General features: G+C 40.7%; 1 protein-coding gene and 2 pseudogenes across 5 annotated transcripts; all 3 read right to left on the bottom strand.

Annotated features, from left to right (window-relative positions):
• Nucleotides 1-4405, bottom strand: part of LOC125264439 — a 7133-nt pseudogene extending 2728 nt beyond the window's left edge.
• Nucleotides 4406-9801: 5396 nt separating this feature from the next.
• LOC125267334 (serine/arginine repetitive matrix protein 2-like) lies at nt 9802-17915 on the bottom strand. 5 transcript variants are annotated; one of them, XM_048188863.1, is made up of 15 exons: nt 17461-17845; nt 16858-16971; nt 16712-16762; nt 16586-16621; nt 16360-16449; nt 16167-16247; nt 15885-15968; nt 15716-15799; nt 15501-15584; nt 15273-15356; nt 15065-15148; nt 14802-14974; nt 14470-14534; nt 14159-14259; nt 9802-10159 (listed from the first exon to the last, which is right to left on the bottom strand). In XM_048188863.1, exons 2-15 carry the CDS (start codon nt 16892-16894, stop codon nt 10047-10049), a joined length of 1167 nt encoding a protein of 388 aa, XP_048044820.1. In that variant the 5' UTR covers nt 16895-16971; nt 17461-17845; the 3' UTR covers nt 9802-10046. The 5 variants fall into 5 exon arrangements, with proteins under 5 accessions (XP_048044820.1, XP_048044837.1, XP_048044829.1 ...); XM_048188888.1 differs by having other exon boundaries at nt 10060-10159; nt 14166-14259; nt 17461-17915; XM_048188880.1 differs by lacking the exon at nt 15273-15356 and having other exon boundaries at nt 17461-17856.
• Nucleotides 17916-29832: 11917 nt separating this feature from the next.
• On the bottom strand, nt 29833-38095 carry LOC125264362 (annotated as a pseudogene).
• Nucleotides 38096-72089: the final 33994 nt, after the last annotated feature.

Genomic DNA, 72089 nt, shown 5'->3' with positions numbered 1-72089 from the left:
TTGTCTTTGATAATATCATTTACAATAAGTGCTTTTGAAGAAAGTGATCTAATATTTAACAACCCAAGCTTTATCATTTGTTTATCATTATTATCTCTATTTTTTATTTGTTGAACATCAATTAAATTTTTACCATTAAATGGGTTTGGAAGTTTTTTGTTTTTATTAATTCGGGGTACAGACACAGTCTCTATTTGATAATATCTAGGTGCAAGAGTTTCTATGTGTTGGGAATTATCTGACTTCTGTGACGTGAGGCAGCTAGCAGATGGTCAGTTTAGCCAGTCTGTGTGCTTCCTGTCCTGGGCCCCAGTTTGTCATGTTTTAATTCTGAGACTATGTGCCATATTACTAGAGAGAAGAGCAGCACCATCCCGGGACGGATGAATACCATCTCTTTTCAACAGGTCAGGTCTGCCCCAAAAGCTTTCCAATTGTCTATGAAACCTATATTATTCTGCGGACACCACTTAGACAGCCAGCCATTGAGTGATGATAATCTGCTAACTATCTCATCACTCCTACGAACAGGAAGGGGACCAGAGCAAATTACTTCTCCTGACATTGTATTTGCGAGTTCACACACCTCTTTAATGTTAAATTTAGTGATCTCCGACTGGCGAAGTCGAACATCATTTGTGCCGACGTGAATAATAATTTTAGAATATTTACGATTAGCATTAGCCAGCACTTTTAAATTTGCTTTGATGTCAGCTGCTCTGGCTCCCGGCAAACATGTGACTATGGTGGCTGGTGTCTCTATTTTCATGTTCCGTGTAATAGAATCGCCAATAACTAGGGCACTTTCAACAGGATTCTCAGTGGGTGCGTCACTGAGTGGGGAGAACCTGTTTGATGTTCTTATTGGAATGGAAGAGTAGTGTTTTCCGCGGCTAGGCCGCCTCACCGTTACTCAAGTGCCCTGCTGCGCGGGCTCTACAGCCGGAACCGAACAATGTACAGAGTTCACTAAGCTAGTCGCATCCAAAACAGTATCTGAAGCCCCTGCTTTCTTACTATCCTCAATTAAAGTTTGGATGCGTGTCTCTAATTCTGAGATTCTCTCTGTCAGCCTGACTATTTCCCTACATTTATGACATGTAAATCCCTCGTCGCTGACAGAGAGAGCTACACTGAACATGTGACAAACTGAACACGAGATAACAGTGGGAAAGGATGACATGACTCACCGTGTTTGTAGACTGATCCGAGTTACCACTGTAGACTGATCCGAGTTACCACAGCTGTTTGATGAACGCGTTGAAAAGGAGAGCGCGAGACTCATAATAAGTTAACAAGCGAGATGCAAACGCGTTGTAACAGCGATTTAGATTCAAAGATTACAGGCTAGCGACGTCAGATTAATGTGGTAGGCAATAATAATAATATAAGCAACAATGAATAAAAGTAAGAGATTCAATTAAAGTAAGAGAAAACAAAGCTATACGGAGATGCAAACACCAGCAGCGAGGCAGAGGCAGCGAGGCAGACAGGAGCAATCGAGCCAATTGAAGAGCCAATCGAGCCAATTGACAACTCTGTGACTGTTCTTCAGTGAATCCATTTCACCAGTTATTAAATACATTTGTATTCTGTTATATGTTTCATGCAGAAAAAGCAAACAAAAACCAAAAGGGCATATTTCACACACCACACTTTGTTTTAAGGTGACATAGTTATGTAGTTAATGTAGTAATAACAGTAAATTACAATTACAAGTAACTTACACTAAAAAATCAGTACTTATCAGTACTAATCAGTACTTATTTATATAATACACTGTAACAATGCCATCTTAAAATAAAGTGTAACAAGTGCATCTAACTACTGATAAACCTCACACTGTAATCCTTCTGCAACATGTATAGTGAGTTTTGTGTTCATTGTGTTCAGTTCCTGTTTGCCAGTGTTTTCTTTGCTAGTTTGTCTCTCTGGTCGCTGATTGAGTTATGCAGGTGTTCCTTGTCATGTTAATTATCTTTGTGTATGTTAGCCCTCAGTTAATTCAGTTCTTTGTTCTGTGTCATCAGTATTATGCGTGGTTGTGTTTGTTTATTCTTGTGAGTTCTCCTGTGACTGATAAAGAGTGTTATTAAAGTCTGTTGATATAGTATTCTTGTCATGCGCTGCTTAAGCTGGGTGCACACTGTGCGATTTATATTAGTCCTTTATGCTTGTTGCTAGTCAGACTGTACGAACATGATCCTCATCACACTGTGGGTGTTACAATCACAGAAGGGCAGAGACACTGAACGTATATAAGAAAGTTGTTTATTTTCACAACCAGATGAACAACACTTAAGCAGTTGAGAGAATGGCAAATCTTCAGATGAATGCTAATGAATGGAATGGTAATACTGTCCTTTGAAATGAAGGTGACGGAGGATGGCAGAATGTGGGTTTCCAGACAAAACGAAGACGTAGGACTTCACACAGGACGAAGGAGCACACAGGAGAAGACTAGGAGACAGACGGGAGAACGGAAAGCATTGGAACAACGAAGGTCGGCTGTCATCCTGCATCTGCGCAGTGCCTGCTGGAGTTGGTGATGAGTCCCAGACCCTCTCGCTCTCTCGGAACCAGTAGTCGACAGCAGGGATGTCCGATGGTTCCCCAGACCAGGGGAACAGTGGGGGTTGGTATCCGAGTACGCACTGGAAGGGTGTGAGACCAGTGATGGACTGCCGCAGGGAATTCTGTGCGTACTCTGCCCAACCCAAGAACTGGTTCCAAGAGTCCTGGTGGCCGTGACAGAAGGTACGGAGGAAGTGACCAATCTCCTGGATCTTCTGCTCCGTCTGCCCGTTCGTCTGCCCGTTCGTCTGAGGGTGGTATCTAGACGAGAGGTTTACGGTCACACCTAGGAGAGAGAAGAAGGCTTTCCATACTCTGGAGATGAATTGGGGCCCTCTATCTGACACGATGTCCTCCGGGATTCCGTAGTACCTGAAGATATGGTTGAACATGAGCTCAGCGGTCTCCATGGCAGTGGGTAGTCCCTTTAAATGAATCAGACGTACAGATTTAGAGAATCTGTCTACAACCACAAACACACAGGTAAAGTCATTGGAAACAGGTAAGTCAGTGATAAAATCCACTCCTAGGTCTGACCAGGGTCTGGAATATGCAGAGGATGGAGTTTTCCGGAGGGAAGATGACGAGGGCTTTTAGAGAAGGCGCATTCCTTGCATCCCTGCACGTACCTTCTGATGTCAGATGCCATATTCGGCCACCAGAAGCGCACCTTTAGCAGCGAGAGGGTTTCATTGACCCCAGGGTGGCCAGTGCCCAGTGACGTGTGGGTGGAGTGGATGAGAGGAGTGCGCCGTGTCCGGGTGATGTACAGCAAACCTGGTGGACAACCCGGCGGAGTGTTGGCGGAGGCATTGGAGGAGGGTAAGGTCTCTTTGGTCCAGGTTATGGGACTTACTATGAATTTTACAGGTAGGATGGGTTCAAGTTCTTCAGAGTTCTCTTCAGGACTGTACAGACGGGACAGAGCATCAGCTTTGACGTTCTTTGGACCAGGACGATAGGAGATAGTGAAGTTGAATCTAGTGAAGAAAAGCGCCCATCGCGCTTGTCTTGGGTTGAGTCTTTTTGCATCACGGAGATATTCTAGGTTCTTATGATCAGTCAATACGAGGAATGGATATTGAGCACCCTCCAGCCAATGCCTCCACTCTTCCAGGGCCAACTTGATGGCGAGAAGTTCCCTGTTGCCGATGTCATAGTTGACTTCCGCCGGGTTGAGTTTGTGGGAGAAGAAGGCACATGGATGGAGTCTACTTGGGTGCCCCTGCTGCTGAGACAAAACTGCTCCAACTCCGGTCGTAGAGGCGTCCACTTCTACAACGAAAGGTTTGTCTGGATTGGGGTGAACGAGGAGAGGAGCAGTGGTGAAGGCTTTCTTCAAGGTTTCAAAGGCGTTGGTGGCAGCTGGGTTCCAGGACAGAGACTTGGGTCTATTGCGGAGAAAGTTGGTGAGTGGACTGGAGATGATGCTGTAGTTTTGGATAAAACAACGATAGAAATTGGTGAATCCTAGAAAGCGTTGAAGTTCCTTAACTGTGGATGGCGCTGGCCAGTTCTTGATTGCTTCCACCTTCCCCTCGTCCATCCGGATGCCACTGCTGTCGATGTTATAGCCAAGGAACAGCACTGAGGGTCGGTGGAAGGAGCATTTCTCTGCCTTGAGGAACAGGTGGAACTCCCTCAGGCGTTGCAGGACCTCCGCAATGTGCTGGCAATGTTCGGCCATGCTCCAGGAGTAAATGAGGATGTTGTCGATGTATACCAGAACTGACTTGTGCAGGAACTCCGGAAGCACCTCATGGATAAAATCCTGGAATACGGAAAATGTCTGGAGCGTGGAGAAGATGGTTGAGGTAGGGTCGAGAAGCATTCACAGTCATAGATCCTTGTTTTAAATGATAGAGTTGCTCACCAATTGAATCCTAAGAAAGGCGCCGGTTTAGCCATGGGACTGGCGTATGCTGGTGGTGAAGGAAAAGTGCTGGGTGGTGCGGAAGTGATCGCTGGTGGATTGGCGCTGAATGTACGGCGCATGGCGTTGACGAGCTCTTGGAATGGGTCCGTGTTGCTCATACTGGTGTGAGTCGGTTGTAGTCCGGTCTTCTGTTACAATCACAGAAGGGCAGAGACACTGAACGTATATAAGAGAGGTGTTTATTTTCACAACCAGATGAACAACACTTAAGCAGGTGAGAGAATGGCAAATCTTCAGATGAATGATAATGAATGGAATGGTAATACTGTCCTTTGAATTGAAGGTGACGGAGGATGGCAGAATGCGGGTTTCCAGACGAAACTAAGACGTTGGACTTCACACATGACGAAGGAGCACACAGGAGAAGACTAGGAGACAGACTGGAGAACGGTAAGTAATCCAACGGAGTCCTTGAGGTAAGCATACAAGTAAGATTCTAACGAGACCGGACAATGAGTGTGTGTGTGAGAGAGTCCTTTATACTGCTGGTGATGAATGTGCTGATGGCGTACATGTGTGCATGATTAGAACTCTGGTGACAGGGTGCGTTGTGATTGGGTGACAGTGGAGCCTGGCGTTTCTGTGACAGTGGGATCTCAGTTGTCATTTATGTCAGACTGTACGACAGTCGAGACACATTAAAAACGGACGTGCACATGAAAACTTGTCCAGAGTATTACATCCTCAACCCATATACATTCGGTGACAGTGAGCTACATTACAAGCAGGACTGAAATGGTGGCTAACAAAGAAATCTACTGTTAATTTTGATAATGGCTTGTCTTGAAAAACAAAGACTATTTTACATTCATTGTAGAAGAAGTCACACTGCAGGTCTGTGCGCCAAATCTTCTGACACTGCCAGAATTTCGTCAGAGGTAAAATGTGACGATCAATGGTCATTAATCGTCTGTTGGTGAACATGTCAAACTAGCAATCAAAGACTACAGATTTTAGGCTAGGATAATAGGAATCTTTAAGGATTTGCAAAATTTGTCTCAGACAACCAAATCGTGGCCAAAATCGCACAGTGTGCACCAGCCTTTAGAGTGTTCCTGCTTAGCTACTGTTCAGACGCACTTGCTTACTGCTCTTGCTTTTATATTTCATCTCCTAATTCTAAAATTCAGTAAATCAGCACAGTGCTCAAATGACAAAGCTTAGCAGCAATGCTAAAATTATAAACTCTTGTCACTGGAAGATTACAAAGGGGAATTTTTATCTGACCAGTCTCCCACTGACACCAGCCATCAACTTACATTCCAGAGAAGGGAAAACACAGCTGTCTACATTCAAAAGGATAAGAAAGTAAATGCCTCCTCTGGTTCAAGAATCTACTTGCTACACAAAGTGCCATAGACTTCTACAAAAGATTGCAGTTCTTGAAACAAATTTACTTGCGGGACTACCAAATCAGATGGAATACACAGCAGAGCTTCGTGATAGACTCACTCAGCATATAGCCATTGAGTCCAATGAATCTAGTGGTCCTTAACAGGCCATACTGAGTGTATAGAAACAAGCAATAACTGATCAACACACTAATCAATGGCACAAACAGGGAGCGAAACCCAAAGCCAGATTGTCACAAGTATCACATATTGCTGCAGTAGCATCCTCTTCCACAGATACAGCTATGTCAAGGATTATAAACACTGGTGTCCTACCACCCCAAATACATCTTGAGAACAGATTTGAAGTATTAATGAATGTGGGTGAGGAATCCCCAAACGTGATGAATGTGGGTGAGGAATCCCCAAACATGATTGGACACCGATTGAATCAGCCAGCAGCTAACACTGATGCTAACTGGCGCTCAAGGTCGAGGAGACAGCAGCACTCAGCTCAGAGTGCAGCCAAGCCCAGGACTCTGATAGTGGGTGACTGCATAATCAGAAACATTAGTAGCAAAACTACAACTACATGCTGCCTTCAGTTTCTGATGTAAACAGGGAACTTCAGAACATTCTGATGAAATATAAGACTGCAAATCGACTCATCATTCATGTGGGGAAGAATGATATTCAGAAAGAGCAGTCAGGCAGAAGAGTGGCAGACAAAAAGCACCTTGGAGAAATTCAGCAGCAGTGCAAAGTATGAAAAGACAATGCAGAAAAGGTGAGCCCATGTGTGATGCAAAGCTCTCAGAAAAACTGCAACTAGATCCAAATTTGACATTGGATATAACGATAACTAAGGTCAGACAGAATGAAGAAATAAAACGTCAGCAACATCCAAAGCAAGAATAACTTCACAGAGAGCAGAGGGGACAGCTCAGAGAATGCAAGACACTTATAATACAGCTCAGAACATAAAACAGATGGATTCCTGTAAGAGATGTGGGAAAAGTACACAGCACCCATGGAAAACGTGTCCAGCCAGATTATCAGAATGCAAAAAATAACACAGAAAGAAAGGACATTTTGCTGCAGTTTGCCAGTCAGCTTAAAGACTTGAAGCGATAGTCAACAGTTAATATGAGTCTACTTTCTTGAGAGCGATCCAGACCCAAAAACAAGAGAATATGTGGCAACAGAAAATCCTGGTTAATAAAGAGCCCATCACTTTTAAAACAGATTCAGGTGCAGCAGTCACGGCAATTCCAGCATCGATGTATTCAGCTGAAAAGCAAGGGAAACTCAAAGATTCCAAAAAGATGATCTTGGGCCCTAAAGTGTAATGGGTATTCATATTATTCATCATAGACATTAATACTGAGAGTTGGTGCAGTTATAGTTCTGTTCAATATATAGAGTGGTTTTGGGTTGACATTGTTGATTGTTTTAAAGTAAATTTAGTTAGGCATTATTATTTTTTTATTGTTTTATTTTGTAATTTTATAATAGAGCCGTTGGTCTGAAATCGATTATTTGTTATAGTGGGGTTTGGAGTAGATCCGTTTATCTGAGATCGGTTGCTCGTGTCGAGCTTTCTCTCGCGATATCGCGAGAGCTCCTCCATGCGGGCGAGCGCTATCAGGTGAGATCGCGAGAGCTGGCTCATACGAGTAAACGTCATCATATGGAAAACATCACCCATTACGTGTCGTGATCTTTCTCCGTCTATTACCAGGTAACGGATTACTAAAGTTAGTATGAATCAGTTAGAAAATGAGTTTAAATGTTGATGACGTGTTTGTTTTATCTTAAAGTGTAAAAGTTTTATTCTGAGTGTGTTAGTGTGTGATTATGCACGGAGCACGTTAGGCCTGACGCATGGTGGCGTAATGTTAACATAATTTCGCCATGTGGAAAAGCTTAAAGGCTTTTATATAGTATGTATCACGTTTCATACTGTTTATTGTTGTAACAGTTTATGAGTTATATATGCATATTCATGTGAAGAATGAGACATAGTCATATACATATAGATATGTGATCAACTTGTATGTTAATATGAGTCTTGTGTTTAATATGAAAAATACGAGTAAACGTCATCATATGGAAAACATCACCCATTACGTGTCGTGATCTTTCTCCATCTATTACCAGGCGTAACAAAAGCGCATGCCTGCAAAAGGTCAAAAGGAGAATCCGGCAGGATATATATGTTGCAACGGATTTAGTGATGCCGCTGCTGAGACTGCCTGCAATCCAAAGCTTAGTTACTGCAACAGATAGCCAACTAACATGAACCTAGAGAGCAGCACAAGGCAATGTTCACTAAAGTCTTCTCAGGACTCTGGAAATTGGAGGGATTATCAGGATATCAGGATTTGCATCGATCTCACAAGATTGAACGAGAATGTGTGCAGAGAAAGACACACTTGGCGGAGTGCTCATGCAGAAACAGAAAAATGGTGAGTGGAGGCCTGTTGTATACATCTCAACAGTGTTGGGGAAGCTACTCTGAAACTGTAGTTTGACAAGCTACAAGCTACTCATAAATTAAAGTAGTTAAACTACTGTCAAGCTACCCTTTTGAAAAAGTAGTTAGCTACATTACAAGTTACTATCAAAAAGTAGCTGGCTACATTGAAAGTACTTTGATTTTTTTATTTTTTATTTTTATTTTTTTAAATAACATAGCTTATTACAAATAACTGGATACCTGTTAATGAAGAATGTTTAAGCAAGATGTTTGGGGTTTTTAAAACAAAGCAATAAACTACCATTATGATTTCAAAGCGTACTGTTTTATTTTGTAAACTATATCAAAAGATACAATACTCAAATGTAGCCTATAGAAAAAAAAATCACTTTGTTGTTTGTGATGTTTTAGTAAACTTTAAAAGTTGATTATTGCATTATTGCTTGACGTTTCAGCTTGAGGGGGAGGAAACCTAGCCAGTCGATTTGGTCAGTCACACTTACATTATTTGAGATATTTGTATAGTAACCTTCCAAATCTACACTTTATGCACCATTCAAGTGGTTTTACTGAATCTGATTACATAGATCAGCAGCAAGCGAGAGGTTGTCGTGGCAACCAGATACATCGCATGCGAATTGCGCTACGTCTATTTTTGAACGGTTTGCAATGAACACGTTGCAAATAATGCCATATAAACATGTTTGTCAACAGAATGGCAAAGTGTGTTTTTTTTTTTTTTCTAAACAATTCAAGGAGTTGTAATTACTCGCTGCTTTAAAACAAATATTTGTTGGGCACGGCGCACAATAAGCAGGCATACAAACACTTCATATTTAGTAAATCCTACAGGAAATCGCCGATTAAGCAGTTTATATTATAAAATCTATGCTTAAGTTTTGCTCTGTCTAAATTTAATAACATTTGCATGTACATGGTCCTCTTCCAGACATTAATGCTAGAGCCGCTACAACCGCTACGTCCTGCTGATCAGATCACCTTTATGAGATTGTCCGGGTCCGGATTCAACAAACACGGCATCGGCATAGGCATCTTCATCTAACTTTATTTTGGTTAGCTCAGGAAGTTGTAGGACATAAAACAAACGCTTGAATATCCATTCACGCCACACTACAGACGAGCAGTATGTTCCATCCCAGCTAGCAAAAAGTCGTCTATTAGACGTTGAATAGACGTAAACCTTCAACGTCTAATTACGGTCCACTGAAGGTTGAAAATGAAAATTGAAAAGACGTCAAATTTGTCCAACTTTTCAACGTTGAAAACAGGTCGATCTTCAACGTCTAATTACGGTCCACTGAAGGTTGAAAATGAAAATTGAAAAGACGTAAAATTTGTCCAACTTTTCAACGTTGAAAACAGGTCAATCTTTAACGTTTACTAAATGCCTATTGTCAATTCTCAAGTCCACATTAACATGCCAAATAACACTTTATATTAACATATGAATGAAACAAAGCTTTAAAGGGTTAGCTTATAATAACTTTATTAAAACAGCACATTTTAAATAGTGCAAACAGTCAAATAACCAACACAGATTTCACATTAGAGTCAGTGCAATAAACATAGGTTGGTCCAGTAACCAACAGATTTCACATTAGAGTCAGTGCAATAAACATAGGTTGGTCCAGTAACCAACACAACACAGTTCACTTTCCAAGAGTCAACAAAACACAACTCTAAGAAAGAAATGTACACTAAATGGTTACACTTTGCGACCTCCACCTCCAGCTCTCCCTGGAGCATGTTTAAGTGTCTCAGCCATGGCAGCCCTGATTTCCACTTCTGTGGCTGTTTTACTCCACTTCATTACTGCGGCTGCAAAAGAAAATATATTAGATGGTGCATGAATAAACCACATGTTACATCATTACGCTGCATTCACACGGGGCGTCAACGCTTGATGGAGGGCGTGTCTGAAGCTTGTGTTGACGCGACCGTTATAGTGATTACAGCCAATCACATTACTTTCCGGTGTTGCACGAACGCAATTGGCTGCGACTGCTCTAGGGTATTTGCATAGGGCGATCTGATTGGATGACGCCTGCGTTGGCACTTGAAAAGTTGAGAAATCTTCAACTTCTGCCGCTTTCAACGCGAGTGAAGCGACGCGACGGAACCCACAATTCAGTTCGGCAACGCATGACGTCCCCCATTCAAAGTAAACGAGAAGCGTTAACGCCGGCGCCCCGTGTGAATGCAGCATTAAGGCCCCTACTACACATTGTATTTATTTTTTGTCAATTAACAATTGCATGGATTTGCATACCTTCCCAAAAGAAATACAATTGGTAAGCTAAATTAGATATATACAGGTGCTTCTCAAATTAGAATGTCATGAAAAAGTTAATTTCAGGAATTCAAATTAACAGGTGAAACTAATATATTATATAGACTAGTGGTGGGCCGTTATCGGCGTTAACGTGCTGCGTTAATGTGAGACTCTTATCGGGCAATAAAAAAATATATATTGCCGTTAAAGGGATAGTTCACCCAAAAATGAAAATTTTATGTTTATCTGCTTACCCCCAGCGCATCCAAGATGTAGATGTCTTTGTTTCTTCAGTAGAACACAAATTAAGATTTTTAACTCCAAACGCTGCCGTCTGTCAGTGGTACAATGCAAGTCAGCGGGAACTTGGACTATAAAAGTAAATAAAACACGACAGACAAATCCAAATGAAACCATGCGGCTTGTGACGGCACATTGATGTCTTAAGACACAAAATGATTGGTTTGTGTGAGAAACCGAACAGTATTTATATCATTTTTTACCTCTAATACACCACTATGTCCAACTGTATTCATCAATCGATTCGTGAGGTCTGATCGCGCTCTGACAACGGCAGTGATGTCTCGCGCATATACTTCAATGAGTTCTAGACATCACTTCCGTTATCAGAGCGCGATCAGACCTCACGAATCGATTGATGAATACAGTTGGACATAGTGGTGTATTAGAGGTAAATTATATAAATACTGTTCGGTTTCTCACACAAACCGATCGTTTCGTGTCTTAAGACATCAATGTGTCGTCACAAGCCGCAGGGTTTCATTTGGATTTGTCTGTCGTGTTTTATTTACTCTTATAGTCCAAGTTCCCGCTGACTTGCATTGTACCACTGACAGACGGCAGCGTTTGGAGTCAAAAATCTTAATTTGTGTTCTACTGAAGAAACAAAGACATCTACATCTTGGATGCGCTGGGGGTAAGCAGATAAACATCACATTTTCATTTTTGGGTGAACTATCCCTTTAATCTATTCTCAAAGTTGGGTTGGGAGCTGGGTCTATTCTATGCAAGCTATGATGACTTTCACCTTGATATTTTAGCGCAGATGTATTCCTAGCCGAATTGACCCTTCGTAAAGACCCGCCCCCCTTAGTTACTGTTGCTTTGTCTGTCAAGCTGTGGCGCTGTGACGCCACACAGTGATAAATGCATCACGGAGCAAAGAGGAACACTGACAACACGTCGACAGACAAGACAGAGCAGGTTACTTATGATATTAAACCAAGTCCCAGCTTTAAAGCTGTGTAGTTTTTTAAGAAATTCAAACAATAAAAACCGTTTTGTTGCTCTTTAATGTGCCGTGACCATGGTCGTGACAGATTGCTGTAGCGCCTCAGCTCAAGAGGCTCGTAAACCGATCATCTCTTACTACGAGTCCATTTATAGCATCAAATAAACATGAATGAACATGAGAATCAATGTTGTTTCAAACGTGGAAATATGTCAATATACAAAATTTTTCAAGTTTAACTCCACCGAGGTTAATCTTCTAACTCCTATGCTTTGTTGGACGAAATGGCGGATTACTTTTAGACACTAATTACATCCCAAATGACGCACTATACACTATGCACTTCTACACTATGTACTTGTGCACTGCACTCATCCATGTAGTGTGTGAATTATATAAGGTTATTTTGTCATTTAACAACGGAGTCTGATCCTCCCTTCCCCTCCTATTACGTAATTAAAGCTGCGACAGTTGAGTGCACAAAGTGTCCAACATTCCACACTTCGTTTTTTCCGTTAATTTAGTGCATCATCCGGGTATTTAAAGTGCACTTTTTCTTTTTGGAATTTTCTGTGTGAACACACTACTGCACTATTTATACTTAAAAACGTCATAGAATAGTGCATAAGTACGCCAATTGGGACGCACCTATTATTTGGGTAGCTCACATATTCTGAATGTCTTCGGCAGAATTCAAATGAGCCATTTTAATCTAGATTAATTCCAAGATTAATCTAGATTAAAAAAATTAATCTATGCCCACCTCTAATATAGACTCATTACATGCAAAGTGAGATATTTCAAGCCTTTGTTATAATTTTGATGAATATTGGCTTAAACCCCCAATTTCAAAATCTCAGAAAATTAGATTATTACATAAAAAAAAAAAAAGAAAAAAAAAAGATTGTAAATACAGAAATGATGGCCCTCTGAAAAGTATAATCATGCATATGTACTCAGCAGGGGCGATTACAGGATTTAATAAATGGGGGGACCAAGAGAACTAGTGAGGGGGGCCCATGGGAAATCAGAAAATTAAACTAGAAATAAGTTATTTAGAAAATAAGCACGATTTCAAAAATATTTGAAATGCCCAGTGCCTTAATATAGACACCACACAGTTTTGTTCTAATACATAAAAATAAAATAAACTCCGTTTAAAAAACCAAGTACTGAGTACATATGCATGATTATACTTTTCAGAGAGCCAACATTTCTGGATTTAAAATCCCCCTTTTTTTTTAAATCAATTTTGATGTAATATTCAAATTTTCTGAGATTTTGAATTTGTGGATTTCATAATCCATAATCAAAATTATAACAAATAAAGGCTTGAAATCTCTCACTTTGCATATAATGAGTCTATATAATAAATTAGTTTCACCTGTTAAAGGTCCAATATGTAGGAATTTTGTAATAAAATATTACCAAATCACTTGAACAGTGTTATATATTTCCTGCAGTTGTGTACTTACAATATCCCAAAAGTCCCCAAAGATTTTTAATTTCAGAGAAATTTAAAATTTTAAATAATTGTCCATCCCAGAAATTGTTTTCACTTGTCGCCTGTCACTGACGTAATATCCACGTTCTCCCTGGTTTCCGCTGTAACCAGAGCCCTCTGATTGTAACCAAGGCGACAGACGTGGACAACTGTGTAGTTCGAAATGTCTATCTGCACACTTGTTGTTTCGTTCAAACATTATGGACCATGGCAAGCAGACTTTAGATAAAAAAAGGAGAACTAAAACGTGGATCAACATCAGCGCGGTGTTTTCGAGATGTCGAGAGCTCTACGTCCGAGACTAACTTCCACTTGACGCTGCTCTTACATGTACTTTATTAGACAGGTAAGAAAATGTACGTAAAACTAATCAATGTTATATAGTTTACATGATGAAATGTTAGAATAGGATCTGTATGTTATTCTAATGTTGAAATTACTGCTAGTCTCATACAGACAAACTAACACATAGAATAACATTATAACTTACAATACACTAGTTTAGTTTGATCGTGTAACGGTTTGACCAAGTGAAACAGCGCTGCAAGTTTCATTCGTCTAATAAACTGAGCTGTGAGTAGTAATTCAACACTTCCGTGTATTTCGGTAGAATTGTCAATATTCCTTTATATTCGCGGGACTCGTGTCGCATGTCTTGTAAGAGGTTAGCAACCCCTAGCGGCGAAGAAATTTACATATTGGACCTTTAAGTTGAATTCCTAAAATTAATGGACTTTTCCACTATTCTAATTTGAGAAACACCTGTATAAACATGAAAAATGCAGTTACCTTTTACCACAGAGTAAAGAACGGTATCCTGGAAGGCTTTTTTCTCACTGCGACCCCGCCCCTTCATGTTGAAAGTAGCCATTAGGCTGTTGGTGAAAAGCCTGAGAAAACATGCAGAAAATCGTATAGTGAGGTCAACGCCTACATTCTACAAATATTCCTTTGTGCTTGCATTATTCCTAATGAATCGTCTCTTTCTGCATTTATGCTTTTCTATGTGCTAAGAGGAGGGCAAACAGAGCAGGCAATGAGTAAAAATTTAACTGCATAATTACATTCTATATTCTGAGCATGTGACAGTTGTTTAATACCTGTCCATTACTTTATGGACGCAGTCTTTGTTATTCCTCCCTCCCACCTTTGAGAGCTGGGACACCTGTACATGACACATGAAAAGCCATTCAATACATTATGAATAAACCAATGGTGTTGTAAATATACTGATTGTTGCCAGATTGAGCTTAAAGCTTAAAACTAGTCATGTTGACTCATCCATACAATAACACATCCTATAAAGCTGTGTGCATGTTAACAGATGCTGCGAAAAGCATATTTTTTGCACAATATAGATAATTTAGACTTTTTGGAGACTTGGAGGTCTAGTCTTATTGACAGTTTAGTCCAATTTCTGTAGAAATCATACCCTTTGTTCCCAGAGGTTGCGTTCCTTGAGACGTGCCTCTTCTTCAGCAAAATCTTCAAAGGTTTCTAGCCTAGCAACATGGACAGCAGAATTCAGCGGCTCATAGTGCCTTCCGACTCTTTTTATCTCATCAAGAAGTTCAACTAGCTTTCCAAGCACTGACTTCTGGTATTCTGTGGAAGAAAATACATTAATTAATTTATTTTTGTTACTTTATGATTATTAAAGAATCATACAATAATAAATATTGACCATGGACGTACTAGCTTGAGACATGGGGAATAAGCCTCTCTCGGACTGTGATGGCATTTGAACTCCACGCTGAGGTGTGCGAGAACGCCTAGATCCTGAAAAAAAAAAAAAAAAAGTTGAAGCTCATTAAGATTTAAAGACAGCTGCTCCTGCAATAATGTCAGTAAGTGAGGTAGGAGAATTGACAACTATGAAGAATGCAACTGATCATGGACTCACTGGATGAGGACGCCCGACTCTTTCTGCTCCCGGACTGTGATGGCTTTCGAACTCCACGCTGAGGTGTGCGAGAACCCATAGATCCTAAAAAAAAAAATGTATTAAATGAAAAACAGCATTGAAGCTCATTGAAATCGTTTTTTAAAGACAGCTGCTCCTGCAATAATGTCAGTAAGTGAGGTAGGAGAATTGACAACGATGAAGAATGCAACCTGATCATGGACTCACTGGATGAGGACGCCCGACTCTTTCTGCTCCCGGACTGTGATGGCTTTTGAACTCCACGCTGAGGTGTGCGAGAACGCCTAGATCCTGAAAAATAAAAAAAACAGCATTGAAGCTCATTGAATTCATTTTTTAAAGACAGCTGCTCCTGCAATAATGTCAGTAAGTGAGGTAGGAGAATTGACAACGATGAAGAATGAAATTAATCATGGACTCACTGGATGAGGACGCCCGACTCTTTCTGCTCCCGGACTGTGATGGCTTTCGAACTCCACGCTGAGGTGTGCAAGAACCCATAGATCCTAAAAAAAAAATTATTAAATGAAAAACAGCATTGAAGCTCATTGAAATCGTTTTTATAGTCAGTTATCCTTTTTAAAGACTCACTGGATGAGGACGCCCGACTTTTTCTGCTCCCGGACTGTGATGGCTTTCGAACTCCACGCTGAGGTGTGCGTGAAAGCCTAGACCCTTAACAAAAAAAAAAAAAAAAAAAAAAAAAAGTGTTGAAGCTCAATGAAATCTTTTTTTTGCTCCTGCAATAATGTCAATGAGTGAGGTAGGAGAATTGACAACTATGAAGAATGCAATTGATCATGGACATGAAAAAAAAAAAAAAAAAAAAAATAAATGTACTAGCCAATTTAAAAAAAATTTTTACTGACTTACTGGCTGACTCTGGACTAAATGCTTCTAAGGATTCAGACCTTGTGGGTGAACGGTGATGCGTTGGACAAGAACATCCAGAAACTGAAAAAGGAACAGGAATGGTTGAAATACTTTGTTTTGAACCCAGACTTAAAAATACTTTATATTCCATTTGCATTGTGAGCAAGTAGAATAAATAAAAACATGAAATTACTGTCTGAAGATGCAGGACTCTCTGGTTGTCTAATGGTGGTGTTAGCCAGTTCTGGGGGTGCAGGTAACTCGAGCAGCATTGCATTTTGTCCTGTGGTTGTTAAAAGAAATTCCAAAACCAGAAGCAGTACAGCAACTTAAATGACAGAAAAACTCTTATTGCCAACCATTCCCTGAAGTTTGATGACTGAATTATACCACTGGACCAGCCCAGCTATTTTACTCACCCTTTGGCGGAGGAACCGGAAGCAACACTGTATCCTCTAGACAAGAACATGCACAATGAAATTAATCACAGTAAGATAACGATGAATACTAATACAGTTTACACAAACAACTTAAACTGTACTCACCCTTTTTCTTGTCTGGCAAGGACTCATCCTCCTCAGGAGACAAATCTGACCCTGCCAATATTATATTTGTCACTTATGATATGTGATTGTTTACATTATATGCTCATTGTTTAATGCATGTCCTTAAATAGGACCAAATAAATTACCTTGAACATAATCTTCAAATTTCCTTCTTTTCTTCATTCTCTTTTGACTGACTGTGTCCTCCTCTTCGGTTTGAGCTGAGGTGTAATTATATTTTTCACACTCCTGTCGGCTTACTAAAAATCAAGAATGAACACAAACACTACTAACGATAGTAATTAGGGCTGGGGGATATATCGTAAGGAATTGTCACGTGCATTTCATCAGTAAAGCCGGTTCCCTGATTACCGCTAAATCGCCATCACCTGCTTTCAAATGGAGCGGCATTTAATAGACAGAGCCGTAGTTCACTGACAAGCCACACAATTATCGCGTTCATTATCGCAGATATCGACTTTCGATAATGAACGCGATTTTGCGTGGCTTGTCCGTGAACTACGGCTCTGTCTATTAAAAGGCGCTCCATTTGAAAGCAGGTGATGGCGATTTAGCGGTAATCAGGGAACCGGCTTTACTGATGAAATGCGCGTGACAATTCCTTACGATATATCCCCCAGCCCCAATAGTAATACGTATTTGAGTATTATAGTATTGTAACTAAAAAAAATTAATTAAAATTAAAAAAGCCAGAAATAACATTCAAAATATATATATATTTTTTTCACCTGATGTGACTTTGACTTTAACAAATTCAAAGCTTAACCAGTCCTCTTGTGGTTGTAAAAGGCGCTTATGTGCCACAGAAACGTTTTTTTAGAGGCCATCGGACCACTTTGGTCTCTGTGTCAATCCAGTTCAATGGCAAAACTCCTTCCATCTGCTTCCCATTCTCCACCCAAACAGCCCGTGCGTATACCATTGCCTGAAACACAATTAGATTATTTAATTTAGAACTACACATTTCCTTTTCTACATGATGCTAACAGTGCACTACTATTTTGAATAATAGTAAATATTACATACGTTACTTGTGTTCATTTCCTGTGCTCCATTCCATGGAGGAGAGGAAAAAGGACATGCCCTTGTTCACAAGGGAGACAAGCAACTTTCCGGTAAAGGTCTTTGGTTTGCAATAACTTTGTCTTTGTCCGTTTTCTTTGAACATAGACTATATTCAATAGCCTTGACTCACATGGCTTCTTTAAAAAGTCTCTTGTGTCCTTTTGGCTCAGCACATCACATACCAAAGTTCCATCTTGCCTTTTTTCCTTCACAAATGCAAAATTTTCATTGTGAAGCATAAAGCAGTGGTCTTTATCTTTGGTTGATATATAAAAACATGACCTTGGCTCTTGAGGCTTGTTGATGCCTTTCTTTGCATTTTCGATCTCACTCATCCGCTTTGTTACTTGAGCGATTGGATTGTGGCTATTTTTGACCAATTTTTTTATTACTTGCAGATGATTTTCGAATGGGAAACATGAGATGTCATTTAGTGAACAGTTGAAGCGAGAAGCATCTTCATGCAGATGCAACAGGCAGTGCACATTGTAGACTGCAAATGTTTTTCCATAAAGGTCATCACACCTTTTAACGAAGTATTTTAGAAGCTCCTCAGCATATGCAATATATGAACGTCGTGTGTTCTCATCAGAGCTCAGCAGGATTGACAGAGCCACTGTCAATGTCAAAAAGTGAGTATACACTTCACGTGAAACTACATTTCGAAGAACATTTGGTCCAGTATATAAAACAAACTGTCGAAATTCAGTGGCTTTCCATCTATCCAGTTCCCTCAAACCCCTGGGCTGCCTTGCAAACTCACTTGGCATGGATCCATTCAGCTTGTTTAGTTTTTCTGAGATCTCATCTTTTTGTCTTGCAGATAGCCGGCACACTTTTGGACCCCGAGACAAAAAGACTAGAACACGTTTTACTACTCCTAAACAAATCAAATGCATATAGTCTAACACAAAAGTGCTCACGCAAGGTATGCCTGCATCAATAAGTGGGCTTTTTATAGTCTGGTGATCTTCATACAGTACTTGACTGAACTCCTCATCTGTTCTTGCTCTAAAGCTCTCATGACTGTTAAAAACCACTCTACCTTCCCACGATCCTTTGGCCAAACACCTTTCACAGCTGGAGTACCCATTGTGGTTTTTTATGCACTTTAAAAATGATCTTGCTGGTGCATCACATATAAAGGCCTTAAGGCTGATAGCATAAAGTTGACCTTCATACTCCATCCCAATAGCTTTGAGATGCAGAAACTCTTCCAAAAGGTCTTTGACAAAATCATCCAAAGGACTTGGCTTTGCTGTTCCACAGAAAAGTGCAACAATGAAAGGATCAAAATTGTGAAACTGTGCCAATATGGGCCAAAATTGAACACTGTTTGATTTAAAAAGTGGTACGCCATCAATGTTCACACACAACTCAACAAGGTTTTGTGAAAAGGATTGGCACTGTGCAATCTTTAGTTTAATGCCTTGTTCTAAACCATAATAAATGTACTGCCCATTACATCTAGAAAGACATTCAACGGTTTTGGGGGTTGAAAGGAGGGTGCGTGCATCCTTTGGCAGCTGGTGCCCATGTCTACGTAGGATGCCTAGTAGCTCATTCAATGACGTTTGAGTGATTGAATTACTTGTTGACCAAGTCCTTAAATCACAGCCAATATCTGGTGTATCACTGTCAGGGTGTAAACTCAGGATTTCAGGCTCAGAGTCAGAGGATTCTACATGCTCTGTGTATCCATAATCGGATTCGTTATCTTGTACAACTTCTTGAAGTCCATCACCATCACTTCTATCACTTGGTAGCGAATGAATATCAAGGTTGTCATCACTATCCAACTGAGCAATGGCATTAACTTCTGCTTTTCTTTTTCTCCAACTTCTTAAGTATGTCATATCTGCAACAGTAATATAAGTATGTTGACATTGTAAATTTTTGAAATTGATTTGATTTTTAAACATTATAAACAAAGTTTTATAGTGTTTGCTAATTATAGGAGGTACATTTATGTGCAGACATCATGATGCTTGCTTCAATTTAAATAGTGTAATCCTGGATTCTCTCAAGGACTGCCAACGTTTTGTAAGGATATCTTTCTTGTAATAATATTAAGTAATATTTGTGGTTCTTGAGATCAGTTTAATTCTCCATTCTCAAATATTTTGATAGAAATTTCACAAATATATTAATTGTATAAATAATTGGTTAGTCAAATATACAAAATTCTTTTAGTGATTTTTTTTATAACTACATTTTAGAAAAATGTATATGTTCAACTCAAACAATCAAGTAAATATATTCAGAGATTTTCTTAATTTAATAAAGTTAATTATTACTGAGATATTTTCTAAGCCACTGAATATTTTTTTTTAGTGTGTACTGTAGAGAAAATGCAAACGCATATCAAGCTGCTCTGTCACAACCATGGCGACCAGAGTCCCGCACAGGTCCGTTTTTGGAGACCCGCCCCCGCAAAGTTCAGCACCAGATCCAACCCGTCACCCGTGATATCAAAATTTAATCCGCACCCACCCAGAGTCAGACCCGTTAATATTTGGCCCGTTACCTGACCCATACAAAATCCTTCCAATTAAAGTGCTTTATTTTTATTTATTTATCCAGTTAAAATGTTGTTGTTGTTTGTTGGCTCAGTCTGAACATGTTGAACAATGATTATTAAAGGTGCCATCGAACGTTTTTTTACAAGATGTAATATAAGTCTAAGGTGTCCCCTGAATGTGTCTGTGAAGTTTCAGCTCAAAATACCCCATAGATTTTATTAAATTAATTTTTTTAACTGCTTATTTTGGGGCATCATTAACTATGCACCGATTCAGGGGCTACTGGCCCTTTAAATCTCGTGCTAACATTACACACTGTTGGAGTGATTTATAAAGAATGAAGTTGTGTTTATGAATTATTCAGACTGCAAGTGTTTAAAAATGAAAATAGCGACAGCTCTTGTATCCGTGAATACAGTAAGAAACGATGGTAACTTTAACCAACAGTAGCCTACATTAGCAACATGCTAACGAAACATTTAGAAAGACAATTTACAAATATCACTAAAACTATCATGATATCATGTCAGTCATTATTGCTCCATCTTGCCATTTTTCGCTATTGTTTTTGCTTGCTTACCTAGTCTGATGATTCAGCTGTGCACAGATCCAGACGTTAAATACTGGCTGCCCTTGTCTAATGCCTTTCATAATGTTGGGAACATGGGCTGGCATATGCAAATATTGGGGCGTACACCCTGACTGTTACGTAACAGTCGGTATTATGTTGAGATTCGCCTGTTCTTCGGAGGTCTTTTAAACAAATGAGATTTATATAAGAAGGAGGAAACAATGGAGTTTGAAACTCACTGTATGTCATTTCCATGTACTGAACTCTTGTTATTCAACTATGCCAAGGTAAATTCAATTTTTAATTCAAGGGCACCTTTAAATCAAACAACAATATGGTTTATGATAAATCAAAGTAGCCTCATTTTTTTTTTTTTTTCAAAACGCTATAAATCCTTAAAAAAAAAAAAAAACGCTATAAATCCTTTTGTTTTTTCAAAAAATGTATGGTTTGTCTTTTAAAAAATGTGTTTTGTCTTTTCCTCATTAATGCGAACACGGAAAATAAATGTTACGTGACCATTCTCCATTATAGACATGACTGACATGAATTTCTCATTCCAACATTTTACATATTCATAATCATTACTTTTGCTGCTACGTTTACATGAACGCGTCACTACATCAGCACCGAAAACAAGAAAAAGAGAGAGAATAAGATTTGTTTGACTCATTTTGAGGAATTAAAGTTATATGAACAAACATCTGTTAATAGTTCACCGAATTCTGATTAGTCGAGAGGATTTATCCGTTTAAATCTTGCAGTAGCCTACATTTTAAACAAGGATTTGGCATGACACGTTGATGGAGCAAAAATTATATGACAATGTTTTTTTTTAATGGCGTTTTGGAAAAGAGCTCTTTAAGCACATATTTTTCATCTGCTACTACCCGCCCGCAAGGAGTTCATTATCCGCCCACATCCTCGCCCGTGAATTTTAGGAATGTCACCACCCGTTTTATCCACTTTTATAAGGGTAACGTACCCGACCTGTTGCAGGACTCTGATGGCGACGGATAGCCACCTAAAATGGCGGCGCCTTCGCGGAGTGAAACGCGTGACGTCTCCTCAATCTTGAACACCATCTAGCTAACAATGGGGTTTTGAGCTTGCTACCTTAAAGAAAAAACACAAAACTAAACACTTAGCCGTACAGCTAAATTCCTATCAGTTAAGTTAGGCAACCTAGCTGAGGTAATGTTGTAAAGGAAAGTTTATAAATAGCATAAACTAAGCTAAAATTAATTAACCTGGATATCTACCTCGATATAACATAACTAAGTTACAAAATAATCACAAACAGTTAAACCTTAATGGCTTATTAATATCAGCATTTGGGTAATTTATTAGCTAACTGTCCATCCGTGTGGTGTGGCTATGGACACTCGTGGTAGCCGAATGTCTAGCTAGCTACTGCTACAGTAATTACGTTTACAATAAAAAAAAGCCCGGTTTGGTTGAAATAAGGTAAACGTTTATAACGTTACACTTATTTTGCTATCATATCTAATTATTTTGTCATAACTACTTACTTTACACAGCTGCTTTTCGCTTAGAGTCGTGAAGAGCTTTCTGGAATCTGACGGTTGGCTGGGCTTTTTTCGCGCCTCTTCGCTTCTTCTTCTTTCGGTTTTATGGCGGTTGGCAACTATCTTTAATGGTGCATTACCGCCACCTGGTGGGGTGGGGTAATTATTGCAATGTATGAATCCTCATTGCACCTCAATCGCAGTTTCAATTTATTGTTTTTATAACTTTGACGGAATATGTAAAACTATTTAACATTTATTTAAGATAATAATGAACATGGTTTGGTAATTTGTTTTCTCCGTTGTTTTAGCATGTATAACAGATTATTTAGCTGTCTTTAGATTATCAGTTGAAAACATGATCAGTTGAAAACACGTAGTCAAACAGTCCAGCCTAAACTACTTAGTTGAAATCACGTCGTAAACCATTTTCAAGGCGGACCATATTTCAACGTTGAAAGACGGTAATTGTTTACTGGGATAGGCTATTATTATCCGTAAAAACGCAGATTCGTCACGTGATAACTTCTTTATGTATATATATATATATATATATATATATATATATATATATATATATATAATGTGTGTGTGTGTGTGTGTATATATATATATATATATATATATATATATATATATATATATATTCAGCATCATTACTCCAGTCTTCAGTGTCACATGATCCTTCAGAAATCATTCTGATGTGATGATTTGATGCTTAAGAAACATTAATGATTATTATAGTGTTGAAAACAGTTATTTACATTTTTATTTCATGATGCTATGATGAATAGAAAGTTCAAAAGAACAACATCTGAAATCTAAATCTTTTGTAACATTAAACACTACCATTCAAAAGTTTGGGGTCAGTAAGAATTTTAATTTTATTTTTGGGGGATAGAAATAAAATTAATCAATACTTTTATTCATCAAGGATGAGTTAAACTGATCAAAAGTTACAGTAAAGACAATTATAATGTTAGAAAATGCTGTTCTTTTGAACTTTCTATTCATCAAAGAATTTTGAAAAAAATGTTTTCAACATTGATAATAATAATAAGAAATGTTTCTTGAGCAGCAAATCATCATATTAGAATGATTTCTGAAGGATCATGTGACACTGAAGACTGGAGTAATGATGCTGAAAATTCAGCTGTGATCACAGAAATAAATTACACTTTACTATATATTTACATAGAAAACAGCTGTTTTAAATTTGAATAATATTTCACAATATTACTGTTTTTGTTTGTATTTTTAATCAAATAAATGCAGGCTTGGTGAGCAGAAGATACTTCTTTTAAAACATAAAAAAAAAATCTTACTGACCCCAAACTTTTGAATCGTAGTATGTATATATATATATATATATATATATATATAAACAAATAAACAAACTGTTAAGCACACCACAGAAAGCCGCAAATTTATAGCTGTTAATTTGTTTATTTTCAGACAGATTAACTTAAATACTGAGATACTTCTTTAAAGTACTTTGTTGTGTGCTGTATCAGCATCAGCACTACTTCATAGCAAAAACAAGGTGAAAAACAGTCAATAAATAATAAAAAACAATGCATAATGTATAAAACCATAAAAAAAAAAAAAAAACATAAAATAATAATAAATTAATCATGTTTGGAAAGTGATTTGGCAAGGACTTCCATTAAACTGAGGAACCTCTCCTCTCTTGCTGCAACTTCTCTCCTCATCTCTGCATCCCTCCATCTCATTTCTTCATCCCTCATCTCCTCTCTCCTCAGCATTCTCACCCGGATCTCGTCCTCTCTCCTCCTGGCTTCTTCCTCTCTCTGTTTTGTCTCTTCATATCGTCTTTGTCTCTCTCTCTTCCAACTCTCTTGTTCTTCTTTCCTCTCTCTGCTGGGCTTCTTCCTCTCTCTTTGCCTCTCTTTCTTCCATCTCCTTGAAGTATGTCAAAAGGTCCCCTTCGCTTCTTCTCTTCCTGTTTGTTGGTGCCAAATCAGATGGGCCAGCAACAGAGGATGAGGAACTATTGACAATATCCTTGCTGCCAGACTGGATGAGCAGTGGTGGGGTGATGAACGGCTTACACCCTAATGCAGCATCCATCACCCCATACCACTTCCAGGAGGCTGCTGTAGATTCCCCACTCTCTGTGCTGACCCCTGTCTGTGGACACTTAAGGTCCTGTAACAATCAAGTAACAAGCAAACAACAAGCAAAATAAATAAATGAATAGCATGAAAATAAAGTCGTTCACAAATACAAGCAAACAAACAAACAAACAAAAAAAAAAAAAAAAAAACTTACTTTGTACTTCTGCTTAAGGTTCTCCCATTTCTTTTTTACCCATGCAGCAGACACTTTTCCCTGCAGATTGCTCTGCTCTATAAAAGTTCTTAAGGACAGACAAAAGAGATAAATTAGGGCTGCACAATATAGAAAAAAAACAGACATTGCGATGATTTTTTTTTTTTTTTAGGCCTATACATTATGAAAAAAAAAAAAGATTTTTTTACCAGATGACTTGAATGGCTATAATTATTCTACAATGATTGGTTTGATTTTCCCCAGGTTTTTGTTTTACCAGGTTATAGCCATACCATGTAGGCTCATTTAATATGTTAAATATCGTTAGCCTGATACGATTTATTTAACATAATTCCACTGACACAACAAATAGGCCTAACACTTGAAATGAGAAGCAATGCTAGTCTCTCTGCTACATTTGAGTTTAATGTATACTTTCTTTGCCGTGCGCAAACAAACAAACTCACTGACGCATAAAGTTTTATTTATTTAATTACATCACAGCCTTCGCAATTTGACTATTGCATTAAGCAGTGTCGATTCTAATTATATATCCTGCCTATCCTAACCATAGATCCACATAAAATGAAACATATCAATCTAAGGTCATTACTCACTCGAATCCTTTTATAGCAGCGTTTCTCTTGCCCGTGAAATCATTGGTAGTTCGCCAAGTAATTAGATGTTCAGTGTGTTCATCTGACCCTACAAAATATAAGACGTATTTTAATTAGGCCTAATATTAGCACAACAGTGACAAATGACAATAAATTAGGCTATTTACTTTATAAATGTATGCACTTTTACATTTAAACGCTGATGATGACACATTCACATTGTTAACACGTTCGTCTGTCATGTTTGTTCACCTTATGGATCTTAAACTCCTCCCCCAAACGCAAGAGATTATGCGCAACACGAGCCGCTAAAGTGTGCACGGATCAACACTTAGAAAATCTACCGGAAATAGTACATCATCCGGGGAATTTTGGCATACACTTTTGAACATACTATGCTTTGGGACACACTTTTTGTAATCTCACATACTGTTTAGGATGGATAGTATAGACATTGGGACGCATCGATGGATCCACACCACGAAAATCTGCAGGAAATAGTACACCATCCGGGGACTTTTGGCATACTCTTTTCAACATACTACGCTTTGGGACACACTTATTTTAATCTCACATACTATTTCTCACATACTTGGGACGCAGGGCATAACACGGGACAAAAATATGCAATAATAAGAATAAGAATAAGCAATGTAAATGCAGACTAGAAAAATATTAGAATTTTTGTATCAGTATTTTTGAAATTCTATTCCAATTATTTGTAAAATTACTTAATCTTAAATGTCTCACTATACATTGTTATTCCTATTATGGTGGAGCCGTTGTTTACACATTACATCTGCACTTCACTATAACACCCTCACTGATTTCAGAGGCACCCTCAATGATTTGATTCTGGAACCGGACCTGCACTTAAACCGAACCAGAACTTAAATTGGATACACAGAAAAATGCAGGTTAAACTCACAGCACATGCAGTTAAAGCTTTGAGACGCGAATCATGCGCTTCTTGCTGAACATTCTTATACCCGAGCAACCGTTTTTATTAGATCAGCCTTTGCCATGTGATAAGCGCACTAAGCTATAACGCGATTTTGTTAACTGTTCAATTGACGGATGCTTTGTCCTTTACATAATCATCATGTGATCTCTATTCGATGAACTGCTGATGAACTGATAACGCCGCAAGATGTGTTATATAACAATAGATGGTGGTAATGCACAATTTTAGTTTGTGATCTGAAGACGCTGAAGACGAGCTTGTCAGAGCGCAAAACGGAATGTAGCTTGTAGCTTTTGGTTGCGTTACACCGCTACTTGCTGGAAAATGTAGTTAACTACTGGAAAAGCTACACTGTTTTAAAAGTAACTGAACTACATACAAGCTACTGAAAAATGTAGTTAAACTAGTAGCGCCGCTACATGTAGTTAACTACTCCCCAACACTGCATCTCAAGAAGTCTAACACCCACAGAGATACGATATGCCCAAATAGAAAAAGAAGCTCTTGTTGTAACCTGGTATGTGAGCGTATCAGTGCATATTTACTTGGACTGAAATTTACAATGCATACAAACCACAAACCCCTAATATCACTGTTGGGCAACACTCCAATTGATGACTTGCCTCCAAGAATTCTGTGGTTCAGACTGAGGCTGCTCAGATTCAAGTACAATATCCTGCACGTCCCAGTAAAAAAATTGGTCACTTCAGATGCATTGTCACAAGCACCATCGGGACCTGAAAAATCAACAGAAAATGAAACATTGGAGGACGAGTGCAGAGTTTTCGTGGATCTCATAGTTCAACAAATCCCTGCATCAAAAACAAAACTGAAACAGATTCAGGAAATGCAGAATGAGGCCGGGTTCACACCTCAAGCGGCAGCAGAGTGTAAGCAGCGCATATTTTTTTCGGCGCTCATGTTAACAGATGAGAGCATTCACACCGCACACAGAGGCTGTGCAGCAGCGCGTTGCAGGAGCAGAGCAGAAGCAGCAGTGCCACGATAATTTCGGCGCTGGGTCTATTTTTGCTGCGCTGCTAACGCTCAATTAAAGTGAAAGTACACCTTTGATGGACAAAATAAATATGATTTCACACAAAAACTGCTCAAAATGCACAGAATAAGCATATCTAGTGTGTTTTAACAAGAATTGAAGCATGTCAGGAAAGATAATTAATATTAAAACATATTTATAGAAGATTTACTCATTTAATCTTGTTTTTAATTATTCAGTTTGGGTTAAAGTATGGTATATTATAGAAAACTAAACTAGCCAGAAAATATGATATATAAACATTATTTTAGTTATTACCCGGACAGCAATATAGGCTCTTGCATACCCAAATCAAACCCGAGTTTGCTGTCTTTTTCGCCATGTTTGCAGTCTTGTAAACATGTTCATGCTTCAGATGATCTCAAACACAAAGCTTACCTCATTTGTGTGCAGCAATGGATGACACGAGGCTTTTATTTATTTATTTTTATTTATTTTATGTTTATATGCGAGTGTTGTACACCTTGCATGTTAACAAACTTTCAAGACTATCAAGTTTAACAATGACCATTTATAAAAACAAATTTATAGCTGTCTTTGTAAAGAATTGCTCACTTTATATGTAGCTTCGAGACGCAGCTGTGACACTGAACAAACACTTCCAGTGTGAATACTCGCGCGTCTCTGCAGCTGCAGTTCACGCTCACACGCTGATTCCGCTCTGCTGCCGCTTGCGGTGTGAACCCGGCCCGAGGATCTAACCTGCCAACAACTGAAAACGTATACACAAAAAGGCTGGCCAGAACATCAGAAAACGTTGTCGGAACATCTCATCTCATACTGGCCTCATAGAGCAGATATCCATGTAGCTGATGGGAAAGGAGAGCTGATTCTGATTCCAAAACCCATGCGGAGAGAGATGCTTGAGAGACTTCATCAGGGTCACAAGGAATGATGTGCAAGGAAGGAGTGCATTGAGAGAGCACAGCAATCCATATGGTAGTGTTAGATTTTGTTGTATTTGGCCGTGCAGTCGTTTGGGTGGCTCGCCAATGTATTAGATTTCTCAAATACATAAAATAAGTAAGCTTGACCAGAGTTCTTGTGGGGAGAAGAATTTATTGAAGGTAGTAGTGTAGCACAGTTCTTCAGCAGCGATGTTAGCGTGTCAGCCTTCAAAACATCTTAACCCAAAGTTCTGTCTGTGGGACAGAACTTTATACATGAAGACAAAAGGGTTACAAACAATAGAACACTGTTAGGACCTCCCACAGGAGATCGATCTACCCTGTGATCTGCTCTGAGCAATGCTGTTTCTTTGTCATTCACACCCATCAGTTTCTGTGGGCCATACGTCTGTATGGGCCATTTGGTTCACACCTTTACAAACACAGAGTTGATTGCATCTGAGGCACAGTCACAATGTAAATGCATCTAACTAAAGATAATGAAAATACACATAATCTTTCAATCCCTCCTCTGATCATTTTTGATCATAAAACAAACTTCCATAAATCATGTATACAGCATGCTGCATACAGGTTTCATTACTTCATTACTACACTATTCATTACAGAATAAGTGTTTATGATGAAGACTGCATCCTCCTGAATGCTTGAGTCCTTTCTTATTTTGACATTGTGGTCTTGAGGAAGTGGCAGATAGTGTTGTTTTCTGTGGACGTTCAGGCACGTTCAGCTAGGTGGCCAGTGCAGTGCGGTCTAGGCATTGGACGTCTTTGGTCATCATCTGGAGTGCTGAAACACCTGCAATCACACAAAAGAGAAAAGGGAAACGTATCTTGCCAAGGAAAATATTTTAATCAAATAACACTTAACTGCTCCTAAAACTGTCCCTATTTAATATTGGCAGGACACTACTGTGTTTATCAGTGGATGTATGTTTATGTCTTCGTCCTCAGGCGACAAGCTAGAGCCTAAAAACCCTAGTCCCGCCATTTCTGGACTCTGATAAACACTACTGCCATCTATCCCTCATCTCTAGGTAGAAGTTTCAAATCCCACTGGCTCACGTCGATCCACTTTTCTTTTATTTGCACCTTAACTGCTCCATCAGCTACCAAGAGATCCTGATGTGGGCTTTTCCACCTGGATTCTCGCTGTGACCTCTGAGTTTTTTGAATTGTTAATCTACCATGGCCCCCCTTTGGAGGTGTCAAAACTTTATCCTTGGCATTGTGTACTGCCAGGCTGAGTGTTTCATCAGTTTGGACAAGGCTGTCAGATGTTAGATTTTCATTGGGCATGGGCCGGCCTGTGACATGTTCAAAGAAGCTTAGTCCTGTTTTCCTGTGGTCATCCTCACTGCATTGGTCGTCGTCATGCAGTTCAACTCCATTTGCCATCAATGATGTTTTTTCTTTGTGCACTTCATTCTGCATCTGTTTACTATCTGGTTGACTGTCTTGCTCAAGTTGTCTTAATGCCGATGTATGTGTACCTCTCTCCTTTACGGCTTGTTTAGCAGCACCATCTACTAGGACATCATCTTTGGCTTCAGTTGTTGAAACTTCTGTGTATGCTTTCACCTTATTTGCATACACATGGAGTACATCAGTTGTTGGATGAGATGTCAGTAGTTGGTGCTGCAGAGAGAGGTTCTTCAGTTTTCCTGCGGCTCAAAAGCTTTCAGCAGAGTCTGCTTTTGCTTGTCTGTCAGCTGCTGAAACCTCTTCAACAAGTTGTCCTCATCATCACTTTGATGTGTTAAAATCAACTTGCAATCACGAACCCAGTGTCCTTCTTCGTTGCAGTACCTGCATCTTCCTTGACTTTTTGCTTTTGGGTATCTCACATATTCATGTTCTTCAAACCCCGTTGTCCTGTTGTTGAATGACAAGGTTTTGGTTTGCAAAGCTCTGAGATTGACTTCCTGTGTTCTTTCTGTCTTTGCTGACCATTCAACAATCTGCATGAATGCTGTTCCAATGCTGTCCCAGTCATCATACCTGATTTTAAGGGCTTTAGAAATCTCAGATTTCAGTCCATTTACAAATGCGGTTCTAAGAGGCATGCCGGTATCTTTACTGAGATCTTCATTGTTGTTCACACCGGCATATTCCAACCAAATTTGTATGAAGCGTTCTTCATACTCAGCAACACTTTCTCCTGTCTTCTGCATGCATGAGGTAATTTTAGCCCAATTAACCTCTTCAGGTTTCAGTTCAAACAAGAATGTTCGTACAGCCTCCCATCCAGCCTCAATGTTCGCTTGAGACTCACCAGTCCTTCTTTCAACACTTTCTGTTAATCTCTTTTGGTCATTGTCCCTTAAGTTCACATTAACAATCATCACTCCGTCTAGTGGGTACAAATTGTAGATTTTCTGCAAACGCTGAAGAAATTGCCAAGCTTTCCGTGGTTGTTTGTATACATCTGGCAAATCTTTTGACCATTTGTCAACTTGCTCTGGAGTAGCTGGCTGGTATGTTCTGTGTGGAACATATTTCTTTACCACTTTTGTGACAGTTCGAGTTTGTCGTTCACCATTTTCCTCATACTTCTCCTCATTGTCAATTTCAACTTCAGTTCTTCTGTTTTTGACAATTACAGGAGCAAGCCTAACCTTCAAGTTGTCCTTTATGATATCATCATGTGTGTTTACATTGCTGTCAGAGTTCACTGTGGAACTGTTGTCACTTTCTCTAAGCAGATAAAGGTCTTGATGATCCTCATTCTTCTGGAGATCACTGAATGGATAGAGAAACTCCTGTTCTGCTTTGCTGCTAGATCTTATGGAATGACTCTTTTTTCCAGAACAGTCTTTTGATTCCAATCGTTTGGAAAGCAAATTTAACAACTTGGTCTTCTCATTTAGTAGTCTTTCTTTGTCTTTCTTTTCATTCTGCAATTGTTCAGCCAGTGCTCGAACCTTTGCTTTCTCTGCTTTATCACGTAGTAATTTGTCAGTCTCACACTTCTGTAGATGCTGTTGAATTTGTTTGACCAAAATTACAGACAAGCCATCTCTGTTTGTGTTTGTTCTTGAGCGCTGCATCTTTCCATAAGCCCTTTTAATGTCCGGCAAGGCCCAATGTCCAGTGCCTGATGTTGTACTTCTGGCAGATGTCACCCTGGCACTTCCTTAGTCCCAGCCTTTTGTCCAAATATTCATTCAGCTTTTCCATCATTTGATCAATAGTAACATTTGGAGGTTCTGTTCCATGTCTTTCTGTTGTTTTCGTGCAGACTCAGCCATGGCAAGTACAGGAGATGTGCCCTCAGAGGTGTGAAAACAGAACAAAAGGTGTTAGAGCCGTTAGGTGCTTATTCAGATTTAAATTCTCAGCAATCTTTTAGACTGACCATTTCAGATACACAAATCAAACATGTTTCCAAAATACAAAATTGTGTATTATGGACTCTACTTGTACTCCTAACAAGTTTTCAATATTACTGTTAAGACAAAACATTCATTTTCAGGCTAATTTCCTTGTTCATTTCTGAAAACTTCTGACTGAAAAGACTTCTTTTTGAGTCCTAGCTCACAAGGCTGAGTTTGTCTCTTAGACAATTTACTTTAGATCTTTCCGTATCTTTCATCGGAAGGCTAACTAACTTATAGTTCCATGGCTTTATGCCATCATCTTCTCACCCAGTTAGGGCAATTATTTCAAAATTAAAATAGTGGCTACTGAATTAGCACCCAGTCAAGGACTTATAATTCTTGCAGCAACATCAGTCCCAAGACATTCTATGGTTTCTGCAGTCTCTGGATGAATGGACTAAACTGTTTCTTTAACAATTTCTACAGACACAAAGAGAAAGGACCAAGCCTTTGCTTCTACAATCTCTTAATGAACGGACCAAATTGTTTCTTAAACAATTCCTACACACTCCAGAGAAAGGACCAAACCGTGTACTATATATCTGTGGCTCCTACAGTCTCATGAGAATGGACTAAACCTCTTCCTTAAATGATTCCTACAGACTCCAGAGAACAGGGCCAAGCTATAAACCTCATATCTATAGCTCCTACAGTCTCAGGAGAATGGACTAAAACATTTAAAAGGTTCCTACAGACTCATGAGAAAGGCCCAAGCCTTGTACTATATATCTATGGCTCCTACAGTCTCATGAGAACGGACTAAACCTTTTTCTTAAATGATTCTTACAGACTCAAGAGAACAGGGCCAAGCTATAAACCTTATTTCTATAGCTTCTACAGTCTCAGGAGAATTAACTAAACATTTAAAAGGTTCTTACAGACTCACAAGAAAGGCCCAAGCCTAAAATTCTCAACAGTGCTAGACTGTATGTGACTACACTACGAATTTTACTGGTCTACTTATTATTCATTTTTTTCTTTTCTTTAAGTTCTTTTAAGAGAGCTGATAAGTTTCACTCACCAAATTAGGATATTTGAGACAGAATCCAGTTGATTCAAATAAATTGTATCCACAGATGCAGTCTGTTGATCTTCAACATAAAAACTGTAGAATCTCCAAGACTTTTGTGTTCACTTCTTGTTGCAGTTGGTGAGTTCTCTTCTTGTCAGTCTCTCCTGGCTGGCTCGCCAAATTGTTAGATTTTGTTGTATTTGGCCGTGCAGTCGTTTGGGTGGCTCGCCAATGTATTAGATTTCTCAAATACATAAAATAAGTAAGCTTGACCAGAGTTCTTGTGAGGAGAAGAATTTATTGAAGGTAGTAGTGTAGCACAGTTCTTCAGCAGTGATATTAGCATGTCAGCCTTCAAAACATCTTAACCCAAAGTTCTGTCTGTGGGACAGAACTTTATACATGAAGACAAAAGGGTTACAAACAATAGAACACTGTTAGGACCTCCCACAGGAGATCGATCTACCCTGTGATCTGCTCTGAGCAATGCTGTTTCTTTGTCATTCACACCCATCAGTTTCTGTGGGCCATACGTCTGTATGGGCCATTTGGTTCACACCTTTACTAACACAGAGTTGATTGCATCTGAGACACAGTCACAATGCAAATGCATCTAACTAAAGATAATGAAAATACACATAATCTTTCAGTAGCCTGGTGTAATAAGAGACGTAAGAGAGTTAGTGGAGAGATGTGACATCTGCTGTCAAATGGAGCAATTGATGCCAACACCTTTACCAAAGAGTCCCAGGCAACAAGTAGACATCAGCAGACATCTTTCAATACATCTTAGACATCTTTGTTTCACAAGTAACAAAGCAGACATCTTTCAATGGGAAGAAGGCCATTATTTGGTGGTGGTTGACTACGTCTCGAGATACATCAAAGTTGCGAACTTACTAAAACTCTTAATAGCAACAACAGTGGAGAGGCTGAAGGTCATCTTTGCCAGGTTTGGAAATCCCTAAAACACTGGTGTTAGATAACAGACCACAGTTCGCATTGTGCGAGTTCGCAGAGTTTTCTCAGGACTACGACTTTGAACATGTTACAAGCAGTCCATGATACCCTGTTTTTTTTCCACCTTTCTCCTAGAAATACTGAAGCCTAATTGCAATTAGGGGTTGAAATGCTCCTTATCACTCAGAGGTCGGCTGGTCGCGCCGACGATACCACCTTGCTTTTTTCTTATCAGTATGAATGAGACTCAAAATACTCTGTCATTTTTGCACAGACAATTAAGAGCTATACACTATTTTAATCTGTGAAATATCTTCTTTTATTTGTGTACACTCAGAGTAAAAACAAAATGTTGTGCTTTTTGCAAAATAAAGAAAACTAACATGATGCGTGATCTGTCGTCTCCCTCTGAATTAAAAGTCCAATCTGATAGTTCTCAGAAAATTAACTGTAACTTAGTGAATACTAATCACAAAAAAAAATAGACTTATGTCCAAAGAAACGCTGAAATGTCAGGTTTTAAATTGTGTAAGTCAAATTGAAAACAAAAATTCTCTGTTTATGTAATCTGAATGAAAACAGAGACATGTCAGACATCCGTGAGTCAGCTCATCCGCTAATGCGGCCACGTCCACGGAGCGAGCACTATTCAGATGCAAATTCTGAGGCAATACATGTATACATCATTGCAATCGTGTATTTATTATCTTCAAAAGTGTTTATCTGCATGTTATAGGCATGGTTATAGCGATCTCTGGAAGCCTTTGTTAGTTCCTGGAATGTCATATGGTATGCTTGTTCTTCACTGAGTTATTTGTGGACTAAAGGTGCACAGAGCGCCCTCCAGGTGCAAGTATGAATTGAAAACACAGTATCCAGCGCTCATAGTGATGACAATAAATATTGAATAAATATTACTCCTCTGTATAGAAAATTGACACAAACATATGAGAAGCCATCAATATTTCTCCAAATGTGCATGCTTTTAAGCTAAAAGCCCTGATGGATGTTGTTTTGTCAAAGGTAACAACGTTTTTGAGACTTGAGACTTCTTTTAAAAACATTATAATAGTAATGCGTCCATTACTTTTAGTCATCTATAGTAATCTTTTGACTGGTAGGCCTACTGTAATTTAAACTATAATAGGCCTATACAAAATTTTCTTCACATATGCAATAATACATGCATGCTTGAGATCACAAAAATCATGTTTTCTGTCAAGAGAGGACATTATATTAACATTAATACAGGTGATATGATCCTGTTATCAGAGGGTTTTTTCACATAGCCTACCTGACTGAAAGGGCTCATTATGTGGGTCATTATGCAGGTCTTTTGTCTTTTCAGGTGTGAATCACAGCATCATTCATGAATATGCATGCCTCCATGCATACTGTGTTTCTTGACAAAAAGTGTCTGTAACGATGTAGCGGTTATTAATCAATTTATGGATGAAATATGAATATAATAATTCATAAAGCCTTATGAATAAATTATGATTCATATATCGACCCGACGGGGAATTAAACATATATTGTGCATTAATTACAATGAATTATAATCAATTACATATATGCTTAGTTCTGGTTTAATAATTATTTAGAGAAACTACCAGTCTGTCCAGCAAACCGTAGCTTCTCATAGAATATGAACCGAGTTATTCTCTGGCCATGAAAATAACTTGCTATTATAGCATCAAAGCATAAAGCGATCGAAAAACGTTAAAGTGACTTGGTCTTCAGTTGAAAGAACAAACAGAACAATCGAGCATGAATTAATTGTTTAATATATGCAAACTACGAATACAGAGGTTATACGTCTAAATATATATACAAGAACATACACGCATATGTACAAGAGTGGAAGTAGAGAAGGAAAGAGAGAAGGCAAGTAGCAAACTTACAAAACAGTCCTTGAGGCCAGCGCGGAAATCAGTTTCATCATCTAAGATTGAGAAACTGCAGTATACTTGCATTGGTTGTGCGTGTCGAATTTCAGTTTAGCGCTGGTGCAGTTCGTTGGCTTCTTCCGTTCCACGGGAAGGTTTGAACTGAGGACTTGAGAGTGAGTTTCGCTGGAAGATGGCGGTCCCGAAGCTGAGCGCGATGGCAGCGCGTGGTCACCGGAGACGTCCGGGAGAAAACGTGCACGAGGTGCTCGTGAGACAATCGGGAGAACACACCAAGAGAAGAGAGCGGAGAAGGTGTGTGTCGTTGTTTTTATGGAAACCCAAGCTAACATACCTCCTGAATTGTAGCAACCAATAGATGCGCAGCACTATTTGGCGGGCAAAGTTCCTTTGTTTGGTCTCCTAGCTGAATTTGCATACTTAATGACTATCAGATCGGATTTCGAGATGGAGTCCGTTCTTCACAGGATCATTAAACACATAGAAAAATGCATTTGTCAGCTATGTGACACCTCTCAGTGAATAGCTCGAGTCCGGAGCTTTAAAACGAGATCAAACTCGATACATCAGAAATGCATATAAAAGAAGTTATGGTTTACAGACCAAATTCTATCATTAAAATGCACACTAGCACAAATACACTCATTTAAACACTAGGAAACATGCATAGGCCCTAAAATACATGATGGATATATTTCAGCATAGTCATATTTTACATATACAGTCAAAAATGTATGATTGTGTGTTTCTGTATGTGTCTGTGTGTGTGTTTTTGTGTGTCCCTGTGTGTGTGGGGTGTTGGAATGTGGATCTGGTCAGTCTCTGGGGGGGGTGCTCCTTTTGAAGTCACCAAAGTGAGGAAGTTGGAGTTTTCTGTTTACCCTCGCAGGTCCACAAAAGTGTCAAGTGGGCTCATCTTATGGCAGACTGTTCGGAGCCGGGATGGTTTTACAACCCTGTCCAGCATGCTAAAAGCGTTCTGAACATTCCAAAGTTTATTGATTATCCTGATACGTGTGCATATGCTACAGTCTTACAAAATTTAAATCAATATATTGTTTTATATGAACGAGTAGGCAGGATAATTTTTACATCATTTTGAAGCTAAAATTCTAGTCTACAACCTCCAATACCCAGAAGTCTTATGAACACATCTATAATATTAGTTTTGTGGCCTTATTTCAGTGACTTACGTTTTTTTTGTTTTTTCAATAACCACACATAAACGTTATTCCTTCAAAAATACAAATATGTACATACATTTTGCTCACATATTATGGTAGCCAAGTTCATGCTGAATACAGTGTAATGATACTTTTTCCATTAATATGTTTATGAACAACTGAGAAAAGCACAAATGTCAGGGCATGTCAAAACTTCTCCAGGGCCCCAAAAATCCTCAGACCCCAGAGGGTTAAATAAGGTTACATTTCTTCAAAAGTTTTTGACTCAGTAAGCAGCTTACGAAAAACCCAGTCCCCAATTCTTTTCAGGGAAGTTATGGCCATGAGAAAAAACATTTTAAGGGTCAGTAGCTTGTCGGACGCTGACTCTAAAGGTTTGAAGGTAGTGTCAACCAGTCCCTCGAGGACTATGGCTAAGTCCCACGAGATAACCTTGGCTCTAACGGAAGGCCTCAGCCGCCTGGCCCCACGAATGAAGCGGGTGAATAGAGGATTCCTCCCTACTGGCACCCCATCAGTCAAGGTGTGGGAAGCCGATATAGTGACCACATAAACCCTGAGAGTGGCAGGACAAGTGCCTGCTGAAAGTTTCTCCTGCAGGAACTCCAGAACTGAAACAACCTGTCAGTTGACTGGATTTGCATGGTGTGCAGTACGCCATCTTTCAAAGACACCACCTTTGTTGGCATAAATTATTTTCGTGGAGGGAGCCCTCACACTAAGAATGGTCTATATGAAGTCGGTGGAAAGCCCAGTGTCCTTTAGTTGGTACCCCTCTGGTCGGGGACGAAAAATTGTCCTCTGCGCTTGTGAAAGAAGGGTAAGCCATCGACAAGAGTTATTATCTCTGAGAACCAAAGTCTGTTTGGCCAACGCTGCTCTATCAGTAAGTGGCAAGACCCTTGCTGGCGAACTCTGGCTTGAACTCTTCTTGAGCAGAGAAACCAGGGGAAAAGCATATAGGTGCATTCTGGGCCATGTATGCGCCATTGAGAAGAGGTCCACCTCTGCTTTGTCAAATCTTACACAGATTTGTTTTACTACCTCGGGGTGGAGTTTCCACTCCCCCATTGACATTCTCTGTCTGGACAGTAAGTCTGCTCCCACATTTAGATGTCCAGGGATATAGACTGCTTTTAGTGACAGGAACTTGTCCTGAACCCAAAGAAAAATCTGCTGTGCTAGCCTGTTTAGGCGGCGCAAACACAGACTGCCCTGGTAATTTATGTATGAGACTGCTGCTGTCCAGCCATACCATCACCTTGGATGCAGATGCCATGAGACCTAACAACAGTTGATACTGACGAATAGCTAGAGCTTGACCTAGCCTGACTTTGCTCAAGTTGTACTGGATGGTCTCAACTCGTGCAGGAGACAACTGTGTCTGCATCATGATTGAATCCCATATGACACCTGAGTATGTTGTTCTCTGAGTAGGAGAGAGAATGCTTTTGCTGGCATTGCATCTCAACCCCAGAGAGACAAGTTGAGCTAGAATGTGCTAGTATCAACCAGTCATCTATGTAATTCAAAATGTGGATGCCCTGAAGTCGCAAAGGAGCCAGCGTTGCATCCATGCACTTTGTGTATGTGCGGGGGTGATAGGGCTAGGAAAAATGGAAGAACCCAATATTGGTAAGCTTCATCCCCCAAAGCCAACCTCAGGAACTTCCTGTGTTATGGGGAATATTTTTATGTGAAAATATGTGTCTTTGAGATCGATCGTGATGAACCAATTGCAATGTTGAATTTGCGACATGATCATCTTGATAGTTAGCATCTTGAACTTCAGCGTTCTGACAGAACAGTTCAAGCCTCGAAGATCTAAATTCAGACGCAGTCCCCCATCTTTTTGGGGCACCAGGAAGTATCAACTGTAGTAGCCTGCCTCTCTCTCTGGGAGAGGAACATGTTCTATGGCCCTTTGTCCTGAAGAGATTGCAGCTCTTGTGACAGTAAATATGCCTGCTCCAGTTGTACAGTAGTGGGGACCACACTGTTGAAATGTGGAGGGCGACAAGCAAATTGTGTATCCTGGATTCTGTATCCTTTTTCTACTGTTGTTAGAACCCAAGTAGAGATGCCCAGCAGTAGCTTCCACGGTGCCAAGTTCTCTGAAATGAGTACCAATTTTAGTACTTCCAGTTGAGGGGGTGCTGGGTGTTCCGTTCCCTGGGCAACAACAGGAAGTAATAGAACACTCAACACTTTGCTGGAAACTGCTGCCCCCCGAGACACCAGAGGTGGAACAGTGGTTTTGTGAGGGTGCCAGGAAAGGGCAGGCTGCATTAATTTCACATGCCACGTCCCGAGGGGAACCACCCCCACTGAACTGGGTGCAAAATCATTTTCTTTTTGGAGACGATAGTCCTGAAGTCAGGCCTTTTTGGAAGCTGTTGAGGGTGACGAGCCAGTCCAAAGTCTTAATGAAGGAGAGCGTGATTCACCACACTCTGTTTTTGTGCCTCACATCTGTGAGAAGTACTGTGATGAGGCTGGGTGGCCAATAGCACCTCACCCTGAGTATGGCAAGGAAGGAACTGCACAAATGCTTCCTCATGTTTTTTCACCTCCAGAAACATGCTGACTAATCGCCAAACAGACTGGAGGGTGAGATGGGGGCATCAAGCATGAACACTCAGTCCCTGTCTTTGATGCCCGTGAGGTTCAGCCACAGATGCCTCTCCATGGTGAACAGCGTGCCCATTGAATGACCAATGGTGCGGGCCATTTGCTTGGTCTCACGGAGGGACAGATCTGTGGCTCGACGAAGCTCAGAGAATGCCTCCTTGTCGATGAAACCTAATGTACTCAGGTCCTTTAGCAGGTCAGTCTGGTATGCCTGCAACACCACCATGGTGTGCAGGGCAGCACCAGCCTGACCTGCTGCTTGAAACACTTTCCACACTAATGATGAAGTGGTTCTGCATGGCTTAGTGAGGAGAGTTGGTTTCTTAATAGATGATGCCAGCCGAGCCTCTCTTTGACCTGTGGCATCATCGTATATCCTCGTGCCTCCACACCCATGATAGTCGAATATGTCAAAGTTGAAGGTGTAAAAACACGAGAAGTGTAAGGTTTTCCCCATGAATGTGTTAATTCGTTATGGAGATCCTCAAAGAAGAGGAGAGACTGCTTTTGGGTCCTTCCCCTTGGCCACCAGACAGAAATCTGTCTTCTAACTTAGAGCATTTGGAGATCTCTTGTTCGCGCAGCCAGTCTAGCTATAACCTGGCAACTGCATGAGTAACCACCTCGAGTAGTTCCTCATATGCTTTATCATCACGTGAGGAACACTCGGAGACTAGAAATCCTTAGCAGATGCAAGAGAGTCATTGTCTTCCGCACCAGCTGAAGAGGCGCCAGGGTGCATTTTGAGATCCCAAAAGGACATCTAGATCTGGAGAGTGAGTGAGCGATAGGGATGTACCTGTCTCTCGCTCCTCAGTCAATGGCGAGAGCCCTACAATGACAGAGAGGATGCTGGTCCCTGGAAGTAGGCGAGACGAGCACGTAGTACTTTCACTGGGAAAACTTCACAGCGCTCGCACTCGCCCTCTTCCAACGCACGGGCAGTGTGCTCTTAACCCAGACAAATGAAGCAAAACTGCTGTGAATCGCATTCAGGCGTGGGCCATGAACATGGAGACACACGGCTCTTACCTTGTACGTCGCCTATTTTCTTTAGATCTTCTCTTTTCCTTATCGCTTCCACAGAGAGCGAGAGGAGAAAGAGAGAATATTCCGATTGTAACACACACAACACAGACAATTTTTCATCCCTGGCCGGAGAGGTACCAACTGAGGGACACTCGGCTTTCAGCCGACGTCATACAGACCATTCTTAGTGTGAGGGCTCCCTCCACGAGAGGAATTTATGCCAACAAAGGGGGTGTCTTTGAAAGATGGTGTACTGCACAACTGCCAGGTTGTTTCAGTCCTGGAGTTCCTGCAGGAGAAACTTTCAGCAGTCACTTGCCCCGCCAATCTCAGGGTTTCTGTGGCCACTATATCGGCTTGCCACGCCTTGAATTACGGGGTACCAGGAGGGAAGAATCCTCTACTCACTCACTTCATTAGTGGGGCCAGGTGACTGAGGCCTCCCTTTAAAGCCAAGGTTCCCTCATGGGACTTAACCATAATCCTCGAGGGGCTGGTTGACACCCCCTTTGAAGCTTTAGAGTCAGTGCCTGAAAAGCTACTGACCCTTAAAATGTTTTTTCACATGGCCATTACTTCCTTGAAAAGAATTGGGGTCTTGCAGGCTCTGTCGACACTGCCATCCTGCTTAGACATTGCCCCAGGCATGGTTAAGGCTATTTTGCATCCTCACCCTGACTACCTGCCTAAGGTTCCATTTTTTTACTGTAAATCCGGTCACTCTTGAAGCCTTCTGCCTCCTCTGTTCACAACACAGGAACAGGAGAAACTTCACCGACTGTGTCCAGTCTGTGCTCTCCAGGCATACATCCACCACACTTGCCAGTAGCATAAGTCAGAGCAACTCTTCATCTGCTATGGAGGTCAAAACAGGGGGGCAGCCACCACCAAGCAAACAATGTCACATTAGGTGAGGGATGCCATTGCTCTAGCCTATGAGGCATGCGGTCAAGCTTCACCTCTAGGAATTAGGGCTTCCTCCCAAGCTTTGGCAAGGGGTGCCGCCTTGCAGCAATTATGTGAGGCAGCAGGCTAGTGCTCTCCGCACACATTCATAAGATTTTATATTTTGGATGTTCATGTTACTCTGGGCTCGCTTGTCCTTGAGTCAACATCACAAATTCATGTCTGAGCACCCACATTATACAACCATGAGGGGTCCAGACACCCACAGTGCGGCGGCGTAGGTATTCTCGTTTCCATAGCGCAAAGCGAAACACTGAGTGTAGCTTTTGAAAGGAAACATCTCGGGTTACTTTACTGTAACCCTGTTCCCTGATAAAGTGGGAACGAGATGCTGCGCTTTGTTGCTGAACTGAGGATGTCCCAGGACCATTCTTCAGACAAAGTGATACCCAAAGATGCACCTGTGGCACATCTAATTATAGCCTCAGATGAGCGTGCATTACTATGATGTCACCGTATGAGGCTGTTAAGTTCAATGTCAATTTCACTGATGTGTTATACACAGTATTCACAGCCAGTCATACAATGAAGTATTCCCATAGCACAAAGCGCAGCATTAAGTGTAGCTTTTGTGTAGCAGTTTTGTTTAGGCGTAGGTCCTCCATCTGATCTGGATACGGCCCAAATCCAGCTGACTACGGTAACCTCGGGATAAACAGAGAGACTAATATTAGCGTGGATGCCATTCTTCTTATGATTTAACAAGTACATCAGGTGTTATGGGAAGTTCTGACTGACCTAGTTTATGCAGCTTAACAATCATTTAACTAATTTGAATAATAGAAACTGATAATGTGTTATGTGTATGCCAGGTTAAAGAGATGTGTTTTTAGTCTAAGGTGTTAAATAGGTGTTAAATAGGAAAAGGATCTACCGCCTGCTGTTGATTTTGATAAGTCATCAACTGGCCAGAATTTTGAGATTGCAATAGATGTGAAGGACTAAATGTGTTAAGAGCTCACTCAAGTACTGAGGAGCTAATCCATTTAGTGCTTTGTAAATAATTAGCAAAATTATGTGTGCTGTATGCTGTTTAATAGGGAACCTGGGCACTGCAATTTTGACAGAACCAAGCTAATATATTCATTCTTCCTGGTTATAGTAAAACTCTAGCTGCTGCGTTTTGGACCAGCTGGAGTTTGTTTGTTAAGCGTGCAGAGCAACCACCCAGTAGAGCATTATAATAATCTAGCCTTGAGGTTATAAACGCTTGTACTTACTTTTCTGCATTTGTCATTGAGAGCAGGGGACCATACTTGCTGCATCCATTGTGACAGTTTTGTGTTTGCACACCTGTCCCATCAACATGCCTTGTTCATACAGAGCTGCACTTATCCAGGGGGTCATCGCCTCTATGCATTCGCGAGTCACCAAGACTTGTATCGAGCCTGAGTGCCAACAGGCTCTCAGCCAGAGTTGAAACGAATGCATGTGAAGAAGGCCCAGGTGACACACCACCGAGGTTGCTGCCAATCGCCCCGAGCACCTTCTGAAAGCTCTTTAGAGGAAGGTACTTTCTTGAACGTTGCAAGCAATTTCATGAAAACCTGTGAGCACTTCACTAAAAGGTGGGCTCACATAGAGAGTTTTGAGACTACACCCAGGAATGGGATGCATTGCGTTTGCTTTTCTGAAAGTTGATTGTAAGACCCAAACACTGAAGGTGATTGATGAGCATACGTTTGTGGCTGTTCAGCATGCTCTCTGAATGAGCCACGAGCAGCCAATCATCCAAATAATTAAAAATGTGCTCTCCACTCAGATTCTGAGGGGAAAGAGCAGCATTTCTGCACTTTGTGAATGTGCGTGGAGCTAAAACTGATAAGCAACCCCTTCTAACACAATTCTAAGAAAGCACCTGTTCACCCGCAGAACTCCTTGAAGACTTCTGGGTCAGAGCCAAGTTCATCAAGGTGCTTCAGCATTTTGGCATGAAATACCTTCAGGACAGCCATTAAGTGGAGGAAATGCGGGCGGTGGTGCGGCACTGTTTATTGGGGTGCACCACCAAAGACTTGACCCTCAGTGACTCAAGGGGGTAGAGGTGAGTTGTGACGACTTCTTCCATAGGCCGAAGCTTGGAATATCCCTGTGTGTAGAGAAAAGCATCGAACTAGAGACGTGGGCATGAGACAAGTATGGGGCGTGGCACAACTTAGAGACCTCTGCATGTGCTTTGGGGAAAAAACTGGGCTGGTATTTGGGGAGCAGCTCTTTGACGGCTGCCTAGTTGGAGGAACCACTCGTCCAACCTACTGCACTCTGGTTCCGTAAGGGAACTCAAGATCAAGTTCATCCACTGCTTTGGAAATCACACAGAGGAGCTCTTCATCAGCATATCCAGCATCACTGTGGTGGGTAGCAGAATCCTCCATGGGGCTGACAGACAAGTGTACTGAATCGGACACAGCTGTAGACATGGCATTGTCCTGTTCCTCATCAGGCACCCCAAACAAGACAAGATCGCAGGCACCTAAAGGGGGTGGGAGCCCGTTTCAGAATATGCCACTGAGGGGAGGATGGATCAGCAGAGTGGGAGGCACCTGGGCACTAAGCTGTCAAGAGCTCACCACTGAACACATCATGCTCCAGATTGGGGTGTCACTGTTTTTTCCTCTGTGGCCCAGGGGGAGCAGCCGAGGGGAGCTGCGGGGGGTTGGAGGCCAGATGTTCATTATGCTCAAGGATTATCCGAGTCTGGAGAGGTACTCATGGCATCACAGTATCTTGTATCTTGTATCTTGTAAGGTGAAGGAGAAAGTTTCTGAGGAAATGTCGTTCAGTCCTGCCTTATAAAGGGAGTGCAAAAAAAAATCGTAAATATGGAGAGTACACCAAAATTTGAAAACCTCATTGTTTGTAGTCAACATTTCAAACTGGATTACCACAAACACAGTGTTTTAGGCCAAACAGAGTGGAAAAAATGAAAAAAGTTCCACCCACATACAGGTAAGAAATCTGTTGCCATAGTGTTCCATGGTGAGACAGCGGTGAGGGACTACTATATATATGCCTAGTTCTGTCATGAAAATCTAGATGGTACAGTCTCATGGGTCCTGAATGTAAACTGATGATATTCTCAGCATGAACTACTTCGCACACGCTGACTGGTTCATGTCGCATTTGCAGCCAATGAGCTTGCTGCTCACAACATTTAAATGGCTGTTTAGCATTCATTATAGCAGTTTGCAGCACATTTTCAGAGTTCCTCTGAAATTCAACATCTAAGACAAGTTGAACGGGTTTCTATGCTTATCTCACTATGCTTTTTTTTTTTTTTTTTTTTTTTTGCTTGATCTACTTTATCAATTTCTTATTAAGTAACCATACACAAGGTTTAATTCATGTGTCATGTTAACAGTAAGTATGTTCGCAGCTAGCGAATATGAAATATTGCATTTATGCTGCAGCAGCAAGCAGGCAGGTGCCATGAGGATACAGAGACAAAGCTTTGCTGAACTCTCAAAGTGAAATAAGCTTAACTTTTTTTCTTCTTTTTTTTTTTTTTTTTTTACAGCAATACAGGCCCAGTTCTATGGGGTGCTAGAGGGTGATACTGATAATAGTTGATACTGTAATAATATATTGGCGAAACAGATTGGTAAACGCTCCAGTACATATTTGTGTTTGCACTCTGGAAAGCAAGTTTACACATACATGAAATAAAAATAAAGTAATTTGTATGGTAATTTATGTGTATTTGGCGTGCTGTCCGGGGGAGGGCTCCGAGCTCAGAATTTGGCCCGAAACCAGAGTACTTCCCCTCTTTATCTGGGATAGAAACCAGCCAAGAGTGAGGTGATGGGGAGGTGGAAGCATGCTGTGAAACTTTAGCTTTTTATACCGGCTTCCTCTTGTACTGATTGATTGGAACGTGCAGTTCCCGAATTTTGTTAAATAAAACTTCATATGTATCTATTTACAACATGTTTTTGCAGCGGTGAGCAATGTAGCCAATCACAGACAGAGTTGTTGATTTCTTGAATGCATTAGCCAATCAGAGGTGTTTAAGTTAACTCAACTTAAACACCACTGAAAATGAGTTTTATTCAGTGGTGGGTAATGCAGGCTTGAAAACCTCTCATTAATAAACAAAGTGTGGACACAATGAAAGTAAGTGATTTATTGTGCACTGTTGGCACCTTCATTGATTAATACTGAACTTTTTTTTCGATTGCAATGAACTGAAAAAGCGAATCAGTGTTTTAGTGATTGTAAAGGGAGTGCATTTGTAAAATAATTGGTCTTGGCTCGCTTTCAAGGCTACAGCTTATATAATCCATTTAATAAACTAGTTTTCATGCTGGTAAGCAGACCAATGGCCAATTGCATGCTGCAAAGTTTTGGAAGGGACATTGTACATATAAATGCTTGATTCACTCTGCACAAGAAATATGACATGTCAAAAGAGTAATGCATTAAAGCAGGGGTGTCAAACTCTGGTCCTGGAGAGCCTCAGTTCTACAGAGTTTAGCTCCAATCCTGAAAAAAACACACCTGCCTTTAGCTTTCTAGCAACCCTTCAGACCTTGATTAGCTTGTTCAATGTTTGATTAGGGTTGGAGCTGAACTCTGCTGGACTGTGAATCTCCAGGACCGACGTTAGCCACCCCTGCATTAAAGGTGTCATCGAACGTTTTTTTTACAAGATGTAATATAAGTCTAAGGTGTCCCCTGAATGTGTCTGTGAAGTTGCAGCTCAAAATACCCCATAGATTTTTTTTAATTATTATTTTTAACTGCCTATTTTGAGGCATAATTAGAAATGCGCCGATTCATGCTACGGCCCCTTTAAATCACATGCTCTCCGCCCCCTCCCGAGCTCTTGACTCTATCACTGCATAAACAAAGTTCACACAGCTAATATAACCCTCAAAATGGATCTTTACAAAGTGTTCGTCATGCAGCATGTCTAATCACGTAAGTATTGTATTTATTTGGATGGTTACATTTGATTCTGAATGAGTTTGAAAGTGCTCCGTGGCTAACAGCTAATGCTACACTGTTGGAGAGATTTATAAAGAATGAAGTTATGTTTATGAATTATACAGACTGCAAGTGTTTAAAAATGAAAATAGTGACGACTCTCTTGTCTCCGTGAATACAGTAAGAAACAATGGTAACTTTAACCACATTTAACAGTACCTTAGCAACATGCTAACAAAACATTTAGAAAGACAATTTACAAATATCACTAAAAAAATCATGTTATCATGGATAATGTCAGATATTATTGATCCATCTGCCATTTTTCGCTGTTGTCCTTGCTTGTTTACCTAGTCTGATGATTCAGCTGTGCACATCCAGACATTAATACTGGCTGCCGTTGTGTAATGCCTTGATCATGGGCTGGCATATGCAAATATTGGGGGTGTACACCCCGACTGTTACGTAACATTCGGTGTTATGTTGAGATTCGCCTGTTCTTCTGAGGTCTTTTAAACAAATGAGATTTATATAAGGAGGAAACAATGGAGTTTGAGACTCACTGTATGTCATTTACATGTACTGAACTCTTGTTATTCAGCTATGCCGAGGTAAATTCAATTTTCAGTTCGATGGCACCTTTAAAGCACATAAGGATTCCACATAAGGATTAATAGAAAATATATGTAAAAAATATTTGTAATTTTTTTTTTCTGTTCCCAATTGGTAAAAATGATGACTTGTATATATTTCACTGTACACTGCTTTGGTGGGGCCATTTGCTTAGCCTACATCTGCACTTTATTAGAGCACCTTCAGTAATTTCAGAAGCACTAAAACTTGTTACTGCACGGGGTGCCATGCCGTAACAGCTAGAGGCTGTGCATACTGGACACGACAAGCAATTGTGCAAATTCATTTGTCTTTCATATCAAGTAGCTCAAGCGTTTGAAGTACGTTGGAAATAGAATTTGTCATGTTGCTCACATCGCGCCGTATCCAGTGTGGACAGCTTTACCTATTATAATAGGTTCTGTCATTTTTGTTGTATTGTGACACTCACATCTGGCGTAGACAGTGTTAAAGTGAAATAGGCATTGCTTGCATTTTTGCTTATTCAACGGGGTTTACAGCAATTCTGTTACTGTTACTTTGTGCAGTTGCAGCATGCATAGCTATTCAAATTACATTGTCTGCAAAATTATTAGCAACAGAATACATAGCAAATTCAGATTGTCATGTTTGAGATTTTTTATTATTATTATTATTATCAGCAGCAGCATACATAGCACTTTCATATGCTAATGTTGTGAAAATGTTATACTAACCTTAAAACCTAGCACTATGTTTTATCAATCTATTCATAGTATATTCAATTTTTTTCTTTCTTAATGTGTCCATAAGAGAGAGATGTTAACACTCAGGGGTCGGCCTTCGTGCCGGCGATACCACCTCGGTTTTTTCTTACCTGTGCGAAAGAGACAAAATACTCTGTCAAATTTGCACATACAATTAAGAGTTATACACCATTCTAATCTGTGAAATGTCTTATTTTATTTGTGTACACTCAGAGTAAAAACAAAATGTTGTGCTTTTTTGAAAAAAAAGAAAACATGAAACGTGATCTGTTGTCTCTCTCTGAATTAAGTATAGTCCTGATAGTTCTCAGAAAAATGGACTGTAACTTAGTGAAATGTCAGGTTTTAAATCATGTTAGTCGAATCAAAAACAAATATTCTCTGTTTATGTAATCTGTTTGAAAAGAGAGAGATGTCAGTTGTTCACGAGTCATCTCATTATCCACTAATGCGGCCACGCCCACGGACCGTGCGCAGCATTCAAATGCAAATTCTGAGGCGATCAATGCAACAGAGTGAACGTCTGCATCAGCTCGAAATAATGTTTCAAGCTTAGCCAGATTCATTGTTTTGAGATGCGGTGAGGAATATTCTAAAAGGATTTACCTCCAAGGAAGAGCATGACTGGTTTCAATTCCATTTCGATGATCAGCTTGATCAAGCCAAGGATTGTGAATGGTAAGTTTTATTCCTAAATTCTTTATTCTAATCACGATATAAACTAGTGTCTGTCAATATTAAGTCACAAAAAGACTGTTTAAATATGAATCCTGCATGTTCTGTGTCTCTGTGTGAATGATTTGGGCAGACACATGTTTTTTTTTAGCTACTACACGTAACTTACATTAGTAAACATGAATTATTGGCTTTTCTCCAAAAAATATGAAGGGTTTACTGTAAAATAGCCTACGTAGTGTCACATCAAAGAAGCTTTTGTTCGCAAGGAATGATGAAAGCTTTGCATCACAGAAATAAATTATATTTTGAAGTATATTCAAATAGAAAACCATTATTTTAAATTGTAATAATATTTCACAGTATTGCTATTTTTTTCTGTAATTTTCATCAAATAAATGCAGACTTGATGAGCATGCGACTTCTTTCAAAAACATTAAAAATAGTAATGTGTCAAATGTTTTGACTGGTACTGTAATTTAAAATATAATAGGCCTATACAATTTTTTCTTCACATGATGTGCAATAATGTTTGTATGCGTGAGATCACAAAAGTCATGTTTTCAGTTAAGAGTGGACATTATACTAATGTAAATACAACAGCTGATATGATCCTGTTATCAGCATCCGCACAGAGGGTTCTTTTTCTTTTATCTCACAGATTTGAGAATCATAGTGACCAGATATTGGCCCACATTGGACTGCATGCATATGATACTGAGATCCCTGACTGGAAGCAGAAAAGTTATTTCTCTCTCTCTCTCTCTCTCTCTCTCTCCAGTGCACCAAATGCCAGGTATGTGGTGTTCACTTATATATTTGAACAGTATTTATTTCCAGGTATAACTGTATACTCAAAATGTGCCTTTGACTCTCACTTATGTTAACTATATTCTAAATAAACTACAAAAAAAAAAAAAAAAAAACATATTTATTTCATTGCATTCTTTCTTGGTTCACTCAGTTACATTCCTTACTGAATGGTTTGTTATGCAGCTCATTAGGGGCAGGGTCTTAATCTCCTTAATCTCAGGTGTGAATCACAGCTTTAATTCATGAAGATTCACGCGTCCTCGCATGTGGCCTTCCTAAACAAAAGTGTCTTAGAAATTTAAAATCAATACATTATACATTAATTGTGTGGCGGAAGTAGGCAGATTGATTTTAACATCACAAAAACTCTAGACTAAAATATACAGTTCAATATACAAGTCTTGTGAAAATATGTTAAAGGTGCCCTCGAATTAAAAATTGAATTTATCTTGGCATAGTTGAATAACAAGAGTTCAGTACATGGAAAAGACATACAGTGAGTCTCAAACTCTATTGTTTCCTCCTTGTGTAAATCTCATTTCTTTAAAAGACCTCCGAAGAACAGGCGAATCTCAACATAAAACTGACTGTTACGTAACAGTCTGGGTGTACGCCCATAATATTTACATATGCCAGCCCATGTTCCCAACATTATGAAAGGCATTAGACAAGGGCAGGCATTAACGTCTGGAGCAGCACAGCCGAATCATCAGACTAGGTAAGCAAGCAAGAACAATAGCAAAAAATGGCAGATGGAGCGATAATAACTGACATGATCCATGATATCATGATATTTTTAGTGATATTTGTAAACTGTCTTTCTAAATGTTTCGTTAGCATGTTGCTAATGTACTGTTAAATGTGGTTAAAGTTACCATTGTTTCTTACTGTATTCACGGAGACAAGAGCCGTCGCTATTTCATTTTTAAACACTTGCAGTCTGTATAATTCATAAACACAACTTCATTCTTTATAAATCTCTCTAACAGTGTAGCATTAGCCGTTAGCCACGGATCACAGCCTCAAATTCATTCAGAATCAAACGTAAACAATATAACAGTATACAATACTCACATAATCCAACGCATGCATGACGAACACTTTGTAAAGATCCATTTTGAGGGTTATATTAGCTGTGTAAACTTTGTTTATGCATTGTTTAAGGCAAGTGCAAGCTCCGTGGGTGGAGAGCACGAGAATTAAAGGGGCAGCAGCATAAATCGGCTCATATTTAACCCTCTGGAGTCTGAGGCTGATTTGGGGCCTGGAGAAGTTTTGACATGCCCTGACATTTGTGCTTTTTTCAGTTGTTCATAAACATATTAATGACACAAGTGTCATTACACTGTATTCAGCACAAACTAGGCTACCATAATATGTGAGGAACATGTGTGTACATGTTTGTGTTTTTGAAGGAATAATGTTTATGCGTGGTTACTGAAAAAACAAAAAACTTAAGTCACTGATATAAGGCCAATAAAAGTATATTAAATCTGTGTTCACAAGACTTTTGGGTATTGAAGGTTGTAGACTAGAGTTTTTGCTTCAAAATTATGTAAAAATTATGCTGACTACTCTTTCATTTATAACAATATACTGATTTAGTTTTTGTAAGACACTTTTTGCCAAGAAACACGGTATGCGAGGAGGCGTGAATCTCCATGAATAATGGCTCATTCTCACCTGTGAAGACAAAAGAATTGAATAGTAATGACCTGAAAAGACTTGCATATTAATGAGGCATTTCAGTCAGGTAGGCTGTGAAAAAAAACTTCTGTGATGTCTCAAGCTCATCATGGTATATGAAACATACAGAAAAATTTTATTACAATATAAATAATGGTTTTATATTATACTTTAAAATATAATGTATTTCTGTGATGCAAAGAGTCTGAATATAGGCTTTTAGTTTAAAAGCATGCACATTTGGAGAAATATAGGATTCTCATATGTTTATGTCAATTTTCTATACAGAGGAGTTATTTTTTATTTAATATTCATTGTTATCTCTATGAGCACTGGTGTTTGCAATTCATACTGCAGCCGGAGGGCGCTCTGTGCATTTTAGTCCACAAATTCACCTAAGAAGAAGACGATATTCCATGAATGGTGTTTACCAATTCATACTACAGCCGGAGGGCGCTAAAGAAACAAAAACTCACTTAAAACTTATCAATAGAAGAAAACAAACAGGAATTTACTGAATGTCTTCCAGAGATCGCTAACCATGGCTTTTTCATCCAGATAAACAATTTTCAAGGCAATAAATACACGATTGAGATGATGAATGCATGTGTTGTCTCTGAATTTGCCTGTGAATAGCGCTGGCTCCGTGGGTGTGGCCGCATTAGTGGGTAATGAGCTGAATCACGGACTTCTGACATGGCTCTCTTTTCATACAGATTACATAAACACAGAATGTTTGTTTTCTTGTTGACTTGCACGATTTAAAACCTGACATTTCAACGTTTTGTTAGACATAAGTATGAATTTTTTGTGATTAGTATTCACTAAGTTACACTTCATTTTCTGAGAACTATCAGATTGGACTTCGTTCAGAGGGAGATGAGAGATCACGCATCATGTTAGTTTTCTTTATTTTACAAAAAGCACAACATTTTGTTTTTACTCTGAGTATATACAAATAAAAGGAGATATTCTATAGTTTCAATTGATGTATTACTTATGTTTCTATGACAAAAAATGACGGAGTATTTTAAGTCTGTTTTGCTGCAATGTGAAAAAAAACCTGCAAAACGCGCCGGCGCGTTTTTAGACCTCAGAGTGTTAATGATGCCCCAAAATAGGCAGTTAAAAAAATTAATTTAAAAAAATCTATGGGGTATTTTGAGCTGAAACTTCACAGACACATTCAGGGGACACCTTAGACTTATATTACATCTTTTAAAAAAACGTTCGATGGCACCTTTAAGTATGTGTTTTGAGGCCTTATTTCAGTGACTGATTTATTTATTTATTTATTTATTTATTTATTAAAAACCATGCATACACGTAATTCTCTCAAAAATACAAACATATACTTGTTGCTCACATATTATTGTAGCCTAGTTTGTGCTGAATACAGTGTAATGAGACTTTTGTCATTAATATGTTTATAAGCAACTGAAAAAAGCACAAATGTCAAGGCATGTCAAAACTACTCCAGGTCCCCAAATTAGCCTCAGACCCCAGAGGGGTAAAGACATCCGACTTGACTCAGACTCGAGATAAAAGACTTGCACATTATACCTGCCAAGCCAGCACATGTTCACAACATGCCTGCCATGCCAGGGCTTGTTCACGTCATGTCTACCCAGTCAGCGCTTCACGTCATACCTGCCATGTTAGGGCCTGTTCACATGCCTATCAAACCAGAGCCTCTTTACAACATGGCCGCCAAGCCAGAGTCTTCAGACAACATGGCCGCCAAGCCTGAGTCTTCAGCCAAAATGGCCGCCAAGCCTGAGTCTTCAGCCAAGATCCTTCCAGAATTTGGTCTTCCAGCACGTGAACTGATGATGCAAGGGTGAGGAGATGTGCGATTAAAGGGCGGCCTTGTGCATAGCAAATTTTATAGCGATTATGTGCATAGCAAAGTTTATGTGGCCAAGCAGTGAGAGGAGTTTGTGTTTAGAGCAATTCAGACAGTCTAGGAGATTGAATGTGTAAGTGTAACAATGTTCAAAGAAGAGACAGATGAAGAAGTCGGGGTGTGGAGAATAATTGTGATTATTCCAGCACATCACAATTGAAAAATTTAAATAATCCAGGACACAATGGGGTAGAACTTTTTCTCCCTTTCCCACGTCTAAAGGCTGCTTATATCCTGTTTCTCCACCAGTTACTGGAATTAGACAGGTGTTAGTCATCATGCACTTGACCTACTTATTGCAGGTCATCTCCACACTCGCTCTCTCGTTGCAGACTTCGTTTTACCACAACCCCCTTGCCACATATCTCCACCACCCAACTCAAGCCAGGGAGTCATCCGGCTTGCAGCACTTGCAGAGGAAGTCAACTACAGCCATCTGCGCTCCCCTGCCAGTGGACCATCTTGAACTTAAAAGGATGTAAGGCTAGATACCAACAGGTGATCCACGTCTGTCTGCAACATAAAGGGGAGATTAACCCTCTGGGGTCTGAGGATTTTTGGGGCCCTGGAGAAGTTTTGACATGCCCTGACATTTGTGCTTTTTTCAGTTGTTCATAAACATATTAATGGAAAATGTGTCATTACACTGTATTCAAAAAAAGTAGGCTACCATAATATGTGATCAACATGTATGTACATGTTTAACGTTTATTAGAATGTTATGTTAATAACGTTTATGCATGGTTGTTGAAAAAACAAACAAAAAAATTAAGTCACTGAAACAAGGCCACAAAACAAATACTAAATATGTGTCCACAAGACATCTGGGTACTGAATGTTGAAGTCTAGAATTTTTGCTTCAAAATTATGTGAAAATCATCCTGCCTACTCATTCACACAAAATAATAACTGAGTAAATGCAAGCCAATCAGTACCCGATTAACCGCCACCTTAACTCTATGCTTTTTTCCTCCTAAACTGGATAATAACAGGAAGTATAGGGTAATCCATCACATCCCCATTCACATACTTACAGGTATTTGGTACTGCCCCAGTGGCGAGGTTGCCTTGTCTCCAAGGTGGAGGGCGAGGGGGCTCATTGTTCCTTGACCTGGGAAAGGGAACAGGGTGAGAGACAGGAGGAAGAGAGGGAGAAAGGATGAAGAGAGACATTAGGGAGGGGCTCGCCGATCCCAGGGCATGCCACTAGATGTTCCTCCGCCAACTGGATGGCCTGATTCAGTGACAGTGGCACTGGACCCATTTGGCAGTTCTCCACAGCCTAGCAATAAACTGCTCCAGTACCATAAGATCGGCCACTTCCTCGATGTTGCGGGTCTGGGCCATCAGCCACTTGTGACAAGTGTCTCAGAGCTGTTAAGCTATCACAAATGGCAATCCGCTATCCCCCAACTCCACTGAACGGAAGCACATGTGATGTATCGGAAGCAGCCGACCCGCTGTAAGATGGCCCGGTTGAGGTCTTCATAGACCAGGAGTTTCCTGGACGGGTAGCTGTTGGGATGCTACCTGGGCTTCTCCAGACAGTAGCGGAACCATTCGCACTTGCTGGAGCCACCCACATGCTTAGCCTTTTCCTTGAACAGGTCCATAAACACTGACAAAAATGTCTTGTCCTGTGGACCCATTTCATAATAGGCATGTGGGGGATGTTGAGTGCTGCATCAAGACCCCACTCCTTGACAAACCAGAAGACCCGCCAGTCCTCCTCCTGCGACTGGACAAACAGGTGGAAGCGATCCTCCTGCTCATGCCTGAGGGTTCGAATGGACTGATTCGATTATTTTTTTTTTTTTTGATCAGCTCGTCCACTTCTTCGAGCAGATTGAAGATTAACATAGATGATATTCTGAGTGGGTAGGAATTCTACGTCAATAAGGACGCTGATTCCATTGGGCAATGCGTACGGCACATTTAACTGAAACCTTCTTATGACAAGTATAGAAATGACTACCCCCATAAGACAGCATGCTACAATAGAAAGATAGTCGTTCAGCTTGTGCAGTCTGTGGGGAAAAGCAAAACAAATTTTCTCTGTGTAATGGCTGAACACGATACAAAATTCAGCAATTCTGCGATCCTCTTAGAGTATGCTCCTAACCATCCCACGGTCTTATTTCAGGCGTAGTGGAGACCGCACTTTTTTCTGTTGCGGCTTCTGCAATCTGGAATGTGCTACCATTATCTATAAAATCCTCATCCAGCATTGACATTTTTAAAAAGAACTTGAAGACCTACTTATTTTATCAAGCTTTTGGCATTTGATTAGGTCGGATAATTGTGAATGATTGATGGCATGATTTTCCTGGTGTTATGTTTTGTTGTTATTTTATATTTGTATGAATTTTAGAGTTATTTATTATTTATGGACAGAACTTTGGTCCATTCTAATGCTTTTGAAAGTGCTTTATAAATAAAAGTTGAGTTGAGAAGAGAAGAGATAATATGCAGGATGAATTGTGAGTATTGCTTTTAGTGTGATGAAATTATCGCTGCAGTCCACCTGGCGATTGGACTTGGTTGGGGGAAACATAGATGATAAAGAGGCTAAATCAAGATTCGTACCTGCAAGGATTTGAGTTTGCATGTTATTAGCCATGATGATCATGTCTGAGTCGACGGCTTTCAGTGGAGCTGCTAGCGGTGTTGCAGAAAATATAGAGAAGGAAGATCGAACATGGAGAGAATTATTAGGAGGGAGGGGTTAGGTGATGTCAGGGCTTGTGCTGCTAGTGGAGGCATCCTCACATTAGGGTATGTGTGCCTTGGGATGGAAACCATTGATAGGGAAATGGGTAAGTGATGGTAGAAGGAAAAGTTAAGGTTTGAAAGATTGATGGGTAGCTAGCATCGCAGCTGGCTGGGTTTGACGTGTGCGGTGTGGTGGTAGGAGGAGCTGCGGGGAAGAGTTGAGTAGGTGGGGGAAAAGAGTGAGGTCCGTCAGTTATCTTAACTTTTAACAGTCCATTTTTCTATGGCTGGGATGGTTGGATGGACCAGATTGGAGGTAAACGTGGAGGAAGATGGTGGGTTTCTCACCGGTGGGGGCGAGGGGAGGCCTTGGCATCTTGCCCTGTGTGGAGTGAATCATGTAGGCCAACGCCCCCAAGTTGAATACACGGCTCGTTGATGGGTGGAGAGGGATCAATTCTTGGGTATGCAGAATGCTGTGAAGCTGTCACAGGACAGAGGTGAGGGATTGCTATATATACCGGCCTCCTCTTACGCTGATTAGTTGGATTACCTGTAAGTGCTCCTCCCAAACTTTGTTAAATGAACTTCATTTAATATCAACTACCTAATTACAGCCTGAATCATGTTAATATAACAAACATTTAACTAATATTGCTTGGAAACAGCTACTGGATTGTATTCATTAAATAAAAATTACACCTAATAAATATATAAAAAAAATAATAATAATGTATTAGACAGTGTTCTAATTATTTTTCATTGTGATGAGACCCTTAACTTCCCTTAACAGCAATTCATTCATAATTAATAGTTATTTAATAATGTCCACTGGGGAAGAATTTTCCTGGAAAAAAATTAACCAAGAGTTATTAACAGGGTATATGTGGAAAATAGCACCATATCATCATAAAGATGAGAAGTAGAACAGAGGGATGAAAACTCCATGAGTGAAAGTATGTGTGAGTAAGATGATGTTTGCTCTCAGGTGACAGCATCATAAATTCTCTCACTGGACCAATGTCAGCAAAGATGAAGAACCTGCTCCCACCCCCGCCCCCGTCTTCTTATGCTTGAACATTCTTCCATCAGCATTACAGCCCTCTCTCCTCTGCAGCTAGCAGGTTGTCTTTGCATCATTTGGCAGCTGAGCCAACATTTGACCTTGATTGCTGCAAAGCAACAAATAATGAACTGGGTAGCCCCTGTCTTCACCCTTAGAAGAGTTCAGCCCCATTTAGTTGGTGCTGCATTGATTAGTCACACAGTCACCATAATTAGGCAAGATGTGTGTATGTGTGTGTGTGTTTTGGTGCATTAGCCAAATGTGTCCTCATCCTCCTCCAGGGGGCTCCAGTTACAGCTGCATCAAAGGCCAAACAAGCTGGGGATTCTGTCAACAAGCAAATTACAAGCAATTACAGAGAGAAAAAAGAATAACATTGAAAGAGCAGAGGATGAGGGTGGTATTGGGGTTAACAGGAATGCTGGATATTATTATTATTGACTGGACCTCTGTGAGACCCAACTATGCTTTTCTGACTTTTCATAAGCACTCTGACCTCTGAACTGGTCCACAGGGCCTTCCTGAGTTCTGCCAGTAACCCCTTAGCCAACAGGATGAATCAATCAGCGTGATGATGAGTGTGAGAGACATTTCTCATACAGCACTTTGATTGGATGGCTCTCTGATGTGCGAAATGGATTGAGTGTTGAAGGGACAGATGTAAATAGCATGTTCAATGATTTGGCAGAGAAACACAAGCAACATGATCAGATATTCATATTGATCAAGCTAATGAGAACCTTCTCATTGCACATGTATGTGCATGTTTGTGTGTCTCAAAACCTTTGTGTGTGCTCATTTACCACCACCGATGAACATACACAAACAAGCAGGAGAGCTCACATACCTTCAAACACGCACATGAGGATGAATATACAAATGCGTTCACAAATCACGCCCACGCCACAGTCACTGATTTTGTGCACTGCCACTTGCCAGACCGTTTGCACGCAAACCTCACTGCAATGATCAGTCCATCTGAGCGATGTGTTTATGTGCGCTATTTTCACCAACCTGCCATTTTTGTCAGATGCAGATGGTTAGTCAATGACCTATTTCAAACCTCTCCTAATGAGACCAAACAAAGTGACGCCAGTGAAACAAAGTGATGGAAACTCAAGCGGCCCAAAAGTTCAGTGTCATTACTGCTGAACTTCTGTATGTCTAGAGCTTCACATGTTAATCAAAAGTAGGAAAACTGGGCAAAGATTTCAAGTCACAGTTGTGAGGTTCCACTCTAAATGCTGTAACTGAAAGCAGTTGGACCACACAAGAATAAACAGAGCCTTGTGCATCATTGTTGAGCTCATGCACTTTCTCATTTGAAGCAAGAAAACAGTTTGAAGAGAGCAGATTAGAATTGGGATGTAAGATGTGAAATAGAAAACGGATTTCAGTGTGGTGAAAGTGGTGCTTGTTACCCTCTTGTTCTATACAGTTACAGGGTAAGTGTGACATCTGCAGGCTGTAAATTAAAGTGGTGCTTGTTACCCTCTTGTTCCATGTAGTTACAGGGTAAGTGTGACATTATGGGCTGTAAATGAAAGTGGTGCTTGTTAGCCTCTTGTTCCATGTAGTTACAGGGTAAGTGCAATAAAAATACATACAATTTGATATCACTGAACTGGAAACCTTTATTTGAAAAACAACTTATTTCACAACAAATGTGCAACACTTCTTATTTATTTATTCATTTTTTAAATCAACTTTTCATTTCAAATACTAAAGTTCTGACAGAAAGTAGCATGTTTTGTCCCTTTTTTTTGTTCCTCTTGTTCCTCTTCTTCTTTTTCATTGTTTCCACTGATGAATCTTAAGAATAAATCCCACGTCCCTTTTGCTATTCTATATTATGTATTAAAAGAAAATACAGTACACCCAGAAATGTTCTCATAATTTACTCATCTTTTCACTTCCGACCAACTGTTACCAGTGCGTGCATGAGAGTCGAGTTCACATTTGATGTAAACGTAAGCACGTTATAAAGCGTGACGTAAGCACGCTGTGAAACTTGTGCGAGAACTGGCATCCCTGTTCTCCTGTATTGTTTGTTTCTCATTGTTATAATCTGTTATTGTTTGTATTTTGTTGTAAGGATTATTTAAAAAAAATAAAATAAAATAAAACCTGACAGCATCCGCTGATATTACTCTGCAAGTAACATCAAGCGGAAACTCATCCCTCTCATTCACTTCCCCCTGGCAACTGTTGTATTTGTTGTAATTTGTCTTTTTATCTTTTTTTTTTCTTCCTTTTCTTCTTTTTGATTTTGTTTCTTGATACAACACTGTAAGTTATTGTTCTTTGAATAAAAAAAAAATAAAAAAAACTCAACCCTCTCACGCACACACAGGTGACAGTTAGTCAGAAGCAGTAGTCTACATTTTAAAAAGTTTAAAATATTGGTACTTTTTTCTTACAAACACATAATTTCACTTCAGAAAACAATGATTCATCCATTGGGGTCATATAGATTACCATCGTTATTGCTGTATATGCTGTTTGATGCTTCAACTTTTAGAAACCCATGAGCTTGCATTAGCAGAGATTATTTACTTTTCTAAAAACTGGTTTGTGTTCATCTGAAGAAGGAAAGTCATATACATCTCGGATGGTATGAAGGTAAAAGATTAGTAAATGGTGAGAACATTTCTATGAACCACTGACAACTGCCAAAAAACTGGTTTGTAAATAATGTAATACTTAATTTAGAAATTATAAAATGTTTATTAATAAAGTACGAAAATATAATTATTAAACACATAATAGATATGCTTATAAATCAAGAACAAAGCACTCATAGCTGTCTTTACAAATTGCTTACTAATGATTATAATGTAGGGACAATGCTTTATAAATGATGAATTGGTTATCTACTAATATTTACTAAAACTAAAGTATTACCAGTATAAGTACCCCTTAGTTCTAAAATACTTAAATTATGAATAATTTGGTTACCACTTCATTTTAGGGTCTTTTAACTAGCTGCTTATTAGCATGCATACTACTAGAATATTGGCTGTTTATTAGTAATTAATAAGTATTTATTAATACCTTATTCTGCATGACCTTATTCTACATTTTTAATCCTACCGAATACCTACACTTAAAAACTTTTACCTAATTATTAATAAGCAGTAAATTACGAGTTTTTGAGGGAAAAGTCATAGTTAATAGTGAATACATGTTCCCATAAAGTGTTACCATAATTTGTTAATTTTCCTGGTTGTTACCCCTTTATTCCCCAAACTTTATATATTTGTTTTAATTATGCAGTACTTTAATATAAAGGCTGTGATCTAAAGCATTACTAATTATCATGTACAGAAATGCCTTAAAATACTAGATATGCTTATTTTTCGACTCTTTTAGAAGAAAACAAACACAACCCTAGGTATTTATTTTATACAGTGGCTAAATTAACAAGAAATAAAACTTCAACTTCAGACATTTCAAACACCACAGCAGTAATGATTTTATTAACTTCTTTACTTATAAGATTGATAATATTAGAGAGAAAATTATAACCATGCAACCATCTACTACAGTGTAGCATCAGATGCATCAGTGCACTGTAGTGTCCATAAGGAAAAATTCCATTCATTCTCTGCTATAGGAGAGGAAGAACTAAATCATCAAAATCAACAATGTTCGTTAGACCCTATACAGACTAGCTACTGAAAGAGATGTTTCCAGAAGTCATAGATCCTCTTTTTATTAATTCATCATTGTCATTAGGCAGGGGTGGAAGTAAAGAATTACAAATACTCACATTAACCCTCAGGGGTCTGAGGATTTTTGGGGCCCTGGAGAAGTTTTGACATGCCCTGACATTTGTGCTTTTTTCAGTTGTTCATAAACATATTAATGGAAAAAGTGTCATTACACTGTATTCAGCACAAACTAGGCTACAATAATATGTGAGGAACATGTATGTACATTATTGAAAAAACAAAAAACTTAAGTCACTGAAATAAAGCCAAAAATATATATATTAAATCTGTGTTCACAAGACTTCTGGGTATTGGAGGTTGTAGACTAGAGTTTTTGCTTCAAAATGAGGTAAAAAATTATGCTGCCTGCTTGTTCATATAAAACAATAGAGAGATTTAAATTTTCTAAAACATCTTTGGTCAAGAAACACAGTATGCGTGGAGGTGTGAATCATCATGAATAATGGGTGATTCTCACCTGAGAAGACAAAGGAATCGCATAAAGATCTGTAATGACCTGCATAAATAATGAGCTCTTTCAGTCAAGTAGGCTGTGAAAAAACCCTCTGTTGATCATGTCTCAAGCTTATCATGGTGTAAATCAAACATACAGAAAAAACAGCAATACTGTGAAATATTATTACAATTTAAAATAATGGTATTCTATTATATTCTTTAAAATATAATGCATTTCTGTGATGCAAAGTGTCTGAACAGTTATGTTACCTCTATGGCATTTCATATAGGCTTTTAGCTTAAAAGCATGCACATTTGGAGAAATATTGATGGATTCTCATATGTTTATGTCAATTTTCTATACAGAAGAGTAATATTTATTCAATATTTATTGTCATCACTATGAACGCTGGATACTGTTTTCAATTCATACTTGCAGCCGGAGGGCACTCTGTGCATCTTTAGTCCACAAATTCATCTAAAGAAGAACAGGAACCAGGAACTAACGGCATGTCTTCTAGAGGTCGTTAACCATGGCTTTAACATCCAGATAAACACTTTTCAAGACAATAAATACACGATTGAGACGATGAATGCAAGCATTGCCTCAGTATTTGCCTCTGAATAGCGTTGGCTCCGTGGGCGTGGCCGCATTAGCGGATGAGCTGAATCACGGACTTCTGACATGGCTCTCTTTTCATACAGATTACATGAACACAGAATTTTTGTTTTCGACTTGACTTACACCATTTAAAACCTGACATTTCAAAGTTTTTTTTAGACAGAAGTCTAATTTTTTTGTGATTAGTATTCACTAAGTTACAGTTCATTTTCTGAGAACTATCAGATTGGACTTCATTCAGAGGGAGCAAGAGATCACGCATCATGTTAGTTTTCTTTATTTTGCAAAAAGCACAACATTTAGTTTTTACTCCGAGTGTACACAAATAAAAGAAGATATTCCACAGATTAAAATGGTGTATAGCTCTTAATTGTATGTGCAACATTGACAGAGTATTTTGAGTCTCTTTCACACTGTTTAGAAAAAAACCACGGTGGTCTCGCCGGCGTGACTGCCGACCCGAGGGAGTTAACATAGCAACCTAAAACTACTTTTTTTGGGTACTTGTAATTTTAGGTTGCTAAGTCTGTAATTTTAATTGTACTTAAGTACAAATCAAGCTAAGTAATCTACTTCGCTACTTGTAAAATCCTAGGCAGCCAAAGACACAGAAGACACCGAACCAAGCAGGTGGCAGCATCAGCAGGACAACGACTGTGGTGACGGGACGTACGTCTCCATTCCCTCCTTCAGGGAACGAGGGTTACCTTTGTAACCGAGACGTTCCCATTCAGTCGTTCATGTTCAACGTACGTCGGAAGACCGATGAATAGGAATCGATACCAAAGCGCCACAGGAGCTGCCCTCTTCCAGCGCTCTGTTGTAAGCCACCTGAACCCCCTTGCCTGAGGACGGTGGGACAGGGTTAACACACAGAGAGGGTTGATCACTGCTGTTCCCAAAACCATTCAGTGAGACTATTGGATAACGCTGGGAAAGCGTAACCTTTCGTTAGAAAAGGAACGCTGCGGAAGCCACATCCTTCCCCGAAGGAGTTATGTGGAGAAGTACATATAGACTAACCTTGTAGGTTGTACAACATATGGAAGAACTGGGGTGACTCCAACTCAATGAGAGATGGGTTCTCCCAGAGGGAAAGACATGGGCTTCGTTTAGGAGCAACCGTGGAAAAAACCATATGGGATCCCCGTAGGGTCACACATATGGAATCCAGCCTAAATCCGGTTCTCAAGGATGCAACGGAGTATAGGCCTGGCGCTTGGTAAGCCAAGGCGTTGGCATCCACTATCCAGTGGGCCATCCTCTGCTTGGAGACAGCCTTTCCCTTCTGCTGGCCTCCGTAACAGACAAAGAGCTGGTCTGAGGTCCTGAAGCTTTGAGTTCTGTCTATGTACAGTCACAAGGCGCGAACTGGACAGAGCAAAGCCAGGGCTGGGTCTGCCTCCTCCGAGGGCAGCGCTTGCAGGCTCACTACCTGGTCCCTGAAGGGAGTGGTAGGAACCTTGGGCACATAGCCAGGCCGGGGTCTCAGTACCACGTGGCTGTCACCCGGCCCGAACTCTAGGCTTGATTTGTTGACCGAAAATGAACCTGACGACCAGGTCGTGCTGACCAACAGTTTTGCCATCTATGTGGTCGTGGTAAGCGGAGATAGCAGCAGTGTGGACTTTGAGGGTGGAGGGGGAGAGCCTACACTCCAACCCTTGCTGCAAGAAGGACAGCACGACTCTGATCGAGCATCTTCGGGGGTCTTCTCGGCGAGAAGAACGCCACTCGATGAACAGGTTCCACTTCGAGGTGTAAGCACGTCTTGTAGATGGTGCACATGCCGAAGTGATGGTGTTAAGTACCTCGGGGGGTAAGTCACCTAGAACCTCCGCGTCCCGTCCAGGGACCAGACATGGAGTCTGGACGCGGGTGCGACGCGGGTGCCAAAGAGTGCCTCGTCTCTGAGAAAGAAGGTCCTTCCTCAGAGGAATGGGCCAGGGAGGGGCTGTCGCGAGGAGTGAGAGTTCTGGGAACCAAGTCCAGTTGGGCCAATAGGGCGCAACTAACAGGACCTGCTCCTCATCCTCCCTGACTTTGCACAGTGTCTGTGCAAGTAGGCTCACTGGGGGAAACACATATTTGCGCCTTGGGGCCAGCTGTGTGCCAGTGCGTCTGTCCCAAGTGTTCCCTCGGACAGGAAGTAAAACAACTGGCAGTGGGAGGTTTCTGGAGAGGCAAACAGGTCTACCTGAGCCTCTCCGAATTCTCCTCAGATCAGCTGGACCACCTGGGGGTGGAGTCGCCACTCTCCCGGCAGCGCAGCTCGTGTGAGCTCGTCGGCCGCACGGTTGATCACACCGGGAACATGAATGGCGTGAAGCGACCTCAGATGCTTCTGACTCCACAGGAGGAGATGGCGGGCGAATTGCGACATGCGACGGGAGCGTAGACCACCTTGATGGTTGATGTACGCAACGGTCGCAGTGTTGTCCGTACGGACCAGTACATGCTTGCCCCGTAGCGGCCCTTTGAGGCGGCTCAGAGCAAGGCGTACTGCAAGCAACTCGAGGCAGTTGATGTGCCACTGCAGATGGGGTCCCGTCCAAACCCCTGAAACTGCAAGCCCGTTGTATGTGGCACCCCAGCTGGTGGTCGAGGCATCCGTGAAAACCACAGCATGCTGGGACACTTGTTCTAGGGGCACTCCTGCCTGAAGAAACAAGGGGTCCGACAATGGGCTGAAGGCTTGGCGACACTCCTGAGTGATTGTCACCCAGAACGTGCCGCGTTGCCACACCCATCTCGGGACTCGGCCATGAAGCCAATGTTGAAGCGGTCTCATATGAAGCAGACCGAGCGGTGTTACAGCCGCTGTGGCCGCCATATGCCCCAGGAGCCTCTGAAAGTATTTCAGTGGGACCGCTGTCCTGCCGTTGATCGTATTCAGGCAGTTCAACAACAACTGAGCACGTTCCTCTGTGAGGCGTGCTATTTGTTCGACCGAATCCAACTCCATACCGAGAAAAGAGATCCTCTGCACTGGGGCGAGTTTGCTCTTTTCCCAGTTGATCTGAAGCCCCAACTGACTAAGGTGTCTGAGCACCAAATCCCTGTGTTCGCACAACTGATCCCGAGACTGTGCTAGAATGAGCCAGTCGTCGAGATAGTTGAGGATGCGAACACCTTGTTCTCTCATGGGAACAAGGGCTCCCTCCACGACTTTCGTGAAGACGCGAGGAGACAGGGCCAGCCCGAAGGGTAGGACTCTGTACTGATATGCTCGTCCTTCGAACGTGAACCGCAGGAATGGCCTGTGTCATGGAAGAATCGAGACATGAAAGTACGCGTCCTTCAGGACGATCGCTGCAAACCAATCCTGGGGACGGATGCATTCGAAAATGCGTTTCTGTGTGAGCATCTTGAACGGTAGCTTGTGAAGGCTCCGATTCAAGACTCGCAGATCCAGGATAGGTCGTAACCCACCGCTCTTCTTGGGTACAATGAAGTAGGGACTGTAGAACCCTGACCTCATATCGGCTGGAGGGACTGGCTGTATTGCGTCCTTCACCAGTAGGACTGCGATCTCCGCACGCAAGACAGGGGCATTGACATCTTTCACTGTAGTGAAGAGGACGCCCCTGAACTTGGGGGGACACCGGGCGAACTGAATCTCATAGCCGAGCCTGATGATCCGAATGAGCCAGTGAGACAGACTGCGGAGCGCTAACCAGGCTTGCAGAGACGTACAAGCGGGACCAAAGGGACCACCGGCGTACCCGCAGTGGGGCAGCGAGGTGGAACACAGGGACGCGGCTCGGGGGGCTGAACAAAGGATTCTCCACCCGGCCCTCCTCCGGGGGAGGGAGTGGTGCGGGCGGGCAGCCTGAGGTGCTGCGGGCAGTGGAGGTGCAGCAGCTCACCGCCTCTGCAGGATGTGGGATATGGGATATGGCCTCAGACTGCTTCTGGACAGCCGAGGACTGCTGGGCAAAGTTCTTGACCGCGTCACCGAAGAGGCCGGTCTGGGCCACGGGGGAATTAAGGAACCTGACTTTGTCGGTATCCCTCATGTCCACGAGACACAGCCAGAGATGGTGTTCCTGGACCACTAACGTGGACATCGCATGACCCACTGACCATGCCGTGACCTTCGTCGCACGAAGCGTGAGGTCCGTCGCAGCACGAAGTTCCTGTAGAACTTGCGGGTCATGACCACCCTCGTGCAGGTCCTTCAGTGCCTTGGCCTGATGGACCTGCAACAACGCCATAGCGTGTAGGGCAGAGGCGGCTTCCCCACAGGCCTGGTAAACCTTGCCGGTAAGATCCGACGAGTACTTACAGGCCCGGGAAGGGAGAGACAGCTCACCCCGCCAGGTGGAGTTAGAGCACAGTTGCATGGCAGTGGTCCGTTCCACAGGGGGTATGCGCATATAACCCTTAGCCGCCCCGCCATCAAGGGTGGTGAGGGAGGAGGACCCACCGACAGAGTTTCGGGCAGTAAAAGGTGCCGTCCATGTGCCAGTGAGTTCTTCATGCACCTCCGGGAAGAATGGCACTGGGGTGGGGGGCTGAGAACCAGCCCTTGCCACCCGAGATACCAATCACTCAGCCTCAAGGGTTCGGGACACGGTGGAGGATTCCACATGAGCCCGAACCTGTTGGCGGCCCGGGAAAGCATAGCCATCATTTCCGGGTCCGAATCGGGCACAGTTGTCACTCCAGAAGGAGGCAGCTGCGCCAAATCGTCATCCCCAGAAGTTTCAGGCTCACCCTCCGATGCAGCAATCGACATCCTGTCATCCTGGGGAGCCCCGAAGGATACGGATGGTACACACCTCTGGGGTGGTCCACTGCATTCCCCCGGCAGCTCTACTGGCTACGGAGTGCAGGAGGGATGAGGGTTCCTAGGGGTTGGTTCCCCGAAGGAAGCACGCTCACCGTGATCCTCAGATCACCAGGGCCGCTGCCCGAAGCAACCCTCTGAGGAGGATTGGATCGAGGCAACAGAACTGGGACTCCGCCCCTTTGCAGAAGCTGGAGTCTAGATCGTAACTCCGAGATGGTCATCTGCCCACAACGGGTACATGACTCATCCACAAATGGCGCCTCAGTGTGCTTTAAGCCCAGACACGTGATACAGCATTTGTGACCATCCCACGGTGACAGATAACGACCGCATCCAGAAACACATAAGTAGAATGACATCTTTAAAAAGACGCGAATCTACTTTTGTAAGCTCTTTTAGGACTACTCTTTTAGGTGCTGATTGACGCAGGGGAATGACCACTGCAGACACAGACAGGGAATAGTGCAGCCTGTTGTGTGCACTCTCTCCTTGTAGCCGCCCTCTTACCAGCTGTGAAAACAGCTCTTAAGCGCTCAAAAGCGCACTGTTCACCAGCCGTGAGAACGGCTTTTACAACTAGACTTTGCTCTCTTGAAAAAGTCAAAAACAAAACGAAAGTGAAAGTAAAGAAGAGAGATCGGTCCTGCTGCAGTGCTGTCCGCCTGCACCAACACAAAAGAGCAGATCTTCCAAAAGAAAGCTGACTCGTAGTAGAATAACACACGCTCGTAGACACCACTGTTTGTAACAGAAGGTTCGGCTCCGAAGCGAAAAGCTGAAGATGCATCACACCTGCTGCTCATTATATACCTGCGCTGCGAGGCAAGCAGCTGATGCATATGATTGCATATGATTGCATGCCAATGTGCATTGGCTCGTTGTAGTTACACTTGAAGTAGATTGGCCTCTCTAGCAAGATTCCTATTCGTCGGTCTTCCGACGTACGTCAAACGTGACCGACTGAATGGGAAGCAGATTTACACACACACTGAGTATAACAGAGACCAGACAAGGAGTGCAGGAGAAGGAACAACTTAAGTAGCCAACACAAATGAGGATAATAGAACACAGCTGAAACATATGAACTAATAATGACGATAACCACGGTGATAGATGAGTGGCGGGAGTCTGAACACTTGACCATAAAAAAAGAAACTAACTGAAGATTACATCATGCCCCCCTCCGGCAAGGCACAACCTCGCACCATAATGAAATGATGGCATAGGGAGGAGGGATGAAGGAGGATGTAGATGAGGCGAAGCGATGGTTGCAGTATGTGGAAAAGGGATGGTGAAGGCAGGACGACCAGACAAAGAGATGGTGAAGGCAGGACTATGAGATCCAGATGGTACAGGTGGAGGAAGTCCGATGGCGCAGACCCAGAGCTCCACAGAGTCGACAGTCCACGGTGGAGATGAAGGAGGGAGGAGCCAAGATGTGGGTGCCCAGGATCCAAAGGTGCAGGTGGAGGGCTGCTGGGGGAGCTGAGTGACAGTGCTGGTGCTGGAGACCCAGGTGATGTCACCGGTGGAGCCAGAGTACCCGAGGACTGGGGTGATGCCGGTGAGACTGAGGATGAAGATGACGCTGAAGGGAGGAAGTAGCCTGATGCTGCCGTAGGGGAGGAGGAAGGAACGAAGCCAAGAGGTCGACGGGCTGAGATTGAATGAAGGGATCTGAGGCTGGAGGCGAAGCCGCAGGATCCTCTAGCACAGGCGCTGCTGATGGTTGCTCGATGTCCCGGCAGGGCATCTACAGAGATGGTTCTCAAGTACAAATTTTCAGTACTGTTTCCAACATTGTTATTAGGATAAGTACCGGAGAGCTTTTAAGCTGGCAATTATTAAACCCCTTATTAAAAAACGCAACTTGATCCTAAAGAATTAGTCAATTACAAGCCGATCTCAATTCTACCTTTTAAGTCAAAAATACTAGAAAAGGCAGTATCCTCACAACTAAGTTCCTTTTTAGAAAGAAATGGTATCTGTGAGGATTTTCCAGACAGGATTTAGACATTATCATAGTACTAAGACTGCTTTCATTAGAGTTACAAATGATTTACTCTTATCATCCTATCATGGTTGAATCATAAAAGTTTCAATACTCTGCTCTCTTTTGTCACATCATTGTCACTATTTTTTATATTACCTGCGCATAATTGGCTTCCTTGGCAGAGCACACTATAAATAAATGCATAAATGCTTACTTTATGCTCCGTGTTTACTGACTTGTGATGCCATCTGAATCATAATCTTACAGTGTTCATTTGTTGGCCAGAGGAGAACTGGCCTCCCGACTGAGCCTGGTTTCTCCCAGGGTTTTTTTTCTCTCCATTCTGTCACCTGATGGAGTTTGGATTCCTTGCCACTGTCATCTCCAGCTTGCTTATTTGGGGACACCTACTATTCATTCAACAATATTACATAAACGAATACATATAGATGAAACGCAATAAATTAATATATATATATATATATATATATATATATATATATATATATATATATATATATATATATATATATTTTATTTTTTTATTTTTTTTACAATGGGACTAAATTAACACTGAACTGACTCAAGCTGAACAATGACACTATTTTCTTCTAATGCTGCTGTAGAGCCTGTACAACTTTGTTGCATATTTTTCCTGTTTTCACTGTAAAGCTGCTTTGAAACAATCTGTATTGTAAAAAAGCACTATATAAATAAAGGTGACTTGGCTCATCCCTACTTAAGCTCATCACTAAAGCAGTGTATTTCTGCATGTGAGTAATTGTCACAGTCTCCGTCTGTCCTGGACTCCATTTCCCATCATCCTCCCTGGCCCTCACCTGCACTCACTCCACCATCAGCTAATCACACACACCTGTTCCCCATCAGCACCTCATCAAATCAGACTTTTAAGCACACCACTCACCTCCCTCAGTGGTCCAGTCACTGTTTTATGTTGGATATGTTTACCTGCCTATTTGAAGTATTATTAAACCTTTGAGTTCTATTTGAAACCTGCTTCTCCTCTCTTCTTCCTCCTATGGTCACATACCGTGACAGTAATATTGTGTGTACAGCAGTGACCAGAAGTATTGGCAGTGACATATGCTGTGATAATCTGCGTACGAACATTTTTACAAACAAATCATGATTCACCAAAAACTTTCGTACCAAAATGTATTCTAAATTTTAAAAAAATTTAGTAAAACTGAAACCACACCTTCGCAAAAGGTAACTTTCTATGTGCAGCCTTAAAATTGTGTTGGGAAGTTATATTTTATTTTAACATGACTATATATTATATTATCTAATTTTATATAAAATTATATAATAAAATTAATAAATAATACAATTTAATTTCATCTGAAATATATTTCATCATTACAGTAAAAGAGAGAACAGTAAAAGAAAAGCTGCATTATAGCATCAGCTGCGAGATTTCTCTGAATAATGCAGCTTTACGGGTATGTACACCTGGTTAATGAGAGGTCTGTGATCTCAGTCTGCATAAAAGGTGTTTGTTGTGTTTAAACTGGTTTTAAGAATGACACTTTACATTGCTCAATGAGAGAGAGCAGCTTATGAGAGAGGCTTATGTTTGACGAGAGTGTGGAAAGGCTATAAAAGAATGTTTGTGCGGAAAGTCCTTATATGGAGATGGTTTGGACGTGTTTTATGCAAATTACTAACCTTATGCGGCCGCTCATTTAGGATACTCCAAATTCACTAACATTAGAATGAGATTAAGAACAAATTCATGTGCGAATGCCTGTGTTGTAAATTAGGCAGATTTTTCGTGAAAAATTCTCCTGTGCTTACAAATACAAAATAATCCACATAATTAGTAAACGAGACGCAATGCGTTCTTGTGTTAGCAATAGTTACCTCCAAAGAAAGACATATGCCATCATCGCTTTGCATCAAAATGGCCTCACATGCAAAGAAATTGTTGCAAATAATATTGTACCTATAGAGCCATTTACCAGATCATTAAGAACTTCAAGGAGAGAGGTTTAATTCCAGTGAAGAAGGCTTCAGGATGTCCCAGAGTGTAAAGCAAATGCCAGGACTGTCTCCCCCTAAGTAGTTAGCTGTATAATCATGTCACCACCTGTGCAGAGCTTGCTCAATATTGACAAGAACAACTCCAGGAGCAACTTCTCTCAGTGACCCAGGAGCAATTTGGTGATGATCCATGCATTGGGTTCCTGTCTGCCTCGCTGCTGAGTGGTTTGCAATTGTTGATCTGTGTAGCTTTGTTTTGAATCTCTATCTTACTATCATTCTTTGTCATTTAAACTGCTAAATATAACTTATTAATCATAATATATCTAATATTATCTATCACGTTACTCTGACACCACTGGCTTTTATTCTAAACAGCTATCGCTAGCACAATGCATTCAGATTTTGCTAGTCTGTTAACGAGTTCACACTTACATATAATCAGATATAGAATGAAATACACCTATTTGGAATCCTGTCCGAGGAGAGGGCTCTGAGCTTGGAATTTTGCCCGAGAAGCAGAAGCAGCAATACTTCATGTTGAATGGGCTATAACTCCTAGAGGCAAAGCGAGCGCGTGTTGAAGAACGACAGGATGAAATGGTGAAGAAGGCACCTTAGGGATGTAATCTGGCCTAGGATGCAGTATCACTTTGACCAGTCCAAGGGGAAAATTCAGGCAGAAGGAGGGCCTGCAAGTTCCCTACCCTTTTAAAAAAAAAGAATGGCAATAAGCAAAGCTACCTCAAGAGTCAGAAGCTTCTCTGAGGCTGACACTAAGGGTTCAAAGGGAGCATCTGACAACCCTTCCAATACAATTTAAAGACCCCGTGAAGGAAGCCGCAGTCTGCAGATAGGCCTCAACTGTCTGGCACAGCACAAGAAACAGGACACCAGGACATGTTTCCCCACTGCAGCCCACTCAATCTGAAACAGTTAACCATCTAAATAAACTTTATGTGACGGGAGTCCAGTAAACTTTTATGATCCCTCTTTACAATCCTCTCCTGATTCTGCTCCAGTAACAATAGCATTGATAAATGCAAGATCTCTGGCAAATAAGACCTTTATTTTGAAGAATCTCTTTTTTTTCCTCATGAAATGGATTTTTATTTGTCACTGAGACTTGGCTTAATACTGGCAGAATGACTCTTCTCTCTGAACTTTCTCCTCCTGGTTGCAGTTTTTTCAGTACCCTTAGGTCTGTTGGCCGGGGTGGGGGTCTTGCAGTTATTTTTAAAGACAGGTTTAAGTGTAGGCTTTTACCTAGTCTTATTGTACTTTTAGATCTCAGTTAATTACGAATTCTAATTGAATTCTTTTAAATCTGTGTTATGTGTTTTGATTTATAGACCCCCAAACATTCATGGGAATTTTATACTGGAGTTTTCTGAATTTTTATCTGCAATTGTCCCCTCTTTTGATAATTTTGATTTTGGGGGATTTCAATATACATGTGTGCTGCTCTTCAAAGCCCCCGGTCAAATCATTTTTAAATTTATTCGAATCATTCAACTTTTTACAATGTGTTTCTGGTCCAACTTGTAAGCGTGGTCTGCTTGACCTTGTATTGTCTTTGGGGTTCTCTGTTGGTAGTGTGAAGATTGCTAATACTGTTTTTTTCTGATCATAAGACTTTTTAGCTGTAACTTTCCTTGTGGTGCTCTGGCTATTAATGTTTCTGCCTCCGTTTCATCTCGTGTACTCACTCTTTGCACAGCTAGTAGATTTTCTGCAGTTTTTAAGGTCTCCCCTTTAGTTACATTGATCGAGTTTCCCTCTCCCTTTATGGGTTTAGAAGAGTTGGTTAACCAGTTTAACTCTTCTTGTTTACATATTTTAGATGTCGTTGCTCCTTTCGAAGTCAGGGGGAAAAAAGGTCAAATCGCAGCCCTGGTTGAACAGTACTACACGTGCTCTTAGGCAGGACTGTAGGAGGACTGAACGTAAATGGCTTAAAGATAAATTACAGGTCTCTTATGAGATTTTAAAGAACTGTTTGAGTGAGTATCAAAAAGCTGTTAAATTAGCTAGAT

The sequence above is a fragment of the Megalobrama amblycephala genome, linkage group LG1 (genome assembly GCF_018812025.1).
Source record: "Megalobrama amblycephala isolate DHTTF-2021 linkage group LG1, ASM1881202v1, whole genome shotgun sequence".
NCBI classification, from domain to species: Eukaryota; Metazoa; Chordata; class Actinopteri; order Cypriniformes; family Xenocyprididae; genus Megalobrama; species Megalobrama amblycephala.
This window is presented reverse-complemented; position numbering and strand designations above follow the sequence as displayed.

Excerpts from the sequence above, each read along its gene's own strand:
- LOC125267334 (XM_048188863.1), bottom strand. The coding sequence starts at position 16,894 with ATGAAGAAAAGAAGGAAATTTGAAGATTATGTTCAAG. Across the intron at positions 16,763-16,857 it reads ATTTGAAGATTATGTTCAAG|GGTCAGATTTGTCTCCTGAG; the intron begins GTAATTTATTTG and ends TAATATTGGCAG. Across the intron at positions 16,450-16,585 it reads TCCGGTTCCTCCGCCAAAGG|GACAAAATGCAATGCTGCTC; the intron begins GTGAGTAAAATA and ends TAACAACCACAG.